Source organism: Myotis yumanensis, unplaced genomic scaffold, assembly GCF_028538775.1.
Source record: "Myotis yumanensis isolate MYYU_CA2020_CCGP unplaced genomic scaffold, mMyoYum1.0.hap1 SCAF_4, whole genome shotgun sequence".
NCBI lineage: Eukaryota > Metazoa > Chordata > Mammalia > Chiroptera > Vespertilionidae > Myotis > Myotis yumanensis.
The window spans coordinates 27,872,822-27,944,087 of NW_027223755.1; the positions used below are offsets into that span (position 1 = coordinate 27,872,822).

The following is a 71,266-nucleotide window of genomic DNA, read 5'->3' on the forward strand; positions in this document are numbered from 1 at the left end:
TGACAGAGCGTGCCAGAGAGTTGGGGAAGGGGGCAAGGGCGCTCGACCACATGCTGCAGAACTGGTGGTCTGGGCGACTCAAACCGAATCAGTGTTTGCAGAAGGATGTGAAACGTGGCCTCAGACAAATGCTCCAGAGAGCCTCGCTTGTTTGATAAACGCAATTGTCAAAAGACTGGAGGAAATCTTCCTTCTCCGATGTTTTCTTGCGATCGAGGAGTCCTACCTGCTCCCGCCGCCGGGGCAGAGCGGCCTCCCGCGGCCTCTGGGGCCTCCTGGTCGCGCACACCCGAAAGTCGCCTGGGCCACCTCGGAGGAGCAGCTGCCAGAGGGGCGGGGGACGGAGGTGAGCTAAGTTCTTCCAAAGACTGTCTTGCAGAAACACTTTTTAAAAAAGGAAAAAAAAAAAAAACCCTCACAACTCTTCATCTGTTTCCACTCGCCCGGAATAGCTGCAGCGGCGCCGCGCGGACCTCTCCTGGAAGCGGCGCGCGCCGTGTCTGTCGCTCTGTCGGAGGGTCCGGGACTGCCCAAGTGCTGGGTGTGCAAGTGCAAAGGCTGAGCGCTTCCAACTTTTCTCCTTCCAACCAGCCGCAGACGAAGAGCAGGGCGCTCGGGTCTTCGCTACTGTGGAAACGTGTCTCCCGTGACTCCGATCCCTTAAAAGAACTCCGGCCTGTCCAGACCCGGCCGGCCGGTCCCCCTTTCTCCCTCTCCCGGTGCTCCAGGGCCCCCTCCCAGTCGGGGGCTGCAGACGCCGGCGGGGCCCACGTGGACCCGGAGCTCGGGATCAGGGCACGCGGGTCCAGCGCGGCCGGGAAACTCGGTCAAGGGGCGAGGAGAGGAGCAACGGGAGGAGGAGAAGGACGGAGAAGTGAGAGGATAGAGAGGCAGTCCTGGAGATGCGGAGAAAAGGCGAGATGCGGATTCTCTGGGCGCAGCGGGGAGAGAACCTTCTGGATGCAAGTCGGAGGCGGATCGTCGGAGGAGAGGCTGGGAGGGGAGCTGCCCACTAAAGAAACCGGTAGGGACGAGTCAGCCAGAAAGAGACCTCACAGTGATTAGGAGCTACAGAGCCAGTTAGGTGGGGAGGAGCCCTGGAAGTGAGGACGCTGGTCTTAGAACCTAAAGGACCGCGCCCGGAGTCCAGGGACCCGGCGCCCCGACACTTCCGGGCCTCCCCAACTCTGGGTCCCCTCGAAAGGTCCCCCGGCACTCCCTGAAGGACTCAAGCCTTCCGGCCCCTTTTAAAACCTCTGAGCTGGGTTCCCCTTTGGGGTTCCAGGACAGGAGCGGCGGGGCCTGTTGGGGGGCGGGGACTGTCCCCTCTGAGCAAGTTTTCCAGGCACACGCTGCAGCATCTGAAGACTCTGGGAATACCAGTGTTCGGACCCCTAAAAACATGCGCAAGGAATGGGAAGAGAGAGGAACCCCATGCTTGAAAGAAACTTTTCATTTGGACTTAACTTTTATACAATTTATAACCATGTACTTCTGTTTTCGAGAGAGAGCGAGAGGGAGAGCGAGAGCGAGAGAGAGAGAGAGAGAGAGAGAGGAAAAGGAAATTGCAGAACCACACTTTTCACTCTCCTCGCCTTTTTTCTTGCTGTCACGCCCTCTACAAACAGCTAGGAGGATCTTGGGACCAAAGGGGCCTTCATTGGGAACGCAGTCAATTTGATACACTGAAATTACTCATATTTTAAATATTACCTCACGAAAGGTAACCCATGTGAAATCTATGTATTCATCTTTTTTAAAAAAAATGTTTTTTTAGTGGTGGGGGTGTCAACTGGGGGAAAAGAAGACATATGTAATACTTTAAACAAAAAGAGATGCTTTTATTGATTTTTTTTAAAAGAGAGAGAGGAAGAAAGAGATAGAAACATTGATGGGCTGCCTCCTGCAAGCCAGGTACTGGGGAAGGAGCCTGCAACCCAGGCATGTGCCCTGACCTGGAATCCTACCGGTGACTTCTTGGTGCATGGGTCGACGCTCAACCACTAAGCCATATGGGCTATGTATTAATCTTAATTGACAAAAAAAAACAAAAACAAAAATTACACGCACGCCCTCAAATATTCACCAAACTTACAAAAAGTCCAGCGAAGGTTAGGGCAATAAGACAAAGAGGAAAAGGTCGTATGCGGAGTAAGCTTTATTGCAATGCCTGATATAATTGTTCTTCTTCGCCGAATTAAACCTAAGTGGAAAGGGGTAGGTCGCGCGCCAGGGCAGGGGCGCCCGCCGCCCGTCGGTGGCCTGGAACGTTGCTGGGGCCACTGCAGCAGGGACGAGGCCTCAGCCGCGGGCCACAGCGCCCCCTCGCCGCCCGCGCGCATGACTTCGGGCCCGCGCCGCTCCGGCCTCCCCGCGGCCAGACAGCCGGCAAGGTCCGCGTCTGCAGAGCGCCTGGGCCCGCGACTGCCGCTTTCCCAGTTGGCCCTGAAGTCCTGGCCGCGTTTCTGGCGTTTCTTAGCGCTTGGCCTCGTGGGGAACTCGGCTTCTTGAGACGCGCACGTCCACGCCGCCTTGTCCTAAATGCAGCGGCCACTGTGGGGACAAGAAATAAAAACGTGACCAAGTTAAACTCTTTTTTTAAAATGCATACGCGGGGGAGGGCCCATCCTAAATCTGGAAGTGCACATGGCCCACGCAACTGCCAATGCCGGAGCCGTCAAGGGAGTTCCTAGGTTTGCCTCGCCTGCCTGCCCGATTTCTCCCATTCCAGCTCGGAGGGCAACTGGAAAGAAGCAGTAGCCAAGTACCAGACCGTCCCACGCTCTCCCCACGCCCGACGCCCCTCTGCGCCCACAAGAGATGCGTCCAGGCCCCGGCTCCCTGGGAGCAACGCTCCCCGCAGTGACTGGGCACGCAGTTCGAGCGAATCCAGGCCACCCTCGCAGGTGGCCGTGCCAGGAGCCACTGAGTCTGGCCTCGACACTTGCCGCATGTCTTTTCGATTGATTTTTCAAAGAGAAAGCCAAGCCAACTTTAATCTAAGAAAAGGAAAAGTGATTTTACAAAATCAGGGAGCTTTAAATCGAAACGGAGTTATATATTCCAGTAACAATGCAGACCGTGAGTTTTAATGTCTCTGCCTAGGCATTTTAATTTGCTACAGTCACTACCAATAAAAACGGCATGTAGTGCGATTCGACTGTTTAATAGTGCAAGGTAGACGGTTTTTATTAGTAGCAGGCAGCAGTATGGAAAATTTAGATTTCGGTGGAGGAGTGTAATTGCTGGGGGAAAAATACACTCAGGAAGAGGCTGTCTTTAGAATCAGCAGCACTGAGCAGAGAGGGAGCAGGCAGTGTTCTGGAGACTCACCCTGGGTGACGGAGAAACCCTCCAAAGCCACGTGCACTTGTCTGGTTAGATATTTAATTGATGTCAAAATCGACTGTATTCCCAGCTTAAGCTCCTGCTCCAAACTGGGGATGTTTTTGTACTAATTCGCTGTTTTCTTTTCTGCCCCGAGGCAGAGACGGATTGGGGGAGAAGGGGATGGGTGGGAGGCCCAGTCCCAAATGCTAATGAAACCACAGCAGGAATTGGTCTTTAGAAATGGAAATTCTCAAGGCCAGTCTTTAAGATAAAAAGTTAGACCTGATTTTCTTCACTTAAACTATTTAATTGGAAGCAAATTGAATGGCTGCAATCTGATCTGTTGCTGCCAGTGCTTGTCATCCAAGTGTGTGTGACTCTTTTAAGGCTTCTCCCTGGCTGAATTCCCAAGACCAACAATGTCCTAGATCCAGTCAGTGGCATGCTCCACAAGGTGGCTGGGGCCTCTCTTGGGCTCTCTTTCTCTTTCCCTTTTCACTCTGCAATAATTGATATAAAATAATTGATATTGGCCCTGCACTGGACTCGGAGGTCCTACTTGGGGTGGAAAAATTGTTGGACCGCCCCTGCTGGGTTCTTGCAGTGGCCCGAAGTGCGTGGGAAGTGGTGTGTGTGTGGGAGAATGGGGGGTTGGGGGAGTGCTGTGCTAGAGGGCAAAGTGAAGATCGATGGGTAGAGGGGGCAGGGCTGTAGTTTGTAAGAGTACTGGCGTGGGGAGCAATGGGGGGCCGGGATGCGAGGACCGAAGGACGAATGGGTTGGGGGTTAGCAGGAGAAGAGGCTAATGTAACTGCCTGGACCGCCCCTACAAGCCTGCAGGCCAAGGAAGACAATCTGCAACTGGTTCCCTTGGACCCGATGACGATCAAACTCAGCCTGTGCCTGGAAGGTTCCGGTGGCGACTGGAGCCTATCGATCGTGCGCTGCAGCCTCGCTCTGCGCCCGTGCGACTCGGAGTCCTCTGGATACCGGGATACGATAAAAGAGGCCCCTGTGCGAGCTGCAGAGCCAACAGGGCTAGGGTGGGGGCGGAAGCGGTGTGGGAGGAGGGGAGCTGTAGGCCGGAGCTCCCGCCTAAGGTGTTCTCCCCCTACAGGTCACCCACCCGAGATGGCCCCGAGGAAGAGGCACCTGTTGGGTGGGCGCCGACATTCAGGCCTGCACACACGAGGTTCCCTGTGGAGCCCCTGGGAGTGCCCTACGGTGATTCCTGGCCTCCACTTCTGCGGGACCCTGGTGGGGAAAGGGTATTAGAGGGATGGGGAGTGGGGTTTTTCGGAGACTGCGTCCCTAGCTAAGCCTCTCTCGGGCTCCGAGAGGCTCCTCTGGAGCCGCGAGTTACCTGAGCTACCTGCGCTGCCAACTGCTCCGGAGCCACCAGCTTTCTCCTTCCTGCCCAAGTGACAGCGAGGCTTCATGTCCTCTCAGAGAAGGTCGTCTGTCCAGTGACAGTCATTCCCCTGGGTGTTTTACACCAGGCCGAAAGAGAACTCAAGTTATTAAGACAAAATAAAACCCTTTAGATGGTGAAGCACAGGCAGCGTGTGATAAAACGTTCCCATCCGAAAGTGCTAACACCCAGGGACCTAGTCTTCACCACGGACTTCGGGGCAGAAAGCTCACCTCTAGGCGCTCCTGGCAGGCAGTTCGCAACGAAGGCGCCCCGGATCCGGGTCCTGCGGGGACACGCTGGTCGGCGCGGGGTAGGTGACCAGACTCGAGGCCACGCGGGGCGCCTCCCACAGTGAGGCAGAGTAGACTCAGCAAGGTGGAAGTGAGAGCCGCGCACGCCACCCCCAGGAAGACCCGGGCCGCAGGTGCCACCGTTTAGCGCCCCCCATCACCCCGTAAGCTGTCGGCTGGGACACTGGGGCCCTGAGGGAAGTCACCTGGGTGGGCCTATTCCCGGTGAAGAGGGGGGCTCAGGCCCTTCGTCCCCCGAGCCGACCAGCCTGGACAAAATGCAGGCGGCCTCTAGCCTAATCATTTCGAGCTGATCTGGGGGGCGGGTCAGTGGCTGGATTGGGACAGGATGGCAGGGGTGGGGTAAGAAGGGTGGCTAGGGGGGAGTGGGGCTGGGAGTACGTGCGAGTAGGAGTGGGTGCGCGCCGGGGCGCGCTGCTCGGCCCCGCCAGGTTGCGAGGCCGCGGGCCGCGGGCTGGGGCTGCGCGAGAGGCGACTACGCCACAAAAGCCTTCGCGTCTCTCCCTCCTCCTTTCTCCCCCGCTCCCGCCTCCCTCTTCTCCCCGATCCCCTCTCCTCCCCTCCAGGCTCCCAGCTCCTCCCCCAGCTGCGGCTAGGCAGCTGGAGGAGGCCTAGCAGGCGGAGCTAGGGAGGGGGCGGGCGCCCGAATATGCAGATGAGCGCGTGACGGACAGCTCAGCGTTCCAATGTCCCTCGGAAACTCGAGCGCTCCTTCCTCAACTCCTCACTCCAGACTTCAGATTCCCCCAAACCCCGACCGCCGGCCTGGCGCGCGGCTGCGCCCACCGGCTCCGCGCTGCCGCCGCCTCCGCCGCCGTCCCGCAGCTCCCCCGGCCTGTGGGCCCCGGCTAGTGCCCGGGCCGGCCTACCTCGGCCCGCGGCCCCCGCGCCCGCCGCCGCGCCGCGCCCGGGCCGGGCGTGGATGGAGGGCTCCGTGAGCCCTGCCCGCTGCTCGGCGTGACGCGGGCCCCGCGCCCACCATGTCCTACCCGCAGGGCTACCTGTATCAGGCGCCCGGTTCGCTGGCGCTTTACTCGTGCCCAGCGTACGGCGCGTCGGCACTGGCGGCGCCGCGCAGCGAGGAGCTGGCGCGCTCGGCGTCGGGCTCCGCGTTCAGCCCTTACCCGGGCTCGGCGGCCTTCACGGCGCAGGCGGCCACCGGCTTCGGCAGCCCGCTGCAGTACTCGGCCGACGCCGCCGCCGCCGGCTTCCCGTCCTACATGGTAACCAATCGGGCGGGCGGGGACGCGGGACACCCGGGCTTGGGGACCCAGATCGGAGCGCAGTCGAGCGGGGCCTGGGGATCCGCGAACAGGGGCGCGGGGAACGTGCAGTGGGCGGTGGCTCCGGCGTCACCGACTCGGGCTGCCACGCCGCTGGCCGGGACAAAAGTCCAGGGTGAGAGGCATCGCGGCCGGCAGGCAACGTTCCTGAGTCCGGCTGGAACCCGTGTCCCGCGCCGCCTTCCTAAGGCTACTTTCCAAAGAGCCTGGAAAGTGCGACTACGCTGGTATCGGGATCTGTTGTGATTTGTCCTTAGTTCAGGCACCGAAGCTGGACGAGGGGTCCACAGCGGGTCGGGGCTCGCTTCTTTTGGCGCGGGGAGCGAGGGTCAGTGCCACTAGGACCTCCGGGGCGGCTGCGGGCGCTTAGTTACTTGCGGGGCTTGGGGGGAGGGGGGGTCACTGGGATGGGGGAGGGGCGAAGCATCTGCCAGGGTCTCCGGGGCCCGGCCCTGCCCGACGTGGTCTGGTTCTTAAACTGTCTCGAAGGCTGTGCTTTCGAAAAACGTGTCCGCGGGCCTGTGGCCCGCCAAGTACCTTCTTGGTTGCCTGGGCACCGAAAGCAGCTCCTGCTCCCGTACCCGGGGTTGGTCCGCGCGCCTCGGATCTGCTCCTGGCAAGGCCCGGAGGCGGAGTGCGTTTCGGGCGATGGTAGCATTTAGGTCGACACTGCCCGCCCTCGGTGGAATTCCAGGGCAGCGCCCGAGTAGCAGGGGCCTTGGTGAAGGTTGCAAAAAGCCTCAAATTTAAACGTTAAAGGCTGAATTAAAATGCTAATTGCCGCGTATTTGAAGAATTCGAAACGGTGACTGGCTTCTGAGTTGCAAATTGGATTTGCGGAGCTTTGGACTGGTGAATGGCGGAGCAGGGGCTGGGGCGATTTTTTAACCATATAAGGGCGGGGTAAGGGGGAGGCTTCAGTGCTTGAGAATCCAGAAAAATTTAGATATCAAGAAACTACCTTCGGCCCTGCGTGTTTGCGTGCGTCTATACTCGCGGCCCAGGGAATTTGCAGAGGAAGATATACCATTTTAGGAAAGTGAAATAGTTCAAAAATTCGGGAATAAAACTGCAGCGCTTTTTGTGATCAACAGCTGGCCTTAATAACCCGCTGCGTTTTTTTTGTTTTGTTTTGTTTCGTTTTGTTTTGTTTTCTGCTCTGCTGCTGCGGGAAGCGCGGCCCCACCGCGGGAGACTCACCGTGGGAAAGGCGGCCACGGGCGGGCCGTGGGGTTGCCTTTGGAGGTTGCCTGCCAGGTCCCCGCGTACTCCACTCACTCGGGCTCTTGTCGGTTCCAGGGCGCGCCCTACGACGCGCACACGACGGGGATGACGGGCGCCATCAGCTATCATCCGTATGGCAGCGCGGCCTACCCGTACCAGCTCAATGACCCAGCGTACCGCAAGAACGCCACGCGGGATGCCACGGCCACGCTCAAGGCCTGGCTCAACGAGCACCGCAAGAACCCCTACCCCACCAAGGGCGAGAAGATCATGCTGGCCATCATCACCAAGATGACCCTCACGCAGGTCTCCACCTGGTTCGCCAACGCGCGCCGGCGCCTCAAGAAGGAGAACAAGATGACGTGGGCCCCGAGGAACAAAAGCGAGGATGAAGACGAGGAGGAGGGTGACGCGGCCAGGAACAAGGAGAGTCTGGATAAGTCGCAGGAGGGCACCGAGACATCGGCGGAGGACGAAGGTGAGCGAGACCTGGTGGGCTGGAAGTCCAGGGGAGTTTTCTTCCCAGGCGGGGCGCAGAGCTGAGGGAGGGGAGGATGCTGCTGGCCTTACAGCCGCCTGGCAAGGAGTGGGTCTGGCAGCTAGAGGGCCTAAAGATTCCTCGGGGTGCTTTTCAGGGAGGCCATGCTCCCCATAGGCCTTGGTAGGTTCTGGGTGGAGGTGAGGAATCTTATGGGGAGGGCCTGGTACACTGGGACGTGGGGGCAGAGGGGTCCCAGGTGCCCCGGCTGCCCCACGTGCCACAGACGGTGCCCGCGTCCCCACAGGGATCAGCCTGCACGTCGACTCGCTCACGGATCACTCCTGCTCTGCGGAGTCGGACGGGGAGAAGCTGCCTTGCCGCGCCGGGGACCCCTTGTGCGAATCGGGCTCAGAGTGCAAGGATAAGTATGACGACCTGGAGGACGACGAAGAGGACGAGGAGGAGGGCGAGCGGGACCTGGCGCCATCCAAAGCCGTGACCTCGTCGCCGCTCACCGGCGTGGAGGCGCCGTTGCTGAGCCCTCCGCCCGAGGCCGCGCCCCGCGGTGGCGGTGGTGGCAAGACCCCCCTGGGCAGCCGGACGTCGCCGGGCGCGCCACAGCCCGCCAGCAAGCCCAAGCTGTGGTCTCTGGCAGAGATCGCCACGTCGGACCTCAAGCAGCCAAGCGTGGGCCCGGGCTGCGCGCCGCCGGGGCTGCCCGCGGCCGCAGCGCCGGCCTCGTCGGGGGCGCCACCCGGAGGCTCTCCCTACCCCGCGTCCCCGCTGCTCGGCCGCCACCTCTACTACACGTCGCCCTTCTATGGCAACTACACAAATTACGGGAACTTGAACGCGGCGCTGCAGGGCCAGGGGCTCCTGCGGTACAACGCGGCGTCCTCGGGCCCAGGAGAGGCGCTGCACGCGGCGCCCAAGGCGGCCAGCGACGCGGGCAAGGCAGGCACGCATCCGCTGGAGTCCCATTACCGGCCCCCGGGCGGCAGCTATGAGCCCAAGAAAGGTAGGCTGCTGGGGCCACGGGTCCTCTGGGAGGGACAGCCAGCAGGGCCCGGATAGTCAGCACTCCCAAGGGACCGGGGAAGGGGCTGGGAGACCTGTGGATGTGCAGGGGGAACCTTTGTCACTTAGAAGAGAAAGGAAAAACACAGAATGCACCACACTTAGACTAAAAGTTAGGAGAAGTGAAGGGGGGTGGGGGTAATGACTCCAAAAAGAGGTGGGAAGGGCCAAGTGATCCATAATGAGACCCCTCTCATTATTATTTCCTATTTATGTATTTATTATGATGGCCAGGGCAGCTAGTTTTAGTTTGTCAAGCACAGACTGTCACGAAATTCGAATTGTAGTTTGTCTCCCCGCCACTGAGCTTCGGCTTTGGTGTGTTCTGTTGTTAATAGTCTCTCCTTCTGCCTTTGGCTGGAAGGAAGCAAAACGTTCCAGTTATTCCCAGAGGCCTTAATTCTTCAAAATAGGAAACCGGAGCCTTATTCCTTCCTCTCCCTTTCTCTATATTGCCTCTGTTGCTCATAATTCAGACTTGAGCTGATAAGACCTGTAAAAGGAGCTCAAGGGGGTAAAAAAAAAAATAAGAACTCAGAAATGTGACCAAAATCTGCCTCTGACACAGTGGTGGTGGACACTCAGGTTCCTCTTACTGTTGGCCCCATACAGGGAGCAGGCTTCCTGGGTGTGCGGGCTGGTGGCTGTGCTGCTGTCTGGGAGATAGATGGCTACGGGGTTGGTTCTGACTAACTGCCCCCTCCCCTGACAGATGCCAGTGAGGGCTGCACCGTGGTTGGTGGGGGCATCCAGTCCTACCTATAGAAGGGCCGTGTGTACAGCAATACAAGTAAGTGGGCCCCCTGGTGTTTCTGCCCACCCTGGGGGAGCCTCCCTGCACCAATTGCTCTGAAAACTTGCTTAATGTCTATTTCTTGCTTCTTGTCATGGGGTCTGAAGACAGCATTGCAATCTTCTTGGTCTTTTTTTCCTTTAAGTGGGAGAGGAGTTGTTCTCTTTTATAATGTCCCTCTTCTTTTGCTCAAGTTCTGCTTTGAAGAATCCCTCTCTCTCTCTCTCTCTCTCTCTCTCTCTCTCTATATATATATATATATATATATACACATATATTTCTCAATCTGGGAATTTGTGTGCAATATGGAGTGCTTTTGCTACACTAGACACAGAATAGACACTTGCTTTGATGAGCTAGTGTTACTGAAACTTGGTATCAGAAACCTTTCTAGATGATGTTTGCATAGTAAGACTGAGAGACAAGAAGCACTCCTCTATTATCAGGCCCCTCCCCCCCCAGTCCAGATGGACTCAATAGGACCCTGCAGATCCTCTGGCTCACAGCAGTTTAAAAAAATACCTATTTTACAAATAGGAAAAATTACTTATTTCACTTCTTAAAGGTGGGAAAGAGGCCGAACCCTTTCAGATGACTCCTTTTTATAATGTGATGATGTTGGTGTGAAACTGAAAGATTTGGGATGATTTGGTTTTTTCCTTGGTCCACAGGTAGGTGTCACAATTGCTTTGGAAAAAAAAAAGTCAGCAGGCCATTCTTTTTTCCCAAGTTCATAAATACACAGACGTAAAAAGCCGCGCTCACCCGGACCGCATCTTGTGCCACTGTAAAGGAAGGAGCCGCAGAGCACTGTCAACTCAGACTAACCGAACTGAACAGACTTTTGTTGGATAGACGTGAATTTGTTGGCATAGTATAGCTTCCCCAATGTATGTGTGACTTTTGAAAACAATCTTTTTTCTCAGGATATCTTGAATTGATCACTTCATTGCCACGGTATATATGCTATAGGTGTGATAGGATTTACTGTAAAATTTATTTGTAAAAGATGTACACAGTAGAAATAAAACGTGATTGAAGAACTTGAGTACTTAAAAAGTGGAAACAAATTTGATATTTATTTTTATAATGATATAAAGCTTCTAGTAATTTATGCAAGTTGTATTGCAATGGAATCTAAACTTTTTGTAAATAAATTCTGCCTGGTTTTTATTTGAACATTGCTGGTTATACAATCTTTGTTGGTTGTTTAACAATAATTCTTTACTAATTTATATCTTAAATTGTAAATAAAAACAGACTAGACTACAGCAACATGGTGTTTGGGGCTCCTTTTTCTTAAAAGAGTGCTTTGGGTAGAGAGCCCCAGGGATATAGTGACAGCAGTCCCCACCCCAGGTGATCTGACCTCAGGCTTTTTAAAGATAATGTGTAAAATAACCTCCCCTTTCTGCTCATAAAAAAAGGCAGATGGAAGAGAAATAAGCAGTAGGGAGATATCTGTGATTTTTAGGTTCTTCATATACACATGTATTGCAAGGAAATTAAAATCTTGTGCCCTGAATATGCAAAATACTTGTTAGTGTAAATATTTTTTAAGCTTGGCAAAATAAAATGATCTGACACCCCTGTGCTTTAGGATCCATTTAATATTTATTTATTACCTCCTCAGTAAAGTAAACTGGAAAATTGTGGTAACATGGATAATAAAGAGTTACACCCCCACCATAAATTACTGATGGAAATGATTATTTATTTTAAATAACTTTAAAGCCGAAATTATCCAAATTGGCATAGATTATTCAGATTTATTGAATGACTTCTTCACTCTGCTTTTCGTATAACTCACATTAAACACAAGGTGAAAACTGGGAGGAGAGATTTATTTTCCTCTCAGTGGCTCTTACCCTTACCCTGGGGGAAAAGAAAAGCTTAAACACCCTTAGACTATTGCCTCATTATTGTGTTACTCACTATCTAATTATAGGACAAGTCTAGAATTTGTAGGCAAGTAACATATTTCCTTTGATTAGTATCATAAAAGCAGGAAACCTGTCACTTTAATTTTCAGCAAAATTATATGGATATCCATATAATATAATTTCAGAAAAGAAATGAACAATCATTTATTTCCTCTGCAAAGATAAATTGAGTGAATATAACTTACGGTTATAAAACAAGAATAATAGCTCCTCAGATTGCCCTTTAATCAATCATACACTTATTTTTCAAGAGGTTCATCTATTTTATTCCGTGATTAATAATGCTGCAGCATGAGCACATTATTGCATCCCAGCGGGGGACGTCCCGGGTGCTTTTAGCTGCTTTGGAATGGTCAGTTGGGGTTCATTATGGGCTGATATTGAACAATTTATAAAATCTTGTCTAAACATCTGCCAGCTCAGATAGGCCCATGTGTCTGAGGATGGGAAATTGCTGGACCGCTTGATATTGACAAACGGATCTCTCTCCAGTGGCTTTTTGTGCTGTAGAAATTAGTGGCCTCTTGCTGGGGTCTTGTTAGAAAGGGTATTTGAAAGTAATCTTGGGTACTTGAGGCAAAGCTAGGAGGCTGTGAACTGGACACTGACTGGGCCGTGGGAGGAGCGGTTGTGGTTTGTGGAGGAAAGGAGCAGATTCAGTTTTCGGTTTTCTGTGACTTCTTAGGCATTTTGTTGGCTTTGGATATATAACCATTTGGAGGTTAGACTTAAAGTGAATATTTGGGGTCCAGAACTCTTTTTCTCTCCTTCCTGCCTCCCCTAGTAATAGATGAGGAGAGGTTTGGAGCTGAGCTCTCTCTCAGGGACAGGAGGGGTGTTCACATGGGCGCCTGGCCACTGGGGCAGTGTCTGGAGGAAAACAAATGCCCATCTGTGGAAGTTACAGGGAGCTGCTGGGAGCGTCTTTGCTTGTTTTTGTTTGAGACATAAAACCTCATAGAATTTCTGTGAAGATAATGATTCCCCCCCCCAACCCCGCCCAGCAGATAGCATTTTTAGATTACAGTATGAAGCTGATAAGTCGTTGGCTTTTATTAATATTAGCCATCTTTCCTAAATCGGCGGGGAATACAACACACATGGCGGCAATATCTCTGTTTTATGTAATATTCTAAGTTGAGTATTTTGAAGACTCTAGTGAAAAGGATGAAAGTTAACAATATTTAACAAATTAAACGCTGAAAGACCATACAACCTCATTAAGATGCAGCACTGGAGACACTCCATCTCCTAAAGTGTGGAGAGTGCGAGTAGAAAACCCCAGCAAAAATTGATCTCCGTGCATATGTTCAGAAATTGAAGCCTGGATAAAAGCTGCCTCCCTTTGGAGCAGAAGATTGTGTTACCTGGACATGTGATACATCCCCCCACACAGGCACACACCCCAGACAGACCCCATTCTCAGGGACAACTGCACCTTTCAATTGGTGAAAACTCAAAGCAGCTCAGGAGATTAGCCCTTTGATGTTTATATGCCCAACAAATTATCAGAGATTTCCATAACTTACCCACCCTGCCTCCTGACCTGGATTTCTTCCTGGAGAACTTGATTTTTAAATGTACACTAAGAACATAAAACCTGCAGGTGTTTAGAGGGATCTTTTTAAAGAAATGCCGAGTGATTTATGAGCTCTTCGCCATGCAGATCTTTAGTTAAGATGAAGGGAGGTGGGGGTGAGGAGGTATCTTTCATTGGGGAAGGATTAATGGGGTCTAATTTTATTTTTGCTTTAAAATCTAGTTAATTAAAAATATAGTCGCCAGCCATGTGCAGTTGTTCCCGGAGGCGGGCACACGGGGAACCGGAGCCACGCAAGCGGCTGGGTGCTGGCCTGATCACACTCCGGGCTTCGTGGCCCCTCTGCCCTCTGCAGTCCGGGGTTCATTAGAGCTGATTTATCGGAATTTGCGCTTTAATCTCAGGTGGGCCAGGAGGCCCTGCGCTGCCCAGAGCACCGCGAGCGCATGCCCGGCGGCCGCTGCCTCCCGCGCCCATCAAATGTCAACATTTGTTCCCAATAAAAGAGTTATTGTTTCTGCAAAGCTGCCCAGCCACTGCCTTTGAAACTTGAAAAGAACTTCATCCACCTTTGTCTGATGCGAGGCAGGAGGGGAGGGGCGGAGCGGAGGGCGAGGACTGGGGCCTGTCTGCGCTGCCTGGAGTCCAGGGGGCGCCTGCCTGCACCCCCTCGCGGGCCGCTGGAGCTCACGCGGGCTACGCTATGCACGCGTTGATCAGGTATCTGGGGACTCTGCGCGGTGCAAACCACTGCAAAACAAACAAACAAACAAATTCCCACAAGACACAGGAATGCAGCAGCCGCGCGCAAAACCCGGGTTTTAGGGTCATTTAAAATTGCACTAAATTATTTATTAAAAAGGCTAAAAGAGTAAAGGGGACTTTTCATGTTTTAATGTTTCGTTATAAATGTGCCCTAAACTTCCACTGCTAGAGTTGAGGTAAACAGACATACATAAGTTTAAAAACATTCCAAGCCAATTTCTCTTTTTAGAGTCAACCCTTTTCAAATTTAAATACACTGAATTTTTAGCAAGTTCTCCTGAGTAGCAAAGCAATATACAATGATTATCCACCGTGTAGGTTTTCTTTAGTTATCCAGTGCATTGAAATCTCAAGGAAAACGTCCTTTTTTTTTTTTTTTACTACAAATTAAGGATTTAAATAGATCTTTAAATATGTGTTTTTAACTGTTTTACAAAATATAACATTTCAAGCATTTTTAAAATGTGTTAACCCAAGAGGCAATCTTGGGAACAATACACGTTTGTGATACGTGGCTATTATGATTAACACCATTTGAATTTCTACATATTGCAAAGGAGACATGTCCCTTTGATGTGTTTTTCAAACCTTTATGTGACAAATCCCTGCAGATATTTTAAAGATTTATTATAAGAAGAAGTAATCTATGACAATATAATTTTCCAGTTGCTGAAAATTACTTTCTATTGGCCATAATGAAAGCACGGGCCAGCCCTCCCCTTTGGTTTGGCTGGAACTCTAGGGAAATGGTATCTGATGATATGCACTTGGACTTCAGCCTTTGGTGGGAGAGGGAGAAGAAACCTATAACCCCAGTTTTACCTGCAAACACCCCCTATTTGCATGCTTCATCTGCTACTCCTGCAAAGAGAGTCTCCACTAACACTCCCCCCGCGCCCCCCCCCCCCCCCCCAACACACACAGCGGAGGCCTGTGTTCCCTCTCCTGAGGACAGAGCGGTCTCCCTCTTTCTAAGAAAGGTAGAGATTGAAGATGTTATAAAGGAAGACTATAATGGTAATGTAATAAAAATGAAGTGAGTTATGAAATCACTCTCCTCTGTTCTGTGCAATCCCAGGAACAAGGAAAGAGGAAGAATGTTTTTAAGTTTGGCCCCAAGGTAAAAGGGAAAAGTTGTTTGTTTTTAAGGTGTCCCAAAGTAACTTTGTTCCATAAGAAACTGAAGACAAATGAAATGTAATATTCTTAAAGAAGCGACTGTGAGGTTTGGGGCTGCCTCCCAATGTGAACGGAGTTGATCTCCATGGGAAATGCCCACAGGGAAGAAACAAAACAATGCTACACAAGCACGTGCATCCTTGTGGGGAGATAAATTGACAATTTATCCTGTGTAACTCCTGATCAATTATTAATCTTTAGTGTCAACAACAGGGCTATAATTACCTTTGGTTATTTTCATATTTATTTTTTCTTTTCTCTGATCCGGTAATTAGTTAATGCTTTTGAGTAATGAACCTGGAGACCAGGCCCTCTGGGCCCCTCCTTTTTGATGACCTTTAGGGAAAACACTCACATTCACCCTCCTGTTCGCAGACATCCCTTGCCTGTCTCCATTCTACCACACCGCACCTTTTTCCCCCCTCCCTGCCATAAATAATGATTCTAGAGGAAAAGGGGAAAATGACAAACAAATAGGGCGCAGCTGGAATTAATAAGGCTGATCAAAGTTAGAGGGGCTGGGACTGCTTGCAGCAGCGCAGGTCTGAGGTCTAGAAAGGTGCCAGCACTTCTTGCCTTCCCCCCAAGATCAAGAGAAAGGGCAAAGCGGACATTTAACCCCTGACTTATTCTAATAGGGGACGGGTGGGCCGGGGAGGACCCTGCAAACTCCGGTTTCCAGGCCGCGCTAACTCTGGCAGGGCGGCGGTCTGGCCTGCGGATGGGAAGGGCGCTCTGCTTTCGCTCAGCGCGGGTGCAGGTCCCGAGTGTACTCCGCTCCCACCTCACCTACCGCCCGAGGCCGCGCGGAAGGGATTCCTCGGAAGGTTGGGGGGTGAAGTAGGAGGTTAGCTGAGGACAAGTAGGTGGCCCGGGAGGCGGGGCGGCCGCTCGGTGCCGGAGAGGCGTGGAGGAGAGAGGCAGTGTCAGCCCTGGGAGCCGCTCCGCGGCGCGGAAGGAAGACCTAGGTTGTCACCGCTGTCGCCCTTATGCCTTCCAAACGCCAGCGGCCGTGGGCAAAGGTACGGGCGCCGGAGGAGCCCGCCGATCGCGGTGGGCCTGCTCCCTGCCCACCTTATCCCGGGGAGCCCTGGTGCCCGAGCCTCCTTAAGGCTGGGCTCCGAGCGCGCGTATTTTGTTCCCACATAACTGTAATCATTTCCACAGGGAACTGCCCGCCCCCTGCCCCCCCCCCCCCCCAGCTCTCCAGTGCCCTGGGCCGGCCGAGCTGGGACATCCTTCAGCGTACACCCCCAGACCCATGCCTGTCCTGCGCCCGCCAGCGCAGCGCCGCCACGTGTGCGCTTCATTGGTCCTAAGGGGGCCCTGAAAGGCAGCGACCGGACTTAGGCGGGTGACCAAGCAGCAGCAGGACAAGGCAGAGTGGACAACCGGCTCGCGTCGCCGCGAGGTCGCAGCTGGGAGCGCTTGGCCAGGGTGGCCGGTGTGTGTGGGGGGGGGCGGGGGGCGGGGCGTGGAGGAGAGGGCAGAGCCGGACACTGGGAAACTCCCTGCAGGAGGCTGCGCCCCCAGGGCCCGGCGGACCAGCGCCTGCTGATGTTCTCCCGCCACTGTCAGGCCTCCTTCCCTTCGAAGGGAGAGGGCGTCTGGGGTCCCCAAGCTCCCGCCACCGACATGCCTGTAGGACCGAGCTCCTGGAGGAGGCCCCACGCGAGGCTCCCCCACTCCCGCCCCAGGCTGCATTCAAGTGACCCCCAACGGGGCCCTCCTCGGGCTCCCTCAATCCAGCTCCTGGCCCCAGTCAGGCTCTTTTCTGTGCTCGCATCTCCCAGGCCCTTCTCTGGAGCTCCCCCCCTCAGCAACTCCCCTGCTTCCCTTTCTTTCACCGCTTCCCGGCCTCCAGTCTCTGGGGGTGGGGGTGGTTCGAGGTATCCAGACCCGCTCCCGGGAGTGCTGGTTGGGTACCCGGCCCCACTGCGCGCGGAGGCGGGGGTTGCGCGGCGGAGGGACCCCGCGGGCCGCCGCCGCGAACCGAAAGCCTGGTGGCTTCCTAGGTTGAGCTGGAGGCAATCACGCAGGTTGGGGGGACAGCTCTCCTCTGCAGCCCCCCACGCGTCCAGGACGGGGCACCTTCCTCCCGCCTTCCTCCTTGTCCCCTTCCTTTCCTAATTCCCGCTGCGTGCACCCCATTTCGTCGAGCGGGGCAGCGGCACACACACTCTTGTAGCTGCCGTTCGGTTCGCACACGTTTTCCTGCAAGGCCCCGACGGCCCCGCGGCGGGCAGTGACCACGGGGACCGCGCAGAGCAGGGTTTTTGAGGACGGCCTCGCGAGCGGCGTCCGCGGGGACGCCCTTAGACAAACGGAGCGAGAGCCGGGAGTGAGCCTCTGGCGTCTCCGCAGGACTTCCTCAGGCGAGTGGCCAGTGACGTTTCTCTTTTTAAGGAAAATTTTCCAGACATGTCAGGGCTCCACAACACGAATGTAGTCACCTCGACACACTCCTTACCTCTCTGCGCTTCTCCTAAAAAAGACGGCTGGAGGGCTTCGTGGAGGTGGTGACTGAGCCAACGTGGACGCAGTGCAGTCCGCGGCCCGGGTGGGGGCGCCCGCGAGCACTCTAGATCGCCTGGGTTTCGCCCTGCGACAGGCCCCCAAGGGCAGGCTACAGAATCAGGGGGAAATGTTATCTGAACATCTGATTCTTTTCTCCAACCCAGCCCCTTCCCCACCCTTTTCTTCATGGGACCCGGATAGGCAAATTCTTTTGAACTGGGAGGTCAGCGCTGGTAGGTCAGGTGCAGGACCCTAGGAGCTACATCTCCCACAGGTTGGAGAGGATCCTTGATTGTAGGACCTATAGGAGGCCACAGAGGAGGCCCTGGGTTGGGGCTGAGGGCAGGTGAGGATAGGATCTGGGGTGATGGTGTGCTTGGTAACCTTTGGGGGAGCACTGTTGTTGATCTGTGGGAAGTTGTGGCCCTGAGGTAACTCAGCCCTATCCTACCCCCAATTACACTGGGGGTAACAGATCCCTGGGGGTCCACAGAGCCAAGATGGAGGAATGGGGGACAGATGGGTGCCCTGGGACTAGCTCCCCGAGGCTGGCAGGCGGAGGAGGGGGGCTCAATTCAAATGGGGCAAGATCAGGTTCCTTGCCTACCAAGCGATGACATTAGTTTATTTAAACAGGAGGCTCAGGCGGGTTCCAGGTTTATTCTTCCTGGCTCTCAAGCAGTGAAAAAAACATTTGTTTCATAATTATGTGATATTCAGCCCCTCAAATAAAAGTGCCCTTGGTGGTAATGGGCCCAGAAATAAACAGGGGTTACTGGAAGGGCTTAACCCTGTGTATTTGCCTCCTCCAGAAGGGCGTCTGGCTGGGGATGGGGGTGGGAGTGGGGGTGTGAATTTGAGCCCAAGCCAGGATGAGAGAGACAGTTTAACATTTTGGTGGGGTGGATGTTTTCTAAAGAAAGAGGCTGGGTTAAAGCTGTGCTTTGAAAGAAGATAAAGCTGGAGACAGACCCTCACGGGAGTTATACTGTAAACAATTTCTACTGACTGTATGATCGTCAAGTGTTCAGGTGCACAGTGCACACCAGGCACAGTAAACAGGAAGGCTAGCTCCTGGGGCTGGGGCTGCAGGGCTGGCACCCCCCAGGCCAGGGCACTCAGCCTGTGACTCTGAGGTTGAAAATGCTACTGGCAGAAACCCAGTGATGGTTCTAAACCATCTGGTGTGAGAGGCCCAGAGAAGAGTGTGGGGTCATCACCTGGAGTGTGTTCCAAGTGAGATGGAGTGTGAGCTCTGTACAGGCCAGGTGACTGCCTTGGCCTGGCCCCACCCCTGGCTCCGGGCAGTGGTCCTGAAGAAGGGGTAGTACATGCATTCTGAAGGTGGGTGCTGCTGGGCAAAGGTGCCCCAGACCATGCTATGATGACAGTGACATCCATGACCTTGGAAGTGGAGGCGGCAACACTCAAGACTCTCATTGTGTGGTTCTCTGAGTGGCCCAAGTGGCCCTCCTTCCAAAGTCCACCTCCTCCCACACAGCCCAGGCATCATCACCCACTGCCCCTGTTGTCCCATTCACAAACCTCACCCTACCGAGGCCCAGAGATACCCACTTAGATCTAGGCCAAGAGGACAAATGAGTCCCACACCGGGTATCTGAATAGTGAACATCTGGAACTCAGGCTTATAAACTGCTCAGTATGATGTGCTTTATCTTCTTACTTGGGAAAATATACCTTCTAATGACAAAATTACAAAATATGACTTGCATGGAAGTCATTGACATACGAAGAGGACGGACTGTAATGGTCGCTGTGCATGTCTGAGCGCTCTGTTCTGGGAGGGGGCAATGTTTGAATTTGTAATAAAATGAAGACAGAATAATTCACAAATTACGTATTTATTCCATCGATTTTTTTGTCAGTAGAATCACTCCTTACCTTATAGTAATCAAGATGTTCATATAATTTGTGCTCCACTGAAATAATTATTCAAAAACTCAAAAGCAATTTCATTAAAAGTGTACATTAAATATAGGGTGTCCCCAAGAATGTATACATGCTTTAACTCTCTTAATTTTCACTTCTTTTCGGGTTTAACTGATTTGAAATAATGGGTGAAGCCAAACTAAGCTTTGAACAAAGAACATTTAATCTAAACTGCCACTAGACTATTTTTATGGGGATACATAAAAGATAAAGTTTACAGTACAAAACCTCAACAACTGACAAATTGAGGTTGCATAAATATGGATTTAAATAATTCTTGTTGTTTGTGAATCCATTATTCTGCATTATTAGCAGTGCCTGGACCAGAAGGGTCATCAGTTTGAAAACAGGCATTGACAAAAAAGTTATTCATTTCTGTAGATTCTTTTACTTTTTGAAAATGAACTGTGTGTTTATAAACACCAACTTTATAATCACTCAAAGTGTGTATACATTTTGGGGGGACACCTTGTATATTTTCGATAGAAACTGTACAGTAAACCAGAGAAATGTAAGAAATAAAAATAACCAACTTGTGTTTTTCCCCCCCAAATCTAACTTCTTCTAAAATATTCTAACCTATCTATTAAAATTTAAAGGCAACGTACATATTATAATTTATAAATATCAAAATTTTAAGTAAAAACTTTAAAATTAATGCTGCATTTGATCCCCAATAGGGAAAGGTCTGAGGAACCCCACAGAGGGACGGGAGGTAGTGGAGATGGCATGGGTAGAAGGCCCTGGGTCTGGCCCTCACGTTCTGCGGCAGCGCTCCACTAGGGCCCAGTAGAGAGCAAGTTCATGGTCATCCCTGCTGAGCCTCCTTCTGCCCTTCTGCATATGGGAAGCCAGGTCACCAGTGCTGTAAGGAAGATTAAATGCCAAGGTGTAGTGGGGAAATTGGGAGCAAGACTGGGAATGTGGTTTCAAAGACCAGGGGTTGGGCATCAATGGGTGTGGGCTGGGTGGGCAACAAGGTAATTTCAGATAGTCTGAGGCCAAGGAGCAGAGGCCAATAATGCCTTAAAAGGAGACAGGGTCACATGGAGAGGGCCTGAAGTTCACTTATTTCCTTGGAGGTGAACAGCTGTTGGCCTGGGTGCAGTACAGCCACACTCAGGAGTGCCTTTTGGGATAGTCAAGGCTTCTGAGTTCTGAACCCCTTCTCTGGCGGTGATCAAGGACCTCTGACTTTGCAGGAGCACTTGTCACCAGCTCACCAGAGGTGTGATTCCAAAGGCAGCCTCTCTTAGCTGAATTCTCAGTTTGCTATTAACTTCACACACAGGAAGCTGGACCCTGCTCTCACATTGTACTGCTCATATCATATAAAAAATCAAATATTAGCATGTGTACATCTTATATGTTTAATTTTTAAAATAGATTCTATATTTTAAGTAGTATTAGGATTACAAAACACAACACAGCAAGTGCAGAAAGAGTTTCCTCTCTTATTTACATCTTTCATTAGTGTGGTGCATTTGTTACAACTGACAATCCAATATTGACCCATTACTATTAACCCAAGTCCTTAGGTTTGCAGTAAGGTTCATCCTTTTGTTGCACATTCTATGATTTTGACAAATGCATAATGTCCTGACGTTTGATTTTATATAGCACAGAAATAGACCTCTTCCTGACCTCAGAGGTGTCTCTTAGACATCTGAGAGAAATAATTGATCTGATCAACAAATAAGTACAATAAAAATATAATACAATGGACACATAAACATATAAATATGCTAAATAACATAGTTGCCAAATAAAATAGAAGACTTCTATTTCAGGCTGTGATTCCTGGTACAGGAAACCTCCTTAGCCCTGACTCAGCTGTGGGCCCAGGGCCACCTTTCCCCACACTCAGCAGGAAGAAGGAATGACAGCATCCAAATCTGAGACCTGACCTGTTTTCTGGAGCTGGATTGATTTATCAGACTGTGACCCAGTGGGCAGGGACACTGCTGGGTGTGCAATTACCTGAAATCACACAGGGAATATGTGTGAGCTCAAGTGTTTGCAGATGGAGAAGACAAGGAGCAATATGATGCAATCAAAGCCATAGCTTTGGTCATGAGCTACTCTTTGAAATGTGCAGTTTTGATGTATAGTCATGTGCACAGGTTGTCTTTAAATGTATTTTTATTGATTTCAGAGAGGAAGAGAGAGAAACATCAATGATGAGATAGAATCATTGATTGGCTGCCTCCTGCATGCCCCCACTGGGGATCGAGTCAGAAACCTGGGCATTTGCCCTGACCAGGAATTGAACTGTTACCTTCTAGTTCATAGGTTGATGCTCAACCACTAAGTCATACTGGCTGGGCTAGAGTGTCTTTAAAGTGCCCACTTTTCAGTTCAACAATAACAAAAAGCCAGTGATGCTAACTGGGGTTTTCAATAATTTTTTGTTAGTTTCATTGTGATGCTGTGCAACGCCACTCATGAAGCCAGGGTGTTGTCAATGAGCTTCTTAACATCCTACAGGGGACACAGCGTTCTTAAGAGATTCCTGTCAGCTTCAGTGGATTTGAATTACTCTGTGTCCTTGAGATTATTTATTTGGGAGATCACTGAACTTTGGTTTTTGGTCCCCCATCCAGCACAATGTTCTATTTGCTTCTCATTTGCTGTGCCTGCTCTGTGGTCTGTGGAAACACAAGTTTGTTCATAGAAAATGTGACTTTCACGTAGTATGTCCTAAGCAGAAAACTTACACTGAGGAAAACCAAAAGATACACTAAGCCATGAACCCACATGAAATGGAACATTTTCATTTTAGCTGTTTTGAAGGGAAGACATATGATAGTTGAAAAGGCAATGCCTAGATACTGGTATTTGCCGCCTCTCTCTTCTTTCCCTGCCTGTTCAATCTCCCACTACAACCCTCCCCTTGGCCCTCATTCTGTCACCTGCCCACTACAGCCTCCAAACGCTGGTCTCCTGCCTCAAAACCTTTCCCTCACTAAGCCATTCCACACCCAGACTCCAAAACATCTTCCTCAAGCAGATTGCAGACCTGACACCGGCCTGATCAAGGGGCTCAAGAGGACCCCTGCCTGCAGAATCAGAGACTCTCGGCCCTCAGCAGCAGGACATGGGTCTTGCCAACCTCTTGCATAATTGCCCTCATCTTCTCTGGCTGGTTCTTTTTCAAAAACACATCTTTGTGCTGAGACACTGTGCAGACTGCTAGTGGCAGGCACCCAGTGCAGACAGCCACCTTCTGGGGCCTTGTCTAGACAATCAACTGCAGGAAGCTTGTGTAGATAACTTCAAGAGATTTGTGTAGACGACAACTTGCAGGGGCTTTGTGTAGACAGTCCTGTTCAGGAGGCTGTGTAGATAGTCAGGTGCAGGAGGCTGGACCCTCAAACTCACATTCTTTGTCCTTCTTGTCTTCTCAAGATATCTGTGCAATCTATTTAATGGGATTGGACCTGTTCATATGAAACTGGCTCAACTGCTCTTAAGCGCAATTTAAATTAACTGCAGGCGATTAGAATTTATTCTAGGTATATGTTCTTATTAAATACTTGTTAAATAATCAAGGCGTCTTAAAATGCCATGCACTGATTAAAATATGTGTGGAGTGAGAAGCAGAGGAGGACAGTACCAGGGAGCAGTGGGAGAGGAGAAACAGCAGCTGGGGTTCGATTCCCAGCCCCTCCTCTTGCTGACAGCTCCTCACAGTTAATTAACTTGCCACCACAGTGATGCCTCCAGCTCTTCGTTATGCAGAAAGTGAGCAAAAACATGCTTTCTTAACTGAGATGTCTTCTAGTAAAACTCTCTGTGAGAAGTGCTGAATCCCTGTTAGGTACAAATGCAAAGGGAACTTAGGTTGGTAGAACAAGTTTAATTACTACTTCATGGAACTTATGGGCTTTTAACTGCCACAAAATAAGGGATGGCATTTTAGCAATGACATCAATTAAGTTGACAACTATGCTTATAAATACATTATGTATATGCTATAGCCAAAATTTAAAGTGGGCTGGAACAGTGTGTATGTCTCTGTGTGCATGTGTGTGTGCAAGTGTGGGCATGTCTGCCTGTGCAGACACTGCCAGGTCCCCTCCCCTCAAAGAATGGTATCATTTTCCAGACCTTCTTCCTTGCTCATAAGACTTAACACAGGGACTTTTTGATTGGGTAGGAGACTCAAAGATGAAAAAGAAACTCATGAAATTCAAAACCATTTTTATGAACATTAACTGCTATTAATTTTAATGAATGGCCTTGAAAGAGTAGTTCAATAGACAAATGCATTTGAAAAATTTACTCTCAGCCTAATATTTTATTTGTTTAATTAGTGGCTACAAACATCATTTGTATCATAACTGAGCCAGCATTATGTGGGGTGGGAAACAAATAGATTATACTCATATTTAAGTCTTGGTTTCCAAGGACATTTTATTTTGGGGTGGTTCTTTTGGGGATGTGGGAAGGCATAATTATGATAGAACTAAGTTGTACTTCCACTAATGGGTCTGCCATGGGATTCTTTGACTTAGCAGGTGTGGCGGGAGGAATCTTGGATGACGGAGATTGGGTAGATTGACAGCAGCCAATGATGAGGGAGACTGTTCTTTCAGGATCCATGGTCACATCACAGCTGGGCATAGCCATCCTATCATTTGTTATGTCATGGTTTCTTTGTCCCATATAGGACCACTCATTAACTCATTAATATATATATATATATATATATATATATATATATATATATATATATACAACTTTTTTATTTTTTATTTTAATACATTTTATTGATTTTTTACAGAGAGGAAGGGAGAGGGATAGAGAGTTAGAAACATCGATGAGAGAGAAACATTGATCAGCTGCCTCCTGCACACTCCCTACTGGAGATGTGCCCGCAACCAAGGTACATGCCCTTGACCGGAATCGAACCAGGGACCCTTGAGTCCTCAGGCTGATGCTCTATCCACTGAGCCAAACCGGTTAGGGCAAAATATATATTTTTTATTGATTTCAGAGAGAGGAACAGAGAGGGAGAGAGAGATAGAAACAGCAATGATAAGAGAGAATCACCGATCTGCTGCTTTCTGCACTCCCCCTACTGGGGATTGAGCTCACAACCCAGTCATGTGACCTGACCAGGAATCAAACTGTGACCTCCTGGTTCATGGGTTAATGCTCAGCCACCGAGACACACTGGCTGGACAGGACCACTCATTTAACAAACACACATATCTTTTATGGTTAATGTTAAAACCTGGGTTAATTCCAGTGGTCAGGGTAAAGTTAAGAAGCTTGGGCGTTGTTTAGCACTTTGGAAGAGCGATCAGGGTCTCTCTCATATAACTTGCATGGAAAGGCGGCTTTTGGCTTGAGATACTTCACAACAGTATTGATTCAGACCGAGAGTTGATGCAAATTGTGGGATCAGCCAAGATTTAGCAGTGGATTGTTTACTTAGCACATCACATCCATGTCTCATATAAACTTCATACAAACCCCTGAGGTGTCTGGGTTGATGTTACTTTACTTTCACACAGGAGAGCGCTGAGGCTCTGAGTGATTAAGGACACTCAGCTAATTATCAAGGCAATCACAGCATTCACTTAGTGCTTACTGTGTGCAGTTAGTATGTATGATCTCATCTAATCCTCACAACAGTGCTACAGCACAGTGATGACTATCATCCCCAATTTACAGGTGAGAAAACTGAGGCTGGGAAGTTGCCCAGATTAACCTAGGGCAAGGCATTTGCTCTGGATTCCACTGCAGGTCAGACAGGCTCTAGATTCCCGACACAGCCCAGCTAAACCTTCACCCAAAGTCTGCTCCTCCAGGGTAATTTCTCCTTCCCTGTGCCACACCCCTCAAGGCCCCATCCTCAGCTGGCCCTGCTGCTAACTAGCCTTTGGGCAAATGACTGTCATGGATGAAATGAAGACAATGGGCCAGGACCAGCCCAGGGTTGTGTGGGTGAGGATTTTCCAAGCTCTCATCATCATCAATGGGAATCTTCTCAGTAAGTGCCTAACTATAATTTTGTGTGAACATACAGCAAAGAAAAATGAACACAAACTCTATCTTCTATGCAACAGATAGGGAATGGCAGAACGTCCCTTCTGATTTCAGTAGAGTAGAGTAGCTAGCTGCTAGCATCAGTCCTTCTTAAATGACTTCACAGCAAGTTTACAAAAAGGGCTTTAGCATTTGAAAACACACACACACACACACACACACACACACACACGCAAGCAAGCAAACTGTATAATCCAAAACCACTGCTAGGCAAAAAGGTATCAATGACCAGTGTTTCAGCTCTCAGGCCCAGGTGGCTGCCACCTTATGTCATATAGGGGTGCTGGTTGGGGCAGGGGACACCTCTGGGACTGACCCCAGGCTCACCCAGAGCTCAGCAAATGAAGAGTAAGAAAGTGCTCTGGCCTTTGTTCTTCTGGAACCTGAAACTAAAATCTCAGCCCTCATTTTCTTTTCTGAGACCTTTACTTTTTTGATTTTATAAACTTCTCTATCTCTATTTCTACCCTCCTTCTAACTATCTTTCCCCTTGCCCATAGAGTTTAAATTTCCATGAATAACTCAAAATCTGAAAGGGAGATGAGCTATATAGAGCTGTGGCTTATGCCAACTGTTCTTTTAATTTTCTCTCTTGTAATGAGTGCACTGTTGGCTTCTTGCTGACTCGATTCTATGGGACACCAGCCAGGCTCTTGTACTTACACTGAACTGAGGGAATAACCCACATAAGCATGTCCCATCTCTCGCACTTTCTATTAAACTCTTTCCCTTTTATCCACTGAGCTTGCTTGGCTCAAACATTAGTTGAAGTCGCTTAAGTCTTTAACATCACACACAATATCTTTGCCTTTTGTGCTCTCTCTCCCTCCCTCTCTCTCTCTCTCTCTCTCACACACACACACACACACACACACACACACACACACACACACAGTTCCTGGAGGAGACTGCATTGCTCCCCTAATTGCACAGCGAGGCTCATCCCCTATGATTCCTGCTTCGCCTGCACAATCTAATTTTGGAGCAGGAGTTATGTCTACGTTATTTCACATGGATTAACAACCCTTAAGCAAGACATATTAAGTTGACCGCGTATTTCAGGAATATTTGGGGACTGTCAGTCATCACCAGTCAGCAAGTTGGCACATTCTGTCTAGCACCAGCTGCCTGGAGAAATTGCAAGGCACAGTGGAGCCCCTCTTCCTTTCGTTCGGCTGTCTCACATATATCAGGAGCTGGGCAAGAGGTGCCTGCATGCGGAGTTTCAGTGGGCACTCATCTCCAGGTTTTGAGAAGTAAACATCTCAAGTTTAGAATGAAGTGCGAAGGCACTGCTTGAGGGTCAGTAAACAAGTTGCTTCTGAAAGAGTAAGGAACAGTGTGGGAGGTTCTTCTTGAGCACATCCTCCTGCAGATGTGCACCCACCATTGGCTGTGTGACCTCGCCATCCCCCCCACTGGCCTCTCATGGGAGCCATCCTCACCAAGGGGGCCCTGGCTGCACTGCCTGGCCTCCCTGAGAGCCCCCTCGGTGGCCAGTGGGTCATAGTGAGCTTCCCTGTAGGCCTCTCTGTAAGTGTCCAGGGGGGATTGCCCACGACCCAGCTGTGTGGCTCCATGCTCTACACAGTGCCAGGCGCATGTGTTTCAAAAGAATAACTGTTAGAGTGAATATTTTGAAGACTGTGTTTTAAATGTATATTCGTTGGTGTCTCATAATCTGAGAAACTGTGGGAAGGGCAGATTGGCTATAGAGTCAGACAGCCCACCTTCCAGCTCCAGCAGCCATATTCTTCAACTTTTCCGGTCTCACCGCCTCACCTGTGCCTGGAGAAGATCCCACAGAACCACTCCTAAGAAACTGCGTGACTTCATTTCTTTTTTCATCTGTAGACAGTTCTACAAAACTTAAAAATTATCAGATGACAACAATTAATTTATTATCTGAATGAAATGTTTTCATTACCAATTTTCTTGGTTGAGAAGTGAACATTGTAGTAACAGATTTGGGATTATTTTCTTAGAAAAGGTTATATTTAAAACAAAGTACATGTGAAACACGCAGAAATCAGATGATTTTATAATACTTTAATAATTATTTAGTATCTTATTCAATACATTGAATATTATTAACTCTATCACACTATTTACAGAAATTTTTACTAGAGAAATAACTTAGAATGATTCACAAAACTTCTAAACTACAAATGGATGTTGGGTATACTGTTCATGAATAAGATTCCAAACTTAAAAGGAAATGTTTAAAAATGAAAGCAATCCAACCCTTCAATAGTGGTATGTTCTCTTGACAGTGGGCAGAAGAGAGACATTGCAGAAGATGAATAACATTGAAAAGAAAGCCTGTGTAAACTCACTCCACTGACTTAGAGCCTTTGCTGCTAGAACAGTAGAAAGGTAGTATCAGCAAATTGTTTGCGTTGATGTCTCAGGTGGGCCCAGGAACTTCTGAGTCCCTGTTTTAGGCAGGGTACTTGGGAGTGCAGGACTCAAGGAACAGAGTGAATCAGTGGGGGTTTGCAACTTACAACATAACGATGGCATGAAAGCCAGATTCATATCTGTGTGTCTCTTCTCCATGTGTTTGTAGTCTGGGAGGGGAGGGATGTGATTCCTGATCTCTGAGACCCTCACAGTACTTTACAAATATTAATTCATTAATGCTCCAGCAGCCATGGGAGGCTGCCCCAGAAACTGCATCCCAGAGAGGATGTGATTTCTCTGAGGGCACAGGCACCTCTCGCAGAGCTGGGGAGGAGCTGTGACCACAGTCCCTAAGAGCACACTGGGTCACAGGATACACTGCACTTGGAACCTGAATCTGGCTTCTTTTTCCCTTTGAGAAGAATCCCTTTTTCCAGATTGCAGCATGTTCATGAAGAGGTTTTGAAGAAAAAAGGCAAAAGTGATCAGGTGATGGCTTGCCACCTCTCAAATGCTCCCCAGCTCCGAGTCAGGCTGCAGGAGGAAGTGTTTTACCCGTGGACAGACTGTTCCCGCTGCACTTAGAAGTAATGAAACAGATTGAAAGACATTTAAAAATACCTTTCCCAGGCTGGCAGGGTGATGGCAGGTGGGTAAGGAAGAGTTTAGTATGCTCAGAGTGAAAGTTCTTTATTGGAAAAGCTGACAGGTGCTCCATTTATATGAGAAAACCCAGCTATTGTTATCCAAACCTCTCAGAATCCTTAACATGGCACTTGTCATAGGCATATAGATCATGATTCTGTTTGAGTAGTGTTGTTCCAAGTTCTATTAATAATTCTTCACAAGCACATCACCAGTGACTAAAATGACCTTGGATTTTTACAAATGAAAAATTGTCCCAACCACATCCAGGGGTGAGTGAAAAGTAGGCAGAAGGGTCCCAGTGGGTCCCAACCCTTTTATATCATTTGCATGGCCCTTGTTAGATAATTTTCATTTCAAAGTCTCATTTTAACTTCCTTAGGGGATGCCATTTCATGGGTGCGAATTTGGATTAAAAAAACCAACTTTCTTTTTTTCTCCAATCTGGCCTCAACAAAATGTAGAGCTAATGAGATTAGGCTTGTGGGTTGACTTCTCTGAGTTTAGAGCAAGATAAAATCATTTCAAGAGCCACAATCCCCATCTTATCTCTCAACTCTGAGGGCTGGATACCACTCAAGAATTTTCAGGTAGTTCGAAGTGTCTGTAATCCTGTCTACTCTAGTGGGAGTGCTTTTAACCATGGGTGAGCAGCTCCTCTCTGGGAGGGAAGGCAAGCTCAGACCATGAAACCCAGAGTATAAAACAGAACTTCCCACATGCACAATCTCAGATCAAAAGTATGGACTTCAATCTCATGGCTCAATCTATGTGGCTGTGGCCTTGCCCACATCAGCATGTTAATTAATTCAACTCATATTACTGCACTTAACTGTATTCCTGATGCTGGATTCCAATTTAGCCATTTATAGGTGTTGTACTTTTAATATATTAAACAAGAATTGGGAAGGAGCATCAATGCAATCCCTCTAAATCTAAGAATTTATAATCCCAAGGTTCTCTGGGTTGATGTGTGATCTTTTAAGGTAATGAGAGCTCCTTGAAGAAAGCAAGTCTCATATGAAGTTCACCAATAACATCTATTTGTCCATTAAGTTGTTTAAATTACCTTGGATAAAAGGCCATGTCATAAGTTTCATTACATAGCTACTCAGTCAGTGTGTCTTCCTGGCATAGGACAGGGCGTGGCTATAGGAACAGAAATATCTCACTCATGTAGGAACTGTCACATGGACATGAGCTTCTGACCATGGTCTGAAGTGTTCATGGGTATGTGAGATGGACTCAGTAATTTAGTTTTATTTTTAAACTGTGGGTTGAGACCCATAGTGGGTTATAAGCTCAATTAGCAGTTTTTCTTAGATGAAATCTATACTAATAAAAGCCTAGGTGGTGTCACACCATCATGCATGACGTCACTAGATAGCCAAGACAAGATGGCCACCACAAGATGGCTGCATGCACAGTGGAGGTGGGCCCAGCGGCCGCTCCACACTGTGAGGCCTGGGAATCCCACAGTTCCACGTGGCGTGGAGGAGGCTGGTCCTAGTGGAGGAGGCAGGTTGCAGCAGGGGAGGGCAGTTGGGGGTGATCAGGCCGGCAGGGGAACAGTTAGGGGCGATCAGGCTGGCAGGCAGGCGAGCAGTTAGGAGCTAGAGGTCCCGGATTGTGAGAGGGATGTCCAACTGCCGGTTTGGACATCCCCTGAGGAGTCCCAGATTGGAGAGGGTATAGGCTGGGCCGAGAGACACCCTCCCCCACCATGCACAAATTTCGTGCACGGGGCCTCTAGTGGGATATAATAGAAAATATAATTGGATAGGTTTGTGAAACTGTGTCTCAGTTGGGTGTGTGTGTATGTGTGTAGCTCTACAGTATGTTTCTTTCTGAGGGTGTGGTGAATGGTTCAGAAGCGACTGGTGGATCTGTCAGTAGCTGATGATTGGTATTTGTTGTTGTAACCTACTTGGGACCCTCCCTTCTGTGGGACTCAGTGGGGCAAAGCCAGTGCGCCTGGCTCCAGGGTCAGCAAGCCTACAGCTGAGTCCGCCCTCTGCCATTTCCTGCATGTGGTGGACATTCTTTATTGACAGGAGGTGGGGATAGTGCATGCCTATCAATAAAAAGAGTAAATAGCCCCCAAAATGTAAGTGAAACTAGCTAATCAGGGGGAAAAACTGGGGCTGTGGTGATTGGTCTCTCATCTCAGTAAACAGTTAAGGGTACAAATTACTAACAATGACCCATGACTGTCATGTCTTCTCTTGCCAGGGAGAGAGGGCTCCTGGTGCCCAAACCATGTTTAGCAGGGCTTGGAAACCTTTTTGTGGTGCCCTTGTGGAAGTCCTTATTTCTGGAAGCTTCCAGACTGCCTGTTTCTGTGTTATGTGCCCTGTGGGTTCACTCCATCGTTCCACGGATGCCATAGTGGAGACCTTTCTACAAATCGCTGGGTTCCCGTGCTGAGGTCAGAGGTCTCAACAAGTAAAACAGCCCAGACCTCTGAGTTGAATCTACGAAACTTGCTCAAAATACGTGGAAAGAAAAAAACTCACTGACAAAGACCAAGCCATTCGAAGCTTAATTTCCAAGTATGATTTCTCCCCCCAAGAGGAACCCAGAGCGGGTGTGGAAACTCAACTGATATCCCAGGCAAGCTTCTTTCTGGGAACCACCAAGGAATATTAGTCTTATTCTATTTAATCAGCAGATCTGAGCAACGCAGAGCCCTCTTCATTAAGGGCACTCAGAAATTCCGGCCAGCTGTTTCCTGCCACTCTGCTGAGGACAAGGCGGAGAGGGAGAAGCCAGCCACTCTCGGGACTCTCATGGTCTCACTGCAGCTCTGCGATGTAATCCCACTTTTATCATTTCATTCCAAAACCTGTCCCTGAATCCAGGAGCCGGTCTGCGACTTACAGGCTTAACTTTGACACGTTTTAATGCGTATCACACACACTAAAGTTCTGGAGATGTGCAAATCATTTTTAGCTAAGTCTTTGTTTTGTCAAGTACATCTACTCTTAAAATCCATTGAACTTGAAGTCCCGGGATGGTTGGAGACCAGCATGCCAAGTACACGTGTAGTGGATGGCTCACTCACGTGCCCAGTGTCTGTGAGATATTGTGTAATCTCTTTCATTCTACTTCAGAATATGAAAAATGCTTTCCCTCAAAAAATGTGTCTCTGTTGCTCACTTTGCAATGAGCCTTTATCTTGACACACATTCTCTGGCTACCATTACAGGAGGGCTGTATAGGATGTGTCCGATTGTCTAAACCAGTGCCTGGCAGCTCACGTGCGCTGGAGCGTGGTGTCATGGGGTGTCTGTGAATCCAGAGGTGACCAGAGTGTAAGAGGGGCCTGTCCACCAGGTCAGGGGCCATCCCAGAATGATGGGACTCATTGCCTACAGAAGCCCATTTTATTTCCCACAGGTAAATTCCATTTACCCTTTCCTCATGTTCAGACCATCAATGGTCACTATGCACAATCACAAAACGTGCAGGTGACCTTGGCTCCATGTTTGTCTGCACATGGAAGCAGTTGTCCTTGATGTTTTAAAGAGAAGTGGATTGAGGGAAGGATGAAGCAACCATCCCAGCTGTGGCCACTAACTGGGCTGTCAGTGGAGATGCTTATCTCTGGACCATCATTGTGGCCATTGAGAGCAGGGGTTGTGCTGATCACCTGGTCTGTGCCATGTTCCCAGCCCCAAACCAGCCCCTGAACATAGACCAGCCACATGTATCATGCCTGCAATGGGATCAGCCCCACTGGTAGGACTGATAGAGCATGTGTATGGGGAGGGGCAGCAATTCAGTGTCCAGAAAGGCAGGGCCAACCAATGTCCAGCCCATCTTACCTGCTACTTCCCACACTTGTCCCCAACAACCATGGCCCGCAATTCCAAAGCCACAGATGCAGTCACAGGTGACTCATAGTTACATTCCCAAAGGCAATGCCAGGGTTCTTTGACTACTGTGACCACAGGAGTCTCACTAACCGATGAATCTGATTGATGTGATTAATTATATAATTAATAATGTGATTAATGACATAATTAATAATAAGCCTTTATCTTTTTTCCTGAATAATACAGACCAGCACGAGCATGTGACCTTCTGAGTTAGGAGTTTTCGATATCAGAATAATTCATGAAATTTTATTCCCTGGAATTTTACATTGAGTTGAGCTCCTGGCTGTGGAGCCTTCAGTTTCCCTGAGATTCTGCCTGCGGGGAGACGCCCTGTGTCTGCGTGAGAGTGTGAATGTGTAAAGCAACTCTTCCCAGTGCTGGGTCACCCAAAGACTGACTCCTTCAGGCCTGGGCTGAGAGATATGGTAGGAAATCGACAGAAAACTGAGGTTTTGCTTGTTTTAATGAACATCCAGGCATCTTTAGGAGCTGGGCACCGCTGGCTTTTCTCAAAGATACTCGAGAAGCATGGATGAGCCTGATCCTGATGCATGCCTACCTGAGTGAGGTCTGAGAACCCTGTGCCTACCAAAGGAGGGGTAGTGGTGCTGGATTGCTGGAGGGTGCTCCCTGGACTGTGCATGACTCAGCTGATGGCCGCAGGATGATTCTGACACTTGTTGGGGTTGAGGATATTCTAGGCGCTGAGTCGGCACTGACTCATCACAGTCATCCTTCACTCTGCTCACTTATTTGCAATTTGGCAAAAGATAGAAAATGTAATGGCTTCTATTTTTAAATGCATGTGCAGGGATATTGTACCCAGAATCATTAAGTTCCAGTGTCTCTCTATAGCCTTTGGGTACTAGGATGATTCAAAAATATCAAATGGACTTGGTAATTAATTTCATAAATGTGTATATTTGGATTCTGACATAGAAAAAAATAAACATTCCTTTAAAAATAGATATAGTTTTGAATTGACAAATAATGTGTAAATATGCATGATCACATAGTGATTTTACTCTAAATTAATCATGTGAAAAGTTAGCAAAATGCAATACTTTAGGCGAACCATCATATCATGAAGTTATTTTTACTTCTGAGTCCAAGTTGGGTACCACAGAACCAGGAAGAAGATGAAACCTGCTTTGTGGGGGTCACAAATCTTTGTTTTCCATCCAGAAGTGACTGATCTTGTGCAGAAATTGAACATCTTTCCACATGGATTCTTTCTCCACTATTACAGTTTTAAAAATGGCCCATTTTGGATTAATTTTAAAATATTTTTGGAATAAAATTTCCAAGCATTTATAAAAATAATGGGATAATCAAAATGAAGCACTTGAAATGGTCACCACTAAAAACTATGTTGGATCAGTGGCTGCTCTTTCAACTGGGCAGCCCATCAGATTAGCCTTGAAAACAGTGTGGAAATCCAGAAACGAAAACCTGCCTTGGGCCACCAGGACTCACCCCTCCTGTTCTGGAGATGAAATCATGAATGATGTTAATTGCAACAATGATCAGGATCATTTATTGGCAGGAGGCATTCCTAAGGAGTCCGGAGGACAGGGAGTAAAATGAAAGCTTGTCTGCATAGTATCTCTATAAAATGGTCAAGCTTTCATTACCAGGGATGTTATACCTGTGACCCTGAGAGAGAGGCAGTGGTGGGCCTAAGTGGGGCCGCTACTTGGTCTGGAATATTTATAGGGCCAATCACAGCTTGCAAGAGGATTGTGGCCGACATCATCAGATGCCTCCTCACCCTCAGCCCCCACTTCCTTCTTTCTATGGAGTCTGTGAAATCTGAGTTCCATGTCAATATCTAAAGAGCATTGAGGAGAACAGGCAGAAGACACCACACATTCACCATATGGTTATTGAAACGTGGTTTGCAGCTGTGTATGTCGCCTTCCCACATTTTCTTTTCCTGGGGTGTTCAGGAAATACTTTTAGCAAAGGAATAAACTTAGTTCTGCATTTTCTTCCCTGCTGTTTCTGAAATAGCTCTAGTTGAAGTTCATGATGAGGCTCCTAGAGGAGAAATATTTTCCTCAAAGATGACACCAGGACATTAGGGCACAGGGACGTGTGCACACACAACACCAGTGTGCCATGTGAAGATGGCCTGCTGGGCACCATCATTCAGATGTAAAAGAATGTTGGGTCTGAAGGTACCTGATCATCCTCTGTCTCTCTGATCTCCACCCACACCCTGACATTCCAGCAGCCAGGACTTCTGTACTGCCTTCCTTCATGACAGAGATGAGACAAAAAAGCAAGGGGCCATCTCCTTTTCAGATTTTAGCTTTTGAGTTAAAATTGGCAGTCACTGTCCCATCACACAGATAAGAAGCTCCATTCTCTGTATCAGATCAACTTCCTTAGAAGCTGCTTCTGTTGCCGGTGGCCACATGTGTGTGGGTGGGTGGGAGGGTAACTTCTTAGCTTGGGCTGTATTCAGTCATTACCAGGTTGACCCAGACTCCAGACTCTTCTAGGGCATAAGAGACTCTCAGAGTGTCTGCCTATTTCTTCCTCTTCTTCCTCTCTCTGCTTCTTCCCTGGCAGCCTCTGCAGCTGGCATGTGTGACTTCACACCTCAGCTCCTGTACCCAACCCAAGACTCGGCCCCTCCTGGCTCAGGTTGCTGCTCTGCTTGGTTGAGTTCTGAGCACACAGGATTTCTGACTTCAGGAGCCCATCCCAGCATTGGTGAGCTGGGTGGCCAGGGCTCTCAGCTCCCTCCAGGGCACTCTGGGTCCATGCAACTGTAGAGCCAGCCCTCCTGTCTGCAGTGCCGGGGAGATCTCTGGTGGCTGGGACAGGGGCTGGGCAGTACCCTAACTCCAGACCTTTCTTCCCTCTGTTGATGGCAAAGATTTGCATTGTGTCCACCTCTCTGGGATGCCCTCTCTGTCCTCTGCCCACCAGACTTGGATTCTTGGTGTTTCATGGGAATTTTTGGAGTTCAAGAAATCCTTTCCTTTCTCAAAGACTTGGCTCTTGCAGTTGACCTTTTGGCTCCCAAATCCAGTGGGTACCTTTTGTTTTGTTATGTTTGTTTGCTTTTTAAAGGCTGTTTGCTTTTTAAAAGCTGAGCAATGGCTTCTTGACTTTTAATTTCATCTGTTCTGACTCTAAAGCTGCACTGCCTCTGTTTTGGTTTAGGGAGAAATGGCCATTAGCTAGACACAAACTCACAGAAATTAAAAATTCACTGGGCTACAGACAATCCAAGTACATTAAAGGTATTTTATAGGATGTGATCCCACCCAGGGAGCCTCTGTAAATCTCCAGTAAAGGCTACAGACTGGGAAGTCAAGACTCTCAGTTTTAGGAACCAAATATTAAGAGAAAATCCTTCTCTGAGGTCTCCAAGCTTCGATGAGTGCAGAGATGGTCAGCTATTTCTCTCTATTGATATAGAGTCAATGTATCTCACTAATGATCACTTGAGGGAGAATGGCTGTGGCCTGTAAACTATTATGTCAAGAACTATTCTAGTGGGCAGATAGAAGGCTGTTTCTTGGAAACAGTTACAAAGACTAGCTAACTAATCAATTAATTAATCATTTCATTTATTCATTAAACACCTAAGCATTCAACACCAATGACAAGTGAATTTCTGGGCAAGGCCGTTTTCCTCCTTATGACCAAGAGCTGTAAGTGGAAAAGTCAAAGTGAAATATTACTGAATGTCAACATCAAACATAAAACCTTTAAGATGACTAATTGTTAATTCTAAACCAGAAGATATTTCGAAAAGTGGTCTAAGGGAGCTAATGGATTTCATAGTATAAAGTAATGAGCAAAGCAAGAAACACCCTGAAGAGATGTTTTCAGAGTTCAAGACTTAAACCCTTTAAAATCATTTTAAAGATAAAATTTTATTTTATGGAAATCATAAGCCATGTTACTACAAACCCAGTTCACCCTACTGCATATAAAATGGCATCACCTTGCCTCAAGGTAAGAAAATGAAGTTTACTGCTATTGAATCATACTAAAATATTCATCTGTCAGGACTTTGTCAACCATGGTTTTGATGGCATTTAAATTGAATTTAATATAAATTTAAAGGCATCTCCATTTGATGTAATGAATAATGTGGGGTCACCATCAACTTCAATTTTAATACCTTAAATATAGTCAGTTCCAGCTGCCTTGATGCATTTATGGTAGGGAGTAACTTGTTATAATATATATTTTTAGCACTTTGTTATTTTAAATCTGCAAATAACACCAAGGGCAGAGGTACACTCTCAACTTTAATATCATGCTCTTGAATAGGGTCCGTGAGCAATTGCCAAGTGATTCCTGTCATCGGTCCTTTAGTGCCTGTGGAGGGAGGAGGGCCCCTGGCTGAGTGGCCACCTTGGAAAAAGCATATTTTAAACACACTAATGCGCTGCCTTCCATGCACAGGCCTTCTCTAAGTATTTTCTACACGCACAATGGGAGAGGCCAATGCTTCTACTTTTTTGGCATAATATCTTCTTTTTATTTTGTACACATTTAGCTTTATTGTAACAAAGCAACTTGTACACCTTTAACGTTTAAAACTGAGCATTATCTTTCCTTTCCAGTGAAACAAAAAGAAAATTTAGAAATAAATAAGAACAAAATTACAATAGAGAAATGTCAATTCCAAATAAGATCCTACAGGTTCTACTGATTCTCCCATCGAGTGGCAGGACTCAAGTCATCATTAGGAGGGAATTTTATTTTAAAAGTATCATCTTAGACTGCAAGGATGTCCATTAAACGTCACAATTAAACATCCCAAAGGAGAAGCCATGTTGTCAAAATGCCCACTTAACCAACCCAAACATCTCAAACCCACCCCTTTCTTACCTTCTATACCCCCCCGTTTTTTAAAGTTTTTTTTTTTGAAACAAGACAAAGTAGACAGATATATGTTGGTAAATGTTAACTGTACATATTCACATAGAGACACAGTGTAATCTCTGAGCCCAATATACAGAGAAAGGAGGAAAAAAGCTAGAATTATATGCCCTACTACACAGGGGCCTAGCAACCTCCAACTCCCAGCAGAGTGAAGGGAGCAGAAGGTTTTTCTTTTTTCCCACAGAGATTGGTGGTGTTGATTCCATTAAGTTTTTTCTTGAGGCAGGAAGGGATAAAAATGAATTTGGAACAGAAAGGGGCAAAGATTCTTTTCCCACTGTATCTGCTCAAGGTACATCCCCCTCCCCCACATATAAGGTGAAAACTATGATGTAAAAGGAGAGAAAAGAGACCTCAAAAAACAGGGCAACAGAGCACAGGTGGGGGCGGCAGGGGGCGGGGGGAAGGGGGACGGGGAAGAAAAAGAAAAAAAGACAGCAACTTGCTCCCAGGGACTGGAGAAAATTAAAAAAAGGTTGGAATCCACCAGTGTTCATTAGTCATCTTCTCCTTCATCTTTCTCTCCTTCTTCCCCCTCATCAGCATCTTCATCTTCTTCACCTTCATCCTCATCCCCTTCTTCTTCAATATATTTCAATCCTTCCTCTTCATCATCATCATCATCATCTTCTTCTTCTTCTCCTTCCCCTTCTTCATCATCCATGTCAGGAACCAAGTAGTACTGTAATGGATTGGCCAAATGCCATCTTTGATGACTTCTCCTAACTCATCTGCACCTGCATTAGAATGGTCAGTGAACCAGGTAAAGAAGCTTTCTGGTTCTTCATGCTGTCTCTTCCTGCTGGCTTTATTCTGTGTTTGACTTGAACGTTTTGTCAAATCCTTTCCAGATTTCCTTTTGATTTCAGTGGTCTTTGAAGATGGATCACCACTCTCATTCAGGTGAAACTCTTTGGAGAGAACTTCATTTTCGAAGTAAGGATTTTCATCAAAATAAAAATCTATTATGTAACCTGATTTAATATCTTCAAATTCTGTCACTTCAACTCTTGTCAAATAATTCAGCACCTCATCATCCTCTTCCCCAAGCCATGCAGACACTTGTGGATGGTTGACAAATGTTGTTACCCCAAAATTTTGGATTTTGGCAATCAATTCTGACCTCTGCTGAAAAAATGGTTGGCAGAGTTTGTTATATTTCTGTTCTACTTTCAAAATCTCCTCACTGGCTTGTTCATTAAGTCTGTCCATTTCATTTTGTACTTCTATATGTTCAATCACTTCTTCCTGTTCTTTTTCTCCCTTTGGCATGCCCTGAGGGGTCTGGCTTGGGGGCTGGAGTCAGTTTGAGGTGGGAGCGAGGACTGGCATTTGGGGGCCATGCTGTGAGGAAAGTCCAAGGATCTGATTGCTGAGAAGTCGCCGGGCTGGAAGGTGTGCTGAGACTATTGGCATAATATTTTCTTACCTTTGTTTCGCTGTTCAAAAAAACCAGCTGATAAAATCTACTTTTCAGAAGGGAGGAGTCTGCTTCATTTCTTGGGGGATTGGCTCACTAATAGTCTAAAGTGTAAGTTGTAGAGATTGTTTTGGTATTTGGTGTCTGTGTCTGTGTGTATCTACTGCCTCTAAAGAGATCTCCATTAATCAACATGACCTTGAGATACGAGTAAGCTATTTAAATAATTAAAAATTGCCTTGGGAACATTTAAGGAGGATAAAAAAGTGACACACACAAAAATCAATAGTCTTTCTATGGACCTGTAACAACCACTTAGACATAAGAAAAGAGAAAGTCTCAGTTAAAATGGCAACTAAGAATGTGAAATTCTTATGCATAAACTTAATAAGCAATTGCAAACTCTATTGGAGAAACTTTCAAATACTTTAAAAAGCCTATGTGGTAGACTTGACCCAATGGGAAGGTGTCCCTTGATCTTGGATAGGAAGACTTAATTCCATGTGAGTTAGCATATGAATTGAGCACCAATCCAATACACATGCCAGTATTTGTCATAGCAGTGCAATTAATTCTAAATTTTTGTGGACAAGTAATTGTGCAAGAATTTCTAGAAAATCTCTATAAACGATGAGTAAGGAGGAAGGGGATTGCCAGGCCCACCAGATATGGTTCTAGAGCATGGCTAGACAAATGGGCCAGGAGGACAGAGGAGGAAACAGATCAAGAAAACAAGCGACTTTCATTTCTGATAAAGGTGGCATCTCATATTATCAAGGCAAAAATGAATAACATCAAGGGAACTAAATAGGAATTTAAAAATTGACAAAATTGGACCCATATCTCACTCCAGACAACAGAATAAAGTACAAATGGTCAGAGAACTATAAAAAATTAAAATGACACCACAAGCATATTAGAAGAACACATGGGCATTTTTTTAAACCCGAGTAGTGAAAACTTTCCAACTAGAACTCAAATAAAGATTAAATGAAGAAAATTTAATCAAGTCAACAGTATATAAATGTTTGCCTCCCTCCTCCCACCCTAGAACAGTATGATGAAAAGCAATAGCACACTGAAGTACTAACAGCTCTTACCACCCTGTAAGGGCTCAAAACCCTCATTTTAGCGTGGTACTAATAAAAACCCTAATTGATAATATGTTTTAAGCAATCAAGAAACAAAAGAGTGAAACAGTCAATGGAAAAATGTGCAAACATCAAGAAGAGACACTTTATTGAAAAAACATGCAAATTTCTTCTTAAAACATGGATATATATTTAACGCCATTTGTAGTAAGAGAACTCTTACACTACACTCTCTAGCTAAACTGTATGAAGTACCGATGATGAAACAGTCACTCAGGAGATGAGTGGGGATGGGAGAGGGGATGGAAAGGAAGAGAGAACTCTGCATAGAATGAGGGTTTTTGAAAGAAGAAAATGTTTTTCGTGGTCAAAAATATAATCACATTTTTAAAAATATAAAGGGCAACCCTAAAACTGAACACAAACAGGAACAAATGTTTATTTTCAATTTACAGTTGGGAATCAAGGGCCAACTTAATTTATATGTGGATTTTTAACTGCCAGAGTAGTCGGTGCTCTTAATCTCAGCATTATTCAAGGGTCAATTGTATAGCAAACTAATATAAGTACAGAAGAAAAAATAACCATTTTGAGTACTTTTAAGCACTGTACTCTGTATACCCTTAGCAGAATATCGTCTAGGGCAGTGATGGCGAACCTATGACAAGCGTGTCAGAGGTGACACGCTAACTCATTATTTTGGTTGATTTTTCTTTGTTAAATGGCATTTAAATATATAAAATAAATATCAAAAATATAAATCTTTGTTTTCCTATGGTTGCAAATATCAAACAATTTCTATATATGACATGGCACCAGGGTTAAGTTAGGGTTTTTCAAAATGCTGACACGCCGAACTCAAAAGGTTTGCCATCACTGGTCTAGGGCCAGCGTAATATGTTGTCAAGAAATATTTTATGATGGTTTTAACACATGAATTGATTATCACATAGAACAAAGAGCAAAAGTACATGATAAAATAGTAAGACTATTTTTGCCCTGGTAATGGAGTGTGTTCATCTGTTTAGCTTTTGGTATTGACTGACTTCATAAGGGACACACTTTTTTAAATGTGCAGGATAAATAAAGCTAATTGTTTTATTCTTTGTCAACAAATGATGTTATAAGTGGATTGAGAGGTCAAGAAACAGAATCTAGACTAATAATTACAAATGTCCTTATAGAAAAAGCTCAAGTAAATAAAAGAGAAGCATAATTAGACATAAAATTAAAGAAAATTGTTTTTTTCTTGAAGAAAAAAAAACCCCACAGATTTTAAGTGCTTAGGATTTTTCAGGCAGAAATAATGCTTCCAGTTTTATTATTTTTAATTATGGAGATGCAACAAAAGTTAGTGTTCTATAAAGGAAACAGATATTAGGCCTCTCCCAATGTCACAGCTGCACAGAGACTGAGGAAAATACACTCTAATTCTAACATCTTATACCCAATGGGTTGCTTATGCAGGAAGTCAACGGAAAACTATTGTCATAGAGAGTGCCTGTGTTCCCTATTCCCCCTTTCCAGAGTTTTCAGGTGGCCCCTTGTGCCTCCCCTGTCTGGCCATGAGGCTCAGAAGGCTGGCTGCTTGCCCAGCGGGCAGGAGGCCTGACTTTTGTAGGACTAACTCCATTCCGTGCCTAACCCCTAAGAGGCATGAGAGTTTACCCAATTCAGACAGTGAGACCATAGGAGAGATTTGTGGAGGCTGCTGGGAAAACATTCTGATTGTGGCACAGAGACATTTTCCAACCAGAGGGCAGGACTAGGGAGGAAGCTTGCAGTGCTGTGGGATACTGGCCACACCATTGTGACCATGAGGGCTTCCAGCCTGGGACAACACTAATGCTCCATGTCTTAACAGCGGTTCTCAACCTGTGGGTCGCGACCCCTTTGGGGGTCAAACGACCCTTTCACAGGGGTTGCCTGAGACCATCGGAAAACACATATATAATTACATATTGTTTTTGTGATGAATCACTATGCTTTAATTATGTTCAATTTGTAACAATGAAATTGGGCATCACCACAACACGAGGAACTGTATTAAAGGGTCTCGGCGTTAGGAAGGTTGAGAACCACTGTCTTAGCACAAGAGGCAGATCAGACCTCAGTGCACAGCTAGTTGGTACCTCTTGTTCCAGCCTGTTGGTGTAGGGCAAGCATGTCAAACTCAAAGGCTAACATGGGTCAAATAAACACGGTTTAAGTTTATGTGGGCAGCAAAAAACCAAAAGCTTAAATTTTCATAGAAACATAGGTTTATTTCAATAGAGACATGCTGAATACAAATGGCTGAAATAAATGAGTAATCGTTAACATAAAATAATAGAACATTTTAATAAAAATTAATAATTTTTCTTGAACATTAACTTATTAGACACTGAATAACTGCACAAATTAATAAGCATAATACAAATAAACCTATTTTTCTTGTTCTCCAAAAGCGAAATATTTCCTGTTGTGCACACCAAACAAGTCAGTCCAAGACTAATGATGTGGCAATTGGCTGCTAAAATATTCACTGCTAGTATTAGTGGAGAGAAATGGTGTGCCTGCGTGTAAGGCGCATAAGGGAAATGAATGCAATACGATTATAGTAATCAGCCTTTAGCAAACGTTGTAGTAGAATATTGTAAAAATCAAGTTACAAAATTTTTATTAAAACGTTTCTTACCTACCGTTATATTGGCTGGGCTGCAAAAATATTCCTTGTGGGCCGGCCTCGGGCTGAGAATTTGACATGCTTGGTGTAGGGCCTTTGTTAACTATAGCCAAAAACTTCTCATTGACATAGGCATGCCACCTGGATCACACGTTTCACATAGCATGCTACTTCTTTGAAAAACAGAACTTTTTGATATTAGGGTGCCTAGGAAGAGTAGGTGTTGAAGCAAACAGGAATGGGGAGGACAGGCCAAGACTCAGCAGAGGGCATTGGAAAGTGACATTGAGTAAATGCAAAATGCTGCAGGAGAGGTGGTGGCCAATGGGAGCAAGATGGAGAACCTGGTTCCTCAAAGGAGAGTGGTGTGTGTCTTGGCTCTCAAGTTTCATCAGGAAAAGATGGGATATTGGGAGATGGTAAAAATGGACTAAAATTTTATCTCTTTAAGGTCTTACCCCAGAAGAAGCTGTGAACTTCATCTTGTCTGCCTTGAGGATGAGAAGATCCAGAGCCAGGAAGGGAAGCCCGCCACTCAAGCCCGCTATGAAGCAGCCTGCAACAGTCTGGCCCACAAGGTGGTGCAGCTGGGCTTGGGGGCAAAGTCACAGTGATGATGGTGCCGATAGGGCAATGAGGGCACTGCCACCCAGGAACATGGCAAGGAATTGACTTCAAAGGTTCACTTGTATGTGTACCCATTATGTGCATTTTGTGTACTCCTGGGGGACGCTCTCATGACTGTAAATAAGGTTCCTTTGTTTCCAAAAATAAAAATTTTATCTTTTGAGAAGAGATAAAATGATTTTAATTTTTAACTTTAATAGTAAAAATATCAACTAAGCAATTTCTAAACTTAAAGTAGCCATGTGAAGAATTAAAGGCAGGATAAATATATCTTGCAGATTCCCAGAGAAGATAAACTAAAAATAAATCAGATAGCAAAAGATAGCAAACATCAAAGACATTTTTTAAGTCAAAAATAATTGGCCAAAGGCCTACCATAAAATTTTGTAATAAGAGTGAGTAAAAGGAATGAAACATGTACATATATAGAAAAGACACTGAAGTGGAAGATCTAAGCCAATGACTTGCAACAGGTGTGCCTCGAGAATTTTAAAACATGCAGTGCCTGACTGTTTAGAGGCACTGACCTCTTTTCCCTTAGATTGCCAAATAAAAAATGACAACAGTCAATGCAACAATAGCTGTCTGGTGTTAATGAATCAAAACTATACCTATTTTTTTTTCACATTGGCAAAAAATATAACATATTGTGTTGTATGCCAAAGAATTTTAGTAATTAGTTTATGTGTGCCATGAGATTAAATTTAAGAGCTAGTCAAACCACATAGGTGATTTTACTTTTTTTCCAATTTTTTTTGTAATGGATGAGTTCATTTATAGCTATGAACTTAGCCAAACTTGAATATATTGATATATATTTACTTATTTTTACATGTTTATTTATACATATTTGTTACACACTTATGAAAACTATGGAAACATACCTTTGGTTTTATCTCATGAATAATGGAGTTTGCCAGTGGCCTAGCTTCTTGGCCATGGTGTGTCCACCTGTTGTACTATCCCATGTGCACACTGCAGTGTCCCAGGCTCTGAGGAGGTGATATAACAGTGACCACCAGATCATTCCTCGTCTTCTTGGATGAGTGGGTCCCCTGATAAAGAAAGCTCCATGTGACCAATGACAAAGGCCTTAGAGGAACTGGGCTTCCGCTGTGGATCCCAGCTGGTCTCCATCTGAGAGGGAAGAAGGGTGCGGGTCCCGGGTTCACAGAGTCACTCACCATTCATTGAGCACCCTCGGGAAGCTGCCGCAGCTGCAGTGTGGATTCGGGGTGCCCTGTCCTGCAGGGGCTCTTCACTCCAGGCTTCCATAACAATGCAAGCCGGTCATTAGTAGTGACCACACATGCTGGCCCCCCTTGTCACCCGAAAGAATTGGTTTTCTACCAAAAAAATATGTCAAATTCCTCTATGCCGGGTGGAGGAGGTCAGTGTTCGTGATGGAAAGTGAGAAATCTGGGCGACGTCATCAGCAGAGCCTTGCAGGCAGGTCTCACACACGCTGGGACAGCTGCCGCAGGACGAGGAGCGGGCCTTCGCCACGTGCCCGTGCCACTTGCTGATCACTTCTAGGGGGAGAATGTCACACCAGTGGTTACTTAGAATATGTGACAATGTGGCCTGGTTTCCAAAATAAGCTGCTGGTAATTCTCGCTGTATTTAATGTCCAGCTGTTTTGTTTGTTTTTTTTCCCCTGTGGTTTTTTGTTTCTCATTCAACATCTGGAGGAGCTCATTAAGTTGGGGGATGATGCGAAGGTTGAGAGAGTGTCTTCTAATTAAAAAAAAGAAAACTAATTAGGAATACATCCAGAGAGAAGGGAAAACAGCAATTGTTTTTCTTAACACGCAGGGCGACTGGATGGAAGATAAGGTGTGTCACTCAAGTGTGCAAATCCACATAAACTCACGAATCAAAGTGTGCAGATATCATAGAAGGGCTCCGTGTCCTAGATTTGGCCTAATCCAAACTTCTTTCTTCTTATTATTAATAAGGTCAAGTAATCTTGACTACTGCAGTAATTGCATTTCTCATGTTTTCTCTTTATCATCATCATAAATTTTTAAGTGTCACAAAATGGCAATTTTCTCTGTATCTCTACTCTGCTCTGACCCCTCTCCCTCTGGGTATCCCCTGAATTCCTCAGTGGAAGACCCCATATCATCCCCACTCTCCATCTACACTGTCATACTAACCCTTTTGTTTTTTTTCCAAGAGGCATTTTAATAAAAGTTCCACAATGTCTCGTCCATGCTTTAAAATCTTTTATACTGGGCTTCCCCAAAGCAGCTTGAGGGAAGGGTTTAGGGTGAGGAGTTTGTCTGGGGTGTGACCCAGAAGGCCTGGTCAGGTATAGAAGATTGGTTCTCCTCGGGACATGCCTCAGGGAGCCCACAGCAGGTGAGCAAGCTGGAGTATTTATTCACGGATCTGCCGCACCCCCCGCGCGCCCCCCCCCCACCCCCCCCCCCCGCCTCGTGCTGGCTAAGGGCTGGCTGGAGATGTTTGTGGTGTGGGGACCACCTGGTGTATCTCCAACAGTGGAGGAACAGGCTGCAGAACTTGTTCAGGGACATCATCCATAGCCGTGGGGACGTCTGAAGCTGTTGAACACAAGGATGAACAGGGAAGCAGGGCCCAATCTTTTGTTTTAAAAATGCAGACGCTGCCCAGCTGGCGTGGCTCAGTGGTTGAGCATCGACCTATGAACCAGGAGATCACGGTTTGATTCTTGGTCAGGGCACATGTCAGGGTTGTGGGCTCGATCCCCAGTGAGGGGTGTGCAGGAGGCAGCTGATCAATGATTCTCTCTCATCATTGATGTTTCTATCTCTCTCTCCCTCTCCCTTCCTCTCTGAGATATATATATATATATATGTATATATATATACAGACGCAGCTCTGGCCTGTGTTGCTCAGTGGGTTGGGCATTGTCCCATACACCAAAAGGTTGCTGGTTCGATTCCTAGTAAGGGCACATGCATGGGTTTCAGTTTGATCCTTGGTAAATCAGCCGAAATCCAGGAAGGAAGCAGCTGATTGATGTTTCACTCACACATTGGTGTTTCTCTTTCTCTCTCCCTCTCCCTCTCTCTCTAGAAAAAACAATTAAAAAATCTTTTTAAAAAATGCAGACACATTTTGCTTCTGTGTCATCAAAATTTAAGCTTTAAAAAATGTTTTACATGTTGTCACATAGCATGACTCTGTCTACAAAGGGAGACCTGTACCCCCCTCCCCCGTCCCCTGCCAACTGCATCATGTGACAGCAGAAATCACCTGGGGAAGGAGGAAGCAAATGTTCCCGGGAACTCTAAGCATCTTTACACCCACAGTGATGAGCACACAGGACCCAGATTATTCTGACAAAATAGGCGCTCCTCCCGTTAACCCTGTCTAAAAGGAACATTTTCTTGTCGGTGCATGATTGTCTGCTTCAGACTCCCAATGGGAGGATGTAGAACCATTGCCAGGGTGAGGGAAACTTCCAGAAGCCATTGGTGTAGCACCAGAGGGTTGAGATCTTCTTAACACATTTCACTTGTGATCTTTTAAAGCTGTCAGACCAGAATGATTTTCAGTCACTTTGCTCGGGAGTGGATTTAAAATCATGTCCCAAAGGTGGAAGATTAATAGATTAAAAAGGCAAAGTATTAACCTAGCCCATCGTCCTGTCTCCTTACCCATAAGATACAGTATCACTGTCATGCGGCTGTGGCAGGTCTTCGATGAGGCGTCAGCGGGCCTAGAGCTGGCTTCCCAGCGAAGCGCCCACTGACTGGGACCCAACTGCTCCCTGTGTGGCTGGATGTGGGGAAGAGGAGGCAGGGCCACCATCTACAACACAAGGAATATTTGCTATTTTCTTGAGAGAATTAAGTATTTTTCTTCATTGTTTAATGTTGTTTCCCAGGGAAGGATGAGGGCAATGCTAAAGGTATCATTCTCTTCAACATTTTGCTACAAAGGATGTGTGGGTAGGAATGAGAATTTAGATCAACAGCCGTGGGAAACCCTGCCAGCTGACGGGGGTTTTTGAATTGAATTTTCAGAACTGCTGCTGTGTTCAGGGAGGCTGAGGTGCCAGTTCTTCCTCCTACATTTTGTAGCTTCATGGTCAATTTGTGAGAAAAGAGCAGCTTCAATTCCTCCCTCAGACAAGGCAAAACTCTTCTCATCTGAGAACTCAAGTGTCACTGAGTGCCGGCCGGTGTCAGGATAAAGTGTGGCCCTGCACCCGCTGTGTCCCTCTGGGCGCTCACTCCACATGGCCCCTGTCCAGGCAACTGTGTGAGTCTCCACTGAATGGACAAGCGGCTGCAGGGCACAGCCTCCACCCTTCCTCTCTCCTTCCCTGGAGCCTAGCATGTACCAGGCACACAGTGGGCACTCAATAACTGCTCCATGCATGGGGGCATGTTTGGGTGAATCTACACTCTACCTAGAGTCTGTACACGCATCCTGGAGCCATCTCATACCCCAAGAAATGCTTTGTGATTCACTCACACACATGGATTGTGCTGGAATATTTTCTTCTGTGCTTTACAGAAATCTTACAAGACTTTGTACTTTAGACACCACCTTGAGATCTGACTTCCCCTTAGGAGGGGAGAGACTGCAGAGAGCCAGACAGACCCTCACAGCCAATACTTCCTTTATACTTGTAACAAGTGCTGGCCAAGCAACGCTCACGTGAAATTTTGAATGCTGATGGAACGGGCTCAGCTCAAAGGTGTGTTTTTTCTTCTGAAATGTCAGAAACAAAAAAATTCTTCCAGAAGCCCCTCAGCGATCTCGCCCCCTAAATCACTAGGCTGTCTGAAGTCTAGTGTCACAGGAACCATATTTTCTATGGCATTCTTTCAGAGTACGTTCCTGGAAAAGTACTTTGGGGCCAGAATCTGAAAGTCTTAGGAATTATTATTATTTTCATTTCTCCATGAGGCAATGGGGCAGAACCGCACTGGGGGCCACATGCCAAGTGTGGTCTCTGCCTCGGCTCCAGCCTGTCTTGTCTAGAAAGACCCCCGGCTGCAAGGGCCTGGGGGGCTGGGCCTCCACTTGTGCTGGGGCTCCATTCTTTCTGAGGTCAGGCTCCAGGGAGACTGGGGAGAGGTTGCCACTCTGCCTTCCCTGGGCCCTGTGTGCGTCACACATAAACTCCCGTAGTACAAGTTAGGAGGGCGTCCAGCAGCGTGGCCAACTCAGTCCTGCTCTTTGGGTTGTGAGGCCAGCCTGGCTTCTTGAGTCTCAGAGACAAGAGGAGACCAGGGAGGGTGCTGGCCAAAGGAGCTGTATTCTCCTCCTGTGAGACAGGCTGCCCTGGTCCAGGTCCTGAGGAGAAGGGGCAGTTGTCAGGTACTTGGGGCCACCTCACATGGTGACAGAAAGAGAAGGTACAGACGATCATTTCTCTGGACACAGCCTGGTGGAGAAGGCCCTCAGCAAACGTTAGCTGATATGGTTGTGATCATTTGGAAAGGTGGGTGAACACCTTAGAGGTATAAATGGGTGGAATGTGTGCATGTGTGGTATGGTAGGCACACACTGCTTATGCATGTTGCCAATAGAAAAGACTCTCATCTTCCTTGTTTAATGCCCATGAGATCAAAGTGTATGCAAAACCTGCTTTTCTTTCTCTCAAAAGTATGTAGTTAAGATCTAGTCATCTTATAGTTGGAGCTGGGCATTTCCATTAACATGTGCATAAATTTCATCGCTGCACATATCTGGGTGTCAGTTTTCCTGACATGGGTGAGCTCCAGGAGTGGTGCCTCACCTGTCTCCTCACTGCTCCTTCTCATGTCCAGGGCAGGACCTGGTGCCACTGAAGCCCATCCAAGTGAATGAATGAATGGCCAAGTGAATGGAAGAGTGAGTGAGTGAGTGAATGAATGAATGAATGATTGAATGGATGAGTGAGTGAGTGAGGAACTATTGCCCAGAGTCAAACACAGACACCCTGTGTTCTTTCTCTCAAGGAGCTGGTGGGCTGAGAAAAGAGTGCTATTCCAGGGGCTGGCGTACACCCAGGTGCAGTGCTGCGGACAGCAGAAAGGATTGCTTGGGTCTGCCAGGCATGGGGAGGCAGGAAGCCTTCCTGGTGGAGGGAATGAAAAAAGAATCCCGTTTTTTGCCTCAAGCAGGTGTTGCAGAGGCTTTGTGGTGTGAATGTGGCAGTGTCCCTACCAGGCATCTCTCCGAGCGGGGAGGGCAGGATGAGCTCCTGAAGGAAAGTCAGGAGGAGGACTACCTCTTGGCATCTGGGCAGGGCTGGCATGGGAGGCAGGTTTAACTACCGAGGGGAGGACAGACTTCCCTCGAGTGCTGTCACAGGCACGGTTCCCAGCTCATGCTGATTGAAAACCATCACAGCCCGGGAGTGTACTCGGATGGGGTGAGGATGAAGGGGGGAAGGCGGGAGAGATAAGGAGCACTGAATGTGAAAGCTGGAAATGGGTCCAATTTAGAGCTGTGGGTTTTCAACCTGCCCACTCACTGCTGGGCTCTCGCTGGATCGGCTTCCACCTCTGTAGGGCCAGACGCATCAAGTCATTACTAAGAAAGGTTTTATTCCAGCTAAAATGCAGGTATGGCAGGCTCGTGTGTCCCCATTGATTCTGACTTTGTACCTGGATGTGTGGAGCTGAGGGGACCACGTGGCTGGGAGATAAGGGGAAGCAAGAATACCAGCAGTCCTGGAAGGTTTGATCTGGGTCAGCGCAGGCCTGGGCCAGGATGGGGAGCAGACCGGGACGCCTTCCCAGGGTGCCCTGTGGAGATGGGTTGGGGCTCCTTGTCTTTATGTGGAACCATGGCCAGGTGCCAACCATGGGTTTCTCTTTGGGAGAGCACATGCTCCTGACCCTACGACGTGAAGTGCACAGCAGCACCCTCTTGGTGAGCCTGCTGCATGCCTTTTGGAGGGTGTTGGGGTCTCTGTACGTGTGGTCGCAGTGCTGGGCCCCTTGCTCACTGTGCATCCTGTCCTGCCACTTCCCAGTCAGTTCCCTGCCTTCCTCTCGGGAGAGTTGTCCTGTGTGTCAGGACATGAATAGAACACAAAACAAACGGGCCAATGAGGAACAGGCTTGTGCAGGGGCGACTCTGAAAACAAATTCCTGGCCCAAGTTGAAGGAGAAGCTCCCGTGTGGGTGGGAACCCCAGCTGCCCTAACAGACCCGACCTCAGACTCTGGATGGGCCACAGGTGTGGTGGGCAGAGGGCAGGCAGCACCAGCTGTCCTGGGGATGGCCTTCCCCTCAATGGAAGCAACTTCGAATCTGACCACGCCCCTTTCAGTGTCTTGCTCAGTCTCCTCAGAGGCCTCGAATTTTCATCCACGCCTCTCTCTCTCTCTGCTCTATTTTCCTAAGAAGTTTGCTCCCGAGTTTTCCCCGATTCCCTCACTGGGGGTGAGAAAGATGAGGTCAGCTCAAAACCAGGACAGCTTGGAGCCACAGCGTGGAGGGAGACAGTGAGGAGCTCCTGCCTTTGTCCCTGCTCTCTGCATCCTCAATGAACCCATCCTGATGGCTCAGTGGCCTCTGCTGGGTACCCCAGTGAGGCACAAGGGCCCAGCCACTTCCCCCACAGATAGACTCACTGCCCAGAGTGCCTGGTTTGATGTCTTTCTTCTTCACCCAACAGCCCTTGCGGATGGAGACAGTGCAGCATCACTGCAATCTCGCCCTCAGTTCTCATGTCGCCTTCTTCTCTGTGCCTTCTCCTCCTTTTACATGTCTTACAAGGACACCCACCACTAGATGTAGGGCCCACTCTAATGCCAGAAGGTCTCATATGGAGAATCCTACCGTATTTACATCTGCAAAGTCCCTTATTGTGAATCAGGTCACTGCCCTCTCAAATTCACCTGTTGAAATCCTAACGCCCAAGGTGATGGTGTAGGGAGGTGGGCCTCTGGGAGGTGACTAGATCACGAGGGTGGAGCTGCCAGGATGGGTTAGTGCCCTTATAGGAGTGACCCTAGGGAACTCCCTCTCCCCTCCCGCCAGGTGAGGACAGCAGGAAGGAAGCTGTCTGCGCCTGGAAGAGGGCCTCTGTCACACCCAGCCACCCTGGCAGCATCTTGAACACCCAGCCTCCAGAGCTGTGAGCCATACATTTCTGCTGTTTCTAGGCCCACCAGTTGGTGGCAATTTGTTATGGCAGCTGAAATAGACTAAGCAGTTACCTTGTGAGGTTCCAGGTGAGTGCATCTTTTGGAGGGACACTTTGTGACCCCCTATGGTGAGGTTGCCCTAAATGGTGACTTTCTGAGGTATCAGAACGCTGTGACCTCAGCAGCTCTTGTTTTTCTTCTTGTATGTTTATCTTGTCAATTTGTTTAAGTATTTCATAATAAACCAATCAACATAGTTTCTATGGCGAGGGCAGAAATTTAAGTCACCTATTTAAAACCCCATGTCAAAGGGATTTTGAAAAAAAATATTTCTTGTGTGCATATTTTCTTCAATTTTTTCCTTTGGGCTTTATTTGCATTCTGTCTTGGGAATTTGAGACTATCTGAAAATCCTTTGAGATAATGGATGCATTTTAGATCAGGAGCTGCTGCTCTGAAAAATTATCGTCCCCACCAGAATAGAGCTTTCTTGCGTGAAAAAAAAAACTGGCCCAGCTTCATTCCAGATATCTCCAGAGTGCTGGTTTTTGACCTCAGTCTTTCTGTGTTTTGGTTTCCTCTCATTTAAAGTGGGAATTCATAAAAACGGAATCTCTCTGTTCACCATAATGATGTCAGCGGCTCTGGATGAATGTAGCATTAGTGCATGAGGGCTAGAATTCCCCCAGGGGAGATTGACACAAAGACCATGTGAGAAACAGGCTGAGCTGCAGGAGTGCCAGCTGCGGACGGTTACTGTCAGGTGGGTAAACCTTGGCTCCACCTGGGAGCGGAGGAGAAGCTGCTCTTGCTGGACCCAGGATGACTCAGGCCAAGCTCTTGGCTCTGCCCCCAGGGCAGCCCCTCACCCCCCTGCTCTGTTGCCTAACTAGCTCCATTATTAAATGGCAAGCCTCTGGAGCACACTTAGTTCCCTTGTGAGTACTTTTAAGGAAAAGCTCAGATTTGCCAAGAACATCCAGGACTCTGGGTGCCTTTTGTTTGAAGACTTTGGAAAATTAGATTGCATGCCTTGCTCCATAATTTCTACTTCAGAAGATAAGGCTGATCTGGGAAAATGTAATTTTGACTAATTTATTGGCAATAGTTAGACTCTTCTCCCTGCGACACATCTGCAGATCATTTCCCCCCACGAATTGTTTTGGGGTTTCCTAGTTATCAAAGCCCCGACACATCTGCCGGCCGCATGAGCGTAGAGCACATGCCTGCCCCAGGCCCGCTGGCCCGGCACCTCCTGTCCACCCCCTGATGTGACAGGGACATTTCACACACAGCAGGGGAGCTGAGAAGCCTGCCCTTCTTATCTTTCTATGGTATTTGTCACTGTGATGGGATCAGCGATGAGAAACTGGAGGTCACAATTTGGAGTTAATATCAGGCAGTTCTTCGGAAAGCACCGGTTTCGAGGTCAACTGGTTGATCTCATTTAGCCAAACTCAGTCCAAGGAGTGGTGTTGTCCGAGGCTGCACCTGGAACTTCTCCTCGCACCAGGTTCTGGATATTACCCACGCGCCCGGTACTTCCAAGGATACTTCACTCCTTACCTCGCCTGCCGATGAGTCTGAGATTGCAGTTGCTGTGCCTGCCCAAACCCAGGGAGGCATCTGATGGATAAATAACAAAGTAACCAAAACAAGGCTTTTGGTTCCAGTAAGAACTTTGTTTTCTTGCAAGAAACAAAGAAAGCATGCAAGAAAAAAAAGCAGTTCTCACCACACAAAAAGCAAACAAATAAAAAAAAAATGGTGAAAAGCCCCACCTCAGCAGTTACCCACCTGAGAGCAAAAGTTCAGGCCATGTCTGTGGTCCAGGCTACTTGTGGCAGCTGCCCCAGGCCTAGTGCCCAGGGCTCCCAGGAGGTGGACATCAGCAGCTGCCCTGGGTGGACAGACAGGTGAGGACATCTCCACAAGGCCAGGGTCCTCTTAGAGTCTAAGAGGTCAGCAAACTCATTAGTCAACAGAGCCAAATATCAACAGTACGACGATTGAAATTTCTTTTGAGAGCCAAATTTTTTAAACTTAAACTATATAGGTAGGTACATTGTTATTAACTTAATTAGGGTACTCCTAAGGCTTAGGAAGAGCCACACTCAAGGGGCCAAAGAGCCGCATGTGGCTCGCGAGCCGCAGTTTGCCGACCACTGTACTTAGAACATTGTGGTTCGATCAGGAATTCATTCCCACCTGGACACCCAGAAACTGGCCAGCTGTGGCCATGATGAGTCCGTGGGGCATGAGGTCAAGGTCCTCAGTGTCGAAGGTCCACGTGTGCCCCACATCACAGCTCAGTCTGTCCCTGAAGGAAGGACAAGGCAGAACGGGGGGTGGGGGTGGGGGTGAGGGTAGGGAGCTGTGTCACAGGGCAATGCCACTGGGTGGTACCCCCGGGCAGCAGGGATGTGAGGTTATCACCTGTGGCTGCCTTTCACTTCCACAGACAGAAAATATGACCCTCAGAGGTAAAGTCTTGAGTGATGGAGTTCCCCTCTTTGTGTGGACTCTGCCTCTTTATTACTTTTAGGGATTCTGCCAGGCAGGCAAACAGCCAAGGGCAGGAGCCCAGCACGTGGTGCTGTGTTTACTGGGGATCAATGCCCTCCTCTCTGCTCCTCCCTCTCCCTCCTTTCTCTTTCCCCCCTCCCCACCCACCCCATCCTGTCTTTCTCTCTGCCTCTCTCCTCGGCCTCAGTAGCTTTGCACGGAGCCCTCTTCTCTTGCTTTTCCTTCACACGAGTGATTCTCACTCAGCAGCGCAGCCCCATTCTCAGTGCCTCTCCTCGTCGGAGCCTTTCCTGATGCCCAGGATTGGGCTCCCACTCAGACATGTTTCTGTGCTTATTTCAGTGTCTGTGGCCTTGGCGGTTGCCACTAGGACACTAGTGGGGTGCTTTTGAATTCAGGTCATGACCTGCCCCTGGCTCAGGTGTTCTTGTGTCCAGTTTACATGTGGGGAAACTGAGGTTAAGGATGGCATGCTACATATGAAGTCTCTTGTATAACAACGGTTACAGCCACAGTGGGAGCCCAGTCCTGAAGGCAGGTGCCGGGCAGCCGAGAGAGAAGATGCCAAGAGTGGCCCAGTCACCAAGAAAAGTGACTTCTTCCTACAAGAAGGCTGGAGGCCCAGTCACCTGTCCTGGGCAGGGCCGCCCCTCTTCCCTTCCAGGTTTTGGAGAGTGAAGCAGAGGTGTCAGGCAGGGTCCATGTCCTGCAGAAATTCTATCAGCAGGAACCAGGGACCACAGGAACCCCTATCTATCCATAGTTCCCCCCGCTCCCCGAATCTGGGACCCTTTCTATGGAAATAGATTCTCAGCGGCAGATGTGTGGGACAAGTGTCCGAGTGTGGACAGAGTCTGCTTCAAACTGCCCATTGCTCCACAATACACAGCACCCACGTGCCATCCCACCGGCATGTGCATTTTTCTCATTGGTAACTGCTCCCAGGTAGCACGGGCGCCTCCGCACTCCAGCCATGAGTTCCATGCACCTGTTTGAACCTGTGATTTCCTGGAGTCCTCTCCCTTGACAAGCTGGGGGAGCTCTCGTCGAGATGGGGTGACTGTTTATAGAGGGAGCTCTGCCACCCCTCTTCAGTTCATTCAGCACCAGATGTCTTTAATTACAGCCATGCACGCTGAACACCCTGCGTAGCCATTTCCCCTTTAGCAAGACCGTGTGTGAGTGCGTGTGTGAAAAAACGTAAACAGATTGTATAACAAAGTGTTCTCTAGCTGTCAGCAAGAGCTTTGAAAATAAAACACTTCCCTCCCAACTCACAATTGGCTGGCAGTCGGCGCATAGTGAATAATCGCTCCGGGGACCCGCGGAAAGATGTGTGGGAAAACTTTAATTAAAAGCTTGTCAGTACAATTTTACCTGGGTGACATCACCCGTGTGCAATGCTGCTGCGGGCTTTGTTGTCTGTGGGATTGTAGGGCACACACTTGTTTTGCTGACAGCAAACAATGCAGAGAGGCCTTTAAGAGCTGGCAGTGGGTGGACCGTGTGGGAGGGAGCCGCTGGGCTGCCGGTGAACCCCGTCGTGTGGGGGCTCCAGCTTCCTAATGAGCAGCTGAAGTCAGCACACGGGGACGAGGGCAGGGGTCAGGCTGGGCCCTGGGCCGGAGTGAGGTGAAGCCAGATGGGGTCCGCATGATTTAGGTTGGGGTCCCACCCAGTGTCCTGGGCAATGCCTGGCATGGGCTCTGAGAATGTGTTCACCCGAAAGTGCCTCAAGCTCTGCCATCAGAGCAGGTGGGGCGGACAGCCCGAGCAGAGCCAGCAGTGGCCCGTGGGCAGGATGTCCCGCCCCCTCCCAGGACAGAGGTGCAGTTAGAAAGATGTGCCTGGTTTGAGCCCAAGCTTTCAGACCTGCCAGAGTGCATCTGAGTGGGCAGTGAACATTCAGGGTTTTGTGTACTCCCAAACACGCCTCACTAAATGCTTCCTCCGGGCGAAGCAATTATTTTCAGATGTATTCTCCATGAAGGCACCCACTCTTGTCTCACCTGCAGGTGAGTCACCCAAACCAGTACCAAATCCACCTTAGCCATTTAAAATGCCTTTTGAGGTTAGAAAGAGACATTGAGTTTTAACCCGTGTGAAGACCTTGAGATTCCTGACCAGCCTGAGTCCCTGCTGCAGGAGCTGGGAGCTGGTGACTTAGGGACTTGCAAAGAATCTCTCATTCCTTGTTGCTTTTCTTTTGTTCCTTGCTAATTTGTTAGAAGCTTGCATTCCTAATATTAACAGATTAATTGCAAGTTCTAGCAATTAAATGCCAATTAATCCACTTTCTGAACAATGCCTTCCTTTTATCTATTACTGTTAACTTGACATACAAATATTTTGGTAGCAATTAAACATTAAACTATAGGCTGACACTTTCCAAACTGTGTTGAGACAAATAAACAAGCAACGGTGTGGCTTTTATCGGTCACTTAAAACTCGAGCAACAGAGCCCAGTGCAGTGCTGACATGGCTGAAATAATGACAAGCCTGGGTTGGAGTGAGCACAGTTCTTAAGAGATCCCCCATGGTAATTGTGTGACTTAGTATTGGATGGACCACATTCATCTCTCACATTAACATCTGGGTTACAGGCCCTAAGAACAACCATAGCTCATCTGCAGGTAGCAGGAGTCAGAACAGATTTAGCTCCAGAAGATCCTAGCACCTCCACTCAAAGTTCCGAGCCCCAGGCTCTCAAAGGAAATACTTGGAATCAATTGGCTCACATCAAAGGAGGCTCTCACAGCCACTGCAGTGGTTGTCCCAGCAGTGTGCAAATTTGTTCGTGGCTAATTGGGTAGTCTTTTTAAAATTAATTAATTAATTAAACATTTAAAAATATATTTTTATTGATTTCAGAGAGGAAGGGAGAGGGAGAGAGATAGAAACATCAATGATGAGAGAGAATCATTGATTGACTGCTAACTTTATGCCCCCTCCTGGGGATCGAGCCTGCAACCTGGGCATGTGTCCTGACTGGGAATCAAACCGTGTCCTGCTGGTTCATAGGTCAATGCTCAACCATTGAGCCACTCTGGCTGGGGAAAGATGGGTAGTCAGTCTTCAGCTTATGAATGGATTGAATTCCAAAAGTTCATTTGCAAGTTTCAGAAAATGGGGTTGCAGGGCCAATCCATATGCATCTTGACTTTTTCAATGCAGTTGACTGCCTTGAAGTTGATTGTTGGAGAAGGTGCACGAGACGCCACTGCTTCTAGCCAAAGCCCCAGTGATTCTTAGAGAATATGGTGGAGGGTAAGGAAGGTGATGCCGAGTGCCCAAGGTGGCATATGAGCCACGTGAGGGAGGGCACTATTCTGGAGTAGCCTGCAGAAGACTGTGTTGTCTAGTTTGTGATTGAAGCAGTTCACTCAGTCTGGGGGGCTCATATTTGGACCGAGGTTCAGGAGCTGGGCATGTAGACGGTCTTTATAAGCTGGTTTGATAGTTTTATTTGGTGTTCCCCCTGCCCCATTTCTCATCCTTCTCCTTTCTTTTCACTTTCCCTTCCTTCCTTCCTTCCTTCCTTCCTTCCTTCCTTCCTTCCTTCCTTCCTTCCTTCCTTCCTTCCTTCCCTCCCTCCCTCCCTCCCTCCCTCCCTCCCTCCCTTCCTTCCTTTCTTCCTTCCAACAATAAACTCTCAGCTTTCTACCTTCAGGACACATAAGGTCATGCTCAATTTTCCTCCTACCTGCGCTCAACTTAGTTGATGGAAGTAGAGATGGGAGTATTCTTAGCACCCTTTCCAAAAGGTATTTAGGTGGTGGTTAGTGGTCTTATTTAATATCATAGTTTTGGTTGGCAAAAGGATTATTTTTCTAAAAACATAGTTTTGAGAGAACACTTGTAGGCAAGTTCTAGCCTTAAGACAGATTATTACTTCCAAAAATATTTATTGGGTCCCTACCAAGAGCTACACTAGATAGAGAGAGCAAACCCCTGCCCCCAAGCTATTGGTTTACTGGGGATCCCAAAGTTAAATGTCATGTAGGGGCAACATGAGGGCCAGACGGAGTGGGAAGCTCAGGTCCGCTCTTGTCTGCTCCAAGACTGATTCTGCTGGTGCCGCCCAAACGCGCCTGTTGGCTGATGTTGCCCTTGTGGTGAGTTAAACCCCTCTGTCTTCTCACAAGAGGCCGTGCTAATCCCAGGCTTTTCCTGCCAGTATGAGAGGAGTCAGTTTGCTAGCCCTAAGTGTATGGCACTCCAGTTATCCCTCGACCTGAACCTGCTAAGCCTGACCCCCTGCTTGCTTTGCAAAGTCAGATTCTGTTCCTAAGTATTAGTGATCTCTCCCAACTACTGTCAACAAGGTATTTGATTATCCTGGCTTCTGTGTCTTCTTCCAGCTGTTGATTTAAATGTTTCCCTTTGACTTTTCTACTATCAGCTTAGGGTGATTTTCCATAAGTCATTACATATTTTTACCCATAGATGACTTATTTTAAAATACTTCTTGGAGGGTTATTCGTATTACTTTACAAAATAGTCCTAGTCATTAACTAGAGTACTTGTCTAGGAAAAGACAGAACAATGAGTAGAACTGAATTCCTACTCCAAGGAGGATGACATACAGAGTGGCATCAAACAGATTACAAAGGAGGCAATTATGTTGACAAGAAAATGGTAGGATATTGACACCATGATGAGAATTTGGACTAGTGGGTTGGAAAAAATATATATTATGTGAAAAAAAAATACATATTAGGTGAAAAATTCATCTGATAAAATACAAATATTCATCTTACACAAATAATAAATTTAAGGTGAATAAAATATTCTAATTGAAACCACAGGAGTTCAGGGAAAAAATTAAGTGCATTTTTGTAACATCAGTCTGGTTTTTGGAAGAGCATTTAAAATATGGATTTGAATGATTCTGAAAAGGAATAAAAATTTGACTAATAAAAATTTGAAGTCTACTTAGTATAAATAAAAAATAAAGTGAGAATAAATAATAAAATAGGAAAAACACATTTATGACAACAAAAAGAGCTCTACAAATGTATGACATAAACCCCCCGAATAGAAAAATAATCAAAGTTCAGATACTTCATAACAGCAGTAACCACACATAAGGCCTGCAAACCTATTAGAAGTTTGTAAACTTGCTGGTGGGAAGAAATATAAATTAGATGGAAATAAAATGTCCATATTTTAAGCAGGAAAACAGTTCACTGAGGGTGATGGCCAGAGGGGCTGCTGGTGGTCCATGCCTGCACTGCCATGTGCCATCTATTGCTGTGTGTTGTCTGGAAGAAGTTAACAAAATATATTTAAATTCAAAATGTACAAATTCATTGAGAGATTGAGTTTCCCTTTTTTTCTTTGTTGCTATCTGATTATTATAATTTGCAAGATTTGATTTTTTGATAAATAAGTAGCATTTTCCCAATACAAACAGTGATTTTTCCTTGCCTGTGTACATTTTAAACCCTAAAAATTTCCAAATCAAATTTTCAAATAACAGTTACTCTTTAGTTATGCCCCATGATGTTCCTGAGAGAATGTGAAGTGCCTCCCAGTCAACATGAAATGACATTTAGCATAATTCAACGGGTGAGGGCTGGGAAAGAGAGACAAAAAGTGGTTAAGAACGGGACTGGAAGGAGGCAGGAGTGATAAACTTCCCACACTTTGCTTCCTGCTTTCATCATCTACTTAAAAACAAACAATAATGAAAAACACACACACATGCAAACAGTAAACTAGCTATGTGATGTGTTCAGGAGATAACAACAAAGGAATGGTTTAAGGAAGTACCCTTGATCTGTTGAGTCCAGTCAGAAGTCCCTCCCAGGACTTCCCATAAACAGGGTTCCAGGACTGATGGACATTTGCAACTTCCCATGATCAACTGCGAAAAAGGCCTTCCTGCTAAGAGCTTCTTCAGTGAGAGGGGCCATGTCCCTTTGGCCTCTCCAACAGTGTGATGCCTACAGGGTGTCTACTTGTCTGTGGGACCTTGGCTCTCAAGCAGTGGTCTATTCCTGGTTTAGTGTCTGTAGCCCAGTGGGGCTGACAAGGGAGCTCAGCTTATTTCCTAGCTGACTCCATGATCCACATGACATTTTTAATGATGGAACTTGAGGGTAAAGAATGTCAGCCTAAGCTTGAGTTCCCCATTCTTGTTAGCTTTCTCTGGTTAACTCTCATTTCTTCGTTTCAAGTCCTATCCACTGAGATAGCACAAAGGGAGAATTTGGGCAAGTCAACACAGTATGATAGCATGAGAGAATTTAGCGTACATGGTATGCTTGGCTGCTGGAGCTTGGTGAACTAACCTCTAGTGGGTCCCACTGCATGTGACAAGGCCACCTGCCCCTGGTCAAGCTGAGAGAGGATGAACAGCAGGACACAAAGCAATTCAAGGTCATTGGCATCAAAGTTTGGAAGTCGCTGACCTTCCTGCATTGTGTTTTGTGTCTGCTACTATGGTTGCTATAACTGGTCAAATTGTTTGTGGGGTTAAATGGAAGCTCCATACCCAGCATGGTGGCTTCATTTTTCATGGTGGAGCTGGTTGGCTTTTCAAAGCAACTCTGATAGTACTTGGTCCACCAGATATGTATACTTCTGGTAGTATGTGACCAAGGCTGTGTAATTATCAGTCAGCTCCACACTGCCTGAAGTGTGGAATGATGAACAAAAGTGCTTGACTTCCCTTGAAATCAAGAGAATTGTCTCCCCTTCGTAAGACCTCTTCATCTGTCAGGAACAATGTGCCAAAATTTCTCCAGTGCCATAGACTCTCTCCAATTCCATAGCTTCTCCCTTTCAGTGCATCCTTCTCATGTCAAAGACAAGGGACTGCCCAGGGAGAGGAGTAAATGGCCCAGGGAGAGGGGCCTAGTCCACAGAGACTGACTGTAGTCACAGGGATGAGGACCTGGCCCAGCATCTCTCCTCTTGTGACCTGCCTCCCTCTGCCTCTTTCTCGTCACTGTCTCTGCACACTTGGCTCAAACCCAAGCTCTTGTACCACAGTTTACATTGTTTTCTCCAGGAACAGATTAGAACCAAAAATTTCAAGAACTCGTCATTAAAATAAGTGTCTTGTAGGCTGGATGAAAAGCTGCCAACTTTTGTTTAAAAAAAAAAAGACATCTATAATAATAAAAGCATAATATGCAAATTGACCGAATGACTGAACAGCAGAACAACTGTCTGGACGACCTTCCAGATGACCATGCTAGGATATGCACTGGCACCAGACCAGCCAAAGCGGGGTGCCATGCCATTGGTTGGGGATCCCGCCATTGCCCCACGATTGCCCCACAGAGGGAGGCCCAGGCCACCAGTCTGTGGGGTGATCAATCAGGGATCTCCACAATATCCCCAAAGAGGGAGGCCCAGGCCACCCTCTGCAGAGCGATAGATTGGGGGCTCTGCGGAAATGGGGAACCAGGGGTATGTGGCGGAGGACGTGGGCAGCACCAGGCCAAGACGGGTGCAGGCGGTGGGTGGGGCCGGGGCTGGCAGCAGGGGAAGGAAGGCCTACCCTTGCACAAATTTCACGCATTGGGCCTCTAGTTAAAAATAAACAAAACCAGAACACAACTACTATTAAATACTATCACCAACTTTTGTAAAGGACAGGACATTTTAACCCCAAACCATAGAAAAGTGTAATCTAAGCAGAAAGACGAATGCTTTCCAAGCATGCTTGGTTGGCAACTTGAAACCCACCTACACTACATTTTTCTGATTTCTTATATTTATCCCAGACTGTTGGGAACTCTGTGGCTGAGTGGTGTTGGGAACCACTGCTGTGTAATACAAGCTTGCCTCTTCAGTGGCATATTTCTTCCTCAACTATAAATGGAATATTATCCAGTTATTATTTAGTCTCAAGACAGAAATAATTTTAAAAATCTCTCCAAATACACTTCTGTACATTGATAATGGATTAAAATAAACAGGTAATAGAATGGCTTCCAGAAGAATCATCTCATTCATCAACCTTTACTCAAACTCTGGTTGCCAACTTCCACATTAGGCTGCATTTCATTCCTGGAGATTGTGCTTTGATCTCCTGCGCCTGGCACCCTGTGTGTATCATGTAATATGAGCTATGTTCTTTGGCGCTCTTCTAGTTCTTGGGCTTTTGGGATTTTGTGATGGTGAGTCGGCTGAGGAATCCACTGGCTTCGATTCCGTAAGTTGTGCACACCGCTGGCTTTGTGTAGCGCACAGCATTTCAACCAGGCAGGTTTCGATTTCTTTGTCTGAATTTATTTTGGCTGAGAATACTGTGTCATTGCTCAGACTGTGCCAGCGCCTCTCTCACAGTATATCATTATTGAAGGTTTGGAGCTGAAGACAAAGCACAAACAGAGGCACTGAAGCTAGGGAGGCAACACTTTTGTAAGAACACAAAGATCAAACGACTAGCATGTTCGAACTTCACTCATTTCTGTGTTTTCAGATTGAGTTATGCAAATTATTCTCTAGGAAGCATATAATTGAATGATTGGCTGGGTAAACCAAACCAGTCAAAAATATTCTTCTTGAGGTAACCGATATAAACAGGACTTCTCCTGTTCTGTGCAATTTAACAACAAGAGGAGTGCAGACCTTCTTGGTATCCATAAGAACACACAGAATTTTCAGTTTGATCAAATCACTGTTTACCCAGGCACACCTGATGTCTGGGATGAAGCACTGCCAGGGGTCAGAGTTATTGGTTGAATAAATGAACAACATATCTTCTCTACAAGTTTCTACAGAGCTTTGTCTGTGACAAAGAGTGCCAATCACAGCTCAATAGTGGCATGGCATCAAAATCACCTTTGGGTTTCTGAAGCTTTTCCATCCATATATCTGGCTGGTCATGTAATCCTGCAGATGGTAATGGTGGGTGATGCTGGCTGTGTGACTTAGTGACAGATAGGGTGGAGGAGGAAAAACATGGCTCACATCCAGGCTCATCAGAGGACCAGAGGGTGTCAATGCCACAGTGACAATACCAAGCAGTAGTGGAGTTTTCGAGTAATACAAGGAAAGGAGAAGGTTGCTGTTTGCACAGTGACTGTACTAGAATTATACTTTTATATTTTATTCTAAATGAATATTTTCTCTCTTAAAGATGATGTTTCCAGTGGGGAGGGGCATTTAAACTAAGGTCCATTTAACCTGTGACACTGAAGATTCGGAATCGCCAGAATCTACATGGCACTACTGTTTCGTGCACTGCAGTGACAGCAGATATTCTCTTGCTGAGGGTAGATTTACTGTATGGAACTAACCCAGACTATTCACACTTAGCAGGTGAAGAAAATGTAAATGCAAAATCCAATAACCAACAAACCAATACTATTTATTTTGGTGACTTCAAATAAATTGTGTTTATAAATCAGGAGACTGATTATTTTTGAAAATTAAAAAATGTCTTTTATAAGATGATCCCAAAGGAATTTTTTTAAGTTCTGAATTTTTTAAGTCATGACTTTACTATTAGAGCAAGTATGCAGTACACTAAAATTAACACCAATTGGACACAACCTGTTAGGTGTTATGCTCAGAGTTTTATATACATAATCTCGTTTAATTTCCACAGAGTACTTTAATCCTTGCTCATTAAGTTTTTGAAAAGACAACTATCTTTAAAACATAGTAAGTTTCCTTGTCCATCAAAGGACACTATCAACAGAGTAAAAAGGCAACGCACAGACTAGAAGAACATTTTTGCAAATCACATAGCTGACAAAGGGTTACTATCCAGAATGTGTAAAGAACCCCTACAACCCAGCAACAAAGAAGCAAACAACTTGATTATAAAATGAGTAAAGGACCTAAATAGACATTTCTCCAAAGAAGATATAAAAATAGCCAGAAAGAGAATGAAAAGATACTCAACATCTCTAATCATCAGAGAAATGCAAATCAAAACCGCAGTGAGACACCATTTCATGACCATTAGGATGGCTATTATAAAAGAAAATCCAGGAAAAATAAAGCATTAATGAGGATGTAGAGAAATTGGAACTCTTGTGCAATGTTGGTGGGGATGTAAGATGGTGCAGCCACTGTGGAAAGTAATTATGGATGTTCCTCAAAAATTAAAAATAGAACTGCCATAGGATCCAGCATTTCTACTCCTGGGTAAAATTCCAAAATAATTCAAAACAGGAATTAGAAGAGACATTTGTACATCCATGTTTATAGCAGCAAAGCCAAAAGGTGGAAGCAACTTAAATATCCATTGACAGATAAATGAATAAACAAAATGTAATATATACATACAATGGAATATTCTTAAAAGGAAGAAAATTCTGACACATGCTACAACATGGATGAACCTTGAGGACATTAGACAAAGTTAAGTAAGCCAATCACAAAAGGACAAGTACTATGTGATTTTATTTATATGAGATCTGACCAAAGAATAGCCAAATTCATAGAGACAGACAGTAGAACATTGGTTGTCAGAGGCTAAGGCAGAGAGAATGGAGAATTTCTGGATTTTCTCTATTTTCTATTTTCTTTTCTGAGCCCAAATCTTCCTTTTAGTATCAAGTTAAATGCAGCCAACAATAACTAGCACAGGCTGTTAACCTATCATCATCCCATCTCTTCAATCTATTAGGTACATTGGCATACCAGTCTTCCCATTGGCTGACACCTGTCCCCTACATCAATGCCACAGATTTTAGATTTTCTGTTATGACAGCACCCACTTCTGTGTCAAGCTTAGTATCACTTATGATAAGCTATTTTTGGTGATGGCAGTAATTTTAAAATTCCAATAGTTTAAAACCCTGGATTTATTTTATTTCTCATCCTGAATCTCCAACAAGGTCAGCTGATAAACTATGCTCCCTGTGGTTTTTCAGTCTTATGGAGAAACCATAATCCTGAATGTTGCCTATTGTGGTGCAAAAGGCAAGAAAATTCTGCAGGGGTGTCTTGCTCTGCCTATTAAATCCCTCAGCCTAAAGAGACTCACCAGGCTCTGCTCACAACTCCTTACCTAAATCAGTCACATGGCCTCACCCAAGCACAAAGGGTGGAATGCAGTCTCACCATATGTCTGGAAGCCTGGATTTAGAAATAGTTGGTGAAGAGGACTGTTGAACCGTCACAAACCACCCTTTTGCAACCCCCCTGAAGCAGCCTTATGCCCCTAAGCGAACTCCTTACATGTTTTGCATCACCACTAATATGTGTTTTTCTTTTGCCTTCCAAGTAACTTTTAATCTTGTCCTCACTGCAAAGCATAATGTCTGATAGGCAGTAGAGGGTCAAAAAGTCAATGCATGAGCCCACACAACAAATGAAGAAGTGGGAAGTTTATGTCCTGTGGTCACGCTGTTGGCACTCCTGGGGTGGAGAGAGGAGCGGCGGCACATCATGGGGTTTTAATTCAAAGCACGCTCTTTACACATTCTGGATAATAACCCCTTTACTTTTCCTTGAGAAGTAAAATAAAATATAAATAGTCATCTGTATTAATTTTCTTTTAATGATGTAATAATGTCTGCTACCACAAACTTAAAGGTTTAAAACCACACAAATGTGTCACCTTGCAGTTCAATAGTCCAAAAGTCCAGCTACACATGGCTCAACTAGGTCTTCTGCTCAGAAACTCACATGCTGAATTCTAAGTGTTGGCAGGCCTGCTGTCCTTTCCAGAGGCTCTTGATAGGAATCCACTCAGGTTCTTAGTGGAATTTAGGTTCTCAAGGTTGTAGGACTATGGTCCCATTTTCTTGCAGACTATAATTCAAGGACCAGTCATTGCTCCCCAAAAGTGCCCATGTCCCTTCTCAGGCTTTCCTGTGCCCCCCTCTTACAATGTGATCCATGTTTGTCTCATGCTTCAAATTTCCCCAATTCTATTTCTGGTGCTTCATTCTACCTCTAATCAGAACAAATTCTCTGCTTTTAAGGGCTCTTATAATAAAATCCAGCCTACCTGGATAACCCAGGCTGATTCCTTGTTAACTTAATCATACTGCAATATCTCTATTGTCATTTAATGTAACATATTCACAGGTTTGAGAGAATTAGGGCATGGACATCATTTGGGGTCCATTATTTGACTTACCATATCATCAGAGACTGGAAAAAGAAAAGGCAAAGGATAAATACAATGAAAAGAACCCCCAACTGAGACAACTCTTGGCCATGCTTGTTTGACCTCACTGTAATGATGCTCCTCAAACATCATCACTGAGTTTGTACCCCTTTGTTCCCTGGGCTGTTTCAGCCTCCTATCTCCAGCACAGGTTGTCATCAGCAAGGGAACTGCATAGCTTACTAGAAAAAGTTGAGTTCTAGATCATTTTGCCTGTGAGGGCACTGGTGCTTCTGGGTCTTCATTGTCTTATCTGTAAAATAAAGTTTAAAATTTTTGTGGGTTGCAGAATCCCTCACTCAACTCACATCTTACTTGGAAACTCAATGTGTTCATATGTGGAGGGGGGCTGCTTCAGGTCAGGCTGTGATGAGCCCTGTGATGTCACCTGTAGGCTTTGACCAAGTGGGCGCCCCCTTTCCCCACTCACCAACCAGCCCTGCCCTTTGTTGAGGGGTTTTTTGGGGGTGGAACTTCCTTTGCCAGGGACCTTCCTAGCTGTGCATCATGTGATTCCCCTGGAAGTCTCTTGCTTTTTGCTTTTTAAAGGACTCTTCAGCCTCCTTCAAGGGCAGGATCTGACACCGAATCAAGAGCTTCACCAGGTCTCCTCTAGATGAGATTTTTGTCCGTTTTTTAAATCAGCCACTGGGTTTTTCTTCCAGCTCCAGGAGCGGCGATTACCGGATGCACAGAGTGCTGCCTTGCTGATAGATATCACTGCCAATGTGGTTTGATTGGGTTCATTTGTACAGCTTGGGGAACTGTCCTCATCTACCCTGGCTTCTGGTGACCTACTTGCCGGCAAATACCTGCTGAGACCTGCCCAGCCAGGGGGCTTGGGGTCAGCAGCCTTTGAATCTGTTCTGTCCAATAGTGTGAAAGGTTGAAAACAGGGGCTATATAATGTCCTGATTTTTTTGTGACACTTCAAAGAAGAAAATCATTTATTTTTCAACCATATACATTTTGAATTGCAAATATGGCAAACCATAGGGAAAATACGAAGATGTATTTCACATCCTACAAGACTGTGTTTAACATCTTTTCTGAAGGTTTGTTCTGGGGACATGCTCCATCTCATTAAAGTGAAATGGCACCTTCAGAACATATGGTCTTTAATCTCTAGATCAAAACTCGCTAAATCACAGTAACATTTTCACGTGTTGGTAGAGGAGCAAATTCACTTAAGGTGATGGCAACAGCCATGTCATCCGACCCATGCAACCTCTAAATGTGTTTCAGTGGTTCTAGGTGAGAGGTGTGCTCATGTTTGCAGTGACCCAGGTCTTCTCACTGGCTGCATGTGTAAGGTCATAGGTGGCTAGAGCTGGGCTGCTGCAGGAGTCACCTGGACCATCCTCACTGTTTGCTCAGGCCCCTTCAGCTCAGTTGGCCTTCCCCAGCCAAGAAAGGGCTATGTTTTTCCTGTGATGGGGCTGTCCCGTGGCCACCGAGCCCTCCCTGCACTTAGAGGGCTCTTCCGATGGAGGTGGCAACATTTCTAAACCAGGGAAAGTGGGGGCTGTTGCAGCCTCAACAAGAATTGCAGCCACAGCCCTAACTGGTTTGGCTCAGTAGATAGAGCGTCGGCCTGAGGACTGAAAGGTCCCAGGTTCGATTCTGGTCAAGGGCATGTACCTTGGTTGTGGGAACATCCCCAGTAGGAGGTGTGCAGGAGGCAGCTGATCGATATTTCTTTCCCATCGATGTTTCTAGCTCTCTGTCCCTCTCCCTTCCTCTCTGTAAAAAATCAATAAAATATATTTTAAAAAAAGAATTGCAGCCACAAATAAGCCAGTCAGTGAAAGAAAAATACCCCATGATTTCACTCATTTATGGATAAGTAAGAACATTATAAACTGATGAACAAAAATAGATACAGAGACAGAGAAGCATCAAACAGACTGTCAAACTACAGTGGGAACGCTGGGAGGGTTGGGGTGGGGGAGGTAAGATCAACCGAAGGACTTGTATGCATGCATATAAGCATAACCAGTGGATGCAAGACACTGGCGGGGCAGCGGGGGGGGGGGGGGGGGGGGGGGGGAGGGGAGGGGAGGGGGGCGGGGCGGAGGGGGCTGGGGGTGATAGGGGAGGCTGGGGGAAGGTCAATGGAGGAAAAAAAGGAGACATATGTACTACAATTTGTAATACTTAAAACAATAATAAAAAAAAAGAATTGCAGCCACTCTTATGATGCGCGTCACCATGCCAGGCCTCCCAGGTGGGTTTGCAGTTTGTGTCTGGCCAGATCATGTCATAGTGGATCTGATGACTAGAGACCTCATGTGGATTTGGAAAGGAATTAGAAATAGGGTTTCAAGGAACCTCAAATGAAAGTGAACTATAAAATATGTCAGTTCATGGAAACATTCGGGAGTTCGTCAGCAGTCTCCGTATTTCTCACACATTAACTGAAATGTGAGTGATGCTGGGGGAATTTGAAGTATATAATTGAGGTTTAGTTTCATTCTTCATTAAAATTCTTATTTAACCAATCCCCACTTTCTCTGGCATAGGTCTTGTCAAATTATGCTAATCTTTTGGCTGGTCAAAAAATTAAAATGGGCTCTTGTCATTTTTCCTTTCATATCATATGAGCGAGGAATGTTGAGGACATTTTCTCTGTATCCATCCATGGTCTTGGGTTCTCATTTATGAAATGAAAGCAGGGGTGTAACTGGAGAAGACCTCAAAGGTAGCAGACGTTAAGCATGCAACAAAGTCACAATGGGTTCTTATCTGCACAAACACTAAAAACGCATGGTCCATGGTAGTGAAGTTCACACTTTGCAAGAATACCTTTGACGTGACAGTTACTGTCATCAGAGTCTGTGCATGTCGGTCACAAGAATATGGTGTTTTAGGGTTCCTGGACTACTGCCAAGGGCAGATAATTTTTCTTTTTTAGAAAAATATCTTTAAAAGTTTATATTGCCACCTAGTTATTATGTTGAGAAACTTTAAGATACTAGAGCTTTACTAATTTCCAATAGAGTTATAATTATTTATTTAAATATCTTTTTATTGATTTCAGAGAGGGAGAGGGAGAGAGAAATAGAAACATCAATGATAAGAGAGAATCACTGATTGGCTGCCTCCTGTATGTCCCACACTGGGGATAAGCCCACAACCCGGGCATGTACCTTGACCAAGAATCGAACCCTGATCTCCTGGTTGATAAGTAGACACTCAACCACTGAGCCATGCTGGCCGGGCTGTGCACATGACCTTTAATCACATAAGTAATGAAATGGCAATCCATTGCTCAGTAGTAATGTGCTAATTGCCTACATCAAAACTGTGCCTAGATGGCATAAATGTCACATCAACACTCTCAAGCATAAACACAACCTTCATTTGACTCAACTGTTGGAAAAAACAAAAGCATTAACTACTGATTTTCCTAGAGGGGTGAGCGATCCAAACTTTATGGAACCAGACATGTTAGTGTTCCCAAACAACTCCAAAAACAAAGATAGAATTAAATCTAATTTTTGACACAAAAGTCAGATTTAGGTTTATTGTTAATCCTCACATGACCCACGTGAATGATGCCCCCTGGGTTTCTGCAGCTCAGCAGACTGAGACGCTATTCAGATTAGACTCTGCAGGTGAGATGTGCAGGTAAGGTATATAGGTGAGGTCTTCAGGTGAGATGTTCAGGGAGGCTGGGTGTGTGTGTGTGTATTGTGTGTGGGGGGGTTGTTATAGCTGCTCCTCTGATGCCATCCATGGGTGCCATCCAGTGGGTTCCATTTTCTGCCTTTCTTGGTTCAAGGTGGGCACATTGTGCAGCCTACAGAAGACTATTTTTTAAGAACTTGGCCAAGATTTGTTGTCTCTGAAACTGTGTATTGACAGATATTTTAAATAAAACATTATAAAGAAACTAGAGGCCCAATGCATGAAATTCCTGCAAGAGTAGGCCTTCCTTCCCCCACTGCCGGCACCGGCTTCCCTCGCAGCCCTGGCTTTGTCCCGATGGTTGTCCAGAAGGACATCCAGTCTAATTAGCATATTATGATTTTATTATTATAGATGGTAAAAATTAAATGAGATTCCATTTTTTCCCTTTAGAACCACAGGAATCAGTCTCTAACAATAAGAAAAACAATTTACAAAAATCCACAAATCTGAGAGTTGAAATAGTTTATTTTCCTCACCTAACAGCTAGAAACTTCTATGTGTATGTCTATTTTATGTTTACTATTTGGATTCAATTCATATAAAATTATGCTTTATGACTATTTTCAGATGACCAACAATTAAGGCTATCCCCATTTCTATATAGCATGTTGCCACATCTTGGGAATAATTACCGCTCTGATATATGAGAAGTAATATATTGGTGTGATTTTTAAATCCCTTTGAATAAAGTTGAGCACATCCTGTCTTTCAGCTACTTTTCTGAGTTTATCATTTTCTCTCCAGGCTTAAAAACTGTAAATATTAAGAATATTATCCCCTTTGCCTGCACTATAAATGACAACCATTTCTTCTCTCAGTTTGTCATTTATTTTTTGAATTTCCTTGTGGTGATTTATTTCTTTATATAAACATTTTAAAATAATAGGATTTATCAATATTTTATTGCTTTTGAAATTTGGGCCACAATTAAACATTATTTCTACTCTCATTTTATAATCAGCTCAATTCATGTTTTTAATTGTTGTCTAAAATTTCTGGTCATATATTTTTTAAAATATATTTTATTGATTTTTTTTACAGAAAGGAAGGGAGAGGGAGAGGGATACAGAGTTAGAAACATCGATGAGAGAGAAATATCAATTCAGCTGCCTCTTGCACGTCCCCTACTGGGGATGTGCCCGCAACCCAGGTACATGCCCTTGACCAGAATTGAACCTGGGACCCTTCAGTCTGCAGGCTGGCGCTCTATCCACTGAGCAAACCGGTTAGGGCTCTGGTCATATTTTTTAAATTAAAATTTTGAAAACATTTGGAGTTCTTTCTGTTGATGGTGTGAGGTGTGGATCAAATTTTATCTTTATCAAAATTGTAAACCCAACATCCTTTATTATGAAGA

The 71,266-nt window shown here is 46.6% G+C and overlaps 1 protein-coding gene, 1 long non-coding RNA gene and 1 pseudogene across 4 annotated transcripts; 1 reads left to right on the forward strand and 2 right to left on the reverse strand.

The window, feature by feature from the left end:
• Positions 1 to 2,120: 2,120 nt before the first annotated feature.
• Positions 2,121 to 5,525, reverse strand: LOC139008582 (uncharacterized). 2 transcript variants are annotated; one of them, XR_011471163.1, is made up of 5 exons: positions 5,241 to 5,525; positions 4,975 to 5,027; positions 4,694 to 4,811; positions 4,483 to 4,584; positions 2,121 to 2,553 (listed from the first exon to the last, which is right to left on the reverse strand). It is a non-coding gene; the product is annotated as an uncharacterized lncRNA (long non-coding RNA). The 2 variants fall into 2 exon arrangements; XR_011471162.1 differs by having other exon boundaries at positions 4,975 to 5,525.
• A 333-nt stretch (positions 5,526 to 5,858) lies between these two features.
• Positions 5,859 to 43,623, forward strand: IRX2 (iroquois homeobox 2). Of its 2 annotated transcripts, none has more exons than XM_070411969.1 (5): positions 5,859 to 6,278; positions 7,638 to 8,040; positions 8,348 to 9,061; positions 9,833 to 9,910; positions 43,338 to 43,623. In XM_070411969.1, exons 1-4 carry the CDS (start codon positions 6,036 to 6,038, stop codon positions 9,883 to 9,885), a joined length of 1,413 nt encoding a protein of 470 aa, XP_070268070.1. In that variant the 5' UTR covers positions 5,859 to 6,035; the 3' UTR covers positions 9,886 to 9,910; positions 43,338 to 43,623. The 2 variants fall into 2 exon arrangements, with proteins under 2 accessions (XP_070268070.1, XP_070268069.1); XM_070411968.1 differs by lacking the exon at positions 43,338 to 43,623 and adding an exon at positions 10,585 to 11,606 and having other exon boundaries at positions 5,866 to 6,278.
• LOC139008581 (protein SET-like) lies at positions 38,162 to 39,053 on the reverse strand (annotated as a pseudogene).
• Positions 43,624 to 71,266: the final 27,643 nt, after the last annotated feature.

Excerpts from the sequence above, each read along its gene's own strand:
- IRX2 (XM_070411969.1), top strand. The coding sequence starts at position 6,036 with ATGTCCTACCCGCAGGGCTACCTGTATCAGGCGCCCGGTTCGCTGGCG. Across the intron at positions 6,279-7,637 it reads CCGGCTTCCCGTCCTACATG|GGCGCGCCCTACGACGCGCA; the intron begins GTAACCAATCGG and ends TGTCGGTTCCAG. Across the intron at positions 8,041-8,347 it reads GACATCGGCGGAGGACGAAG|GGATCAGCCTGCACGTCGAC; the intron begins GTGAGCGAGACC and ends GCGTCCCCACAG.